This window comes from Athene noctua, chromosome 2 (assembly GCF_965140245.1).
Source record: "Athene noctua chromosome 2, bAthNoc1.hap1.1, whole genome shotgun sequence".
Lineage (NCBI taxonomy): Eukaryota > Metazoa > Chordata > Aves > Strigiformes > Strigidae > Athene > Athene noctua.
Genome location: NC_134038.1, coordinates 49,794,438 through 49,866,526, shown reverse-complemented (window position 1 = coordinate 49,866,526; position 72,089 = coordinate 49,794,438). Strand labels below are relative to the sequence as shown.

The window sequence follows — 72,089 nt, the reverse complement described above, 5'->3', positions numbered from 1 at the left end:
CTTTTTCTATCGCTTTTTTTTTTTTTTTATGGTTCATTTATGTGATGACATCCGCTGAAATGTACTAATATTACATAAAGCAAAGAGACTTGTGGAGGTCTGTAATTTGTTCTCAGTGGGAAATATAAGCGGTACAGTCTCTAGGGAAGATTGCTGAGGGGATGAAAGAGCTCTGTTTCTTTCATTAAACAGTCGTACGTGTCCACCAAAGAGGGGAGCATGGCTCCTCTACCTGCTTCTGTGGACCACCCAGTGATGCTGCATACTGCATAGAGCTCTGGATCAGCACTGGTACTGCTATCATATCACACCCATTATCTTTCCACCATGAAGGTCTTTGCATCTGCATTCTGATGCACTCACCTGTATTATTTGTATTATTTCAAAATACAATGTCAGGTAGCTCTCAGAAAAATGTTTATGCAATTCCCACAAAGCATAAAAAGAATGGATTTGAACTTTATGGACTGGGTACAAATTAGCCGAGGTTTCTTTTAAGTATCTGGTACAGAAAATCCAAGCATGTTGTTATGGTTGCATGACAAACTGTGCTTTAGATCCCGCTGGGATGTTTATCAAGTGACAGGTTTATTGTCCTTTACCCCCCACAAAAGATGAAGCCTTACAGTCCTGTAGCTCTGTATTCTCAGCTGTGTTAGCATTATGGACCCAGTTATATCTGGCTAAAGCAAAACCCTTCCTGCCAAAGAACCTGTGATCAACACGCTGGGTAAAAATGACTCAAATTGAGGTATTTATTCATCCATTCAAAGAACACAGAAAAGCAGGGAAAAGGTAGAAGTTAGGTATATACCCATATTTCCTCTTAAGAACATTTAAATCTTTACTTTCAACACTTGTTAAGTCAACTTTCACCCAGTTCTGGTCTGGGAAAAATAAACAAGTTCTGCAGTATGCTTTACTGAGCTAGTGGTAACTTCACAGTGATACAGTCTCAGCCTTAGGTCAAGAGGATTAAACTGAGCAACACTTATAGCTGTTCATCATACTGTTTCATCCAGGTAACGGATGTGCATTTGACTGCCTCTAAATCTTAGAAAAAGTATCAAGTAGGTTAAGCTTCCTAACTAGCGATAATACAGGAGGACATCTGAAGCCACTCCTAGAGATCCCAAGCCTGAGTTTTAAATCAGTGAAAATTGTCATTGGAGTTCCCCTGCACAGAATCAGTTGTGCACAGCCTTGTCCTCATTTAAATACCATGACATCTAAATATATTATGCGAAGGGGGAGGGAAATTAAATATTGAAATCTCAGTGTACATGTTTGGTGCACAGGAAAACCGCAGTGTTTTAAATGAAATTAGGGTATTAAATGGTGGACTGAGTGCAGTTCTAGGTGTTACATTTCAAGAATGATGTGGACTAGCTAGAAGTACAAGAATGAGCATAATCCAGAATTTGGAAAACCTGACTTTCTAGGGAAGACTGCAAAATCATGAGATGTTTTCCATAAGGAAAAGAGACAGGGAAAGGGCATCATTACAAACTTAAAATATCTAAAGAATTGCTTTTTGTTCTTTATGTCCATGGAGAGTAAGGTAGAATAGGAAAAGAGAATGTGCAAGGAATTGGTGAGGAACTAAGTGCTCTCAGGCCTCCCGGGTCTCCATGTCTTATAACAAGGACTGGGAGAGGAAAGGATGATCAAGTTAAGGGCTGCATGGATAAGCTGGACGTATGGGATTGTGTGGGATATCTCGGAGGGTTTTAAGAGAGCTGGTCACTGTGGGGCTGCTGTTTGTAATTTTTAAACTCGTGTCCTACCAACATTCCCACTTGCCAGTGCAATGAGATCTTCACTATCTCACAACTTGACAATCAAAGCTGGGACGCAGTTATTGCTATCCATTAAGTTGTCTGACACCTAACATGTTAAAACTCTGAAGAATTTCACCACTTAGATTCCTTTAATTACTTTAAGTTGACATGATGCTATTTATGAACATTATTAACAAGATACTACTTATGAATATTAACGTGCTGCTACTTATGAATATTTGCATTACAGCAAAATTTGCAGTAAATTTATTTTAAAAGACCAGTGTTCTTTTTTTTCTTTTTTTTTTTTTTTTTTTAATTCTAGAACTAATTTCTTGACCTCTTTGGGTCCACAGCTGAGGGTCAATAGTAGCCAGATTTTCCTGTTCTCTCATCTTTCTGAGCTTCCCAAACATGAGTCAGCCTGGGCTAGAGTAGTACCTGAAGCAGTAGGCTGAAAGGCAGGGTTTATTAGCACTCTGCTAATTTGCCTCTCTGGCTGCTGAACCAAAGCACACTCACAACTTCCTAGCCTGGAGTACAGCCAAAATAAATCTGTGACTACATTTACCCGAGCAGATACACACTTCAACATTTAATTCCTTTTTACGAACATCATTCTAAAAACCCTTTCCTCTTTCAGCGTAGGAAGCCTCTGTCTTTATACATGGCTTAGCATCAGTGTTGCCAAAGGCAGTGGGAAACAGCAGCCATTTTGAAAGAGAAAAATCATTTGTGTTTTGCTGGGGAGAAAAAAAAAAAAAAAAGTGCACTGGCTTCTAATTAAAGTAAGTTTCAGCTCTGTGTTTTTATTTCTAGTTCAAAGGGTACCCATGTGCCTACTGCACTACATCTGTTCTGAGCAGAAGCGAGGAGGGCAGAATAAGGAGGTGTGTGTGTGCGAGCATTAACAGAGTACAGCAAAGGAGAGCACATGCAGGGGTTATCGTCCTGCAAGGGAGGGCAGGTCATTGTGAGGAAGCCCAGTGTGGATACATCAGTCACGTGGGCTCCTGTGCCACCAGAAAGAGAAAGAAAGGCATACTTTCATGTGTCCTGGAGAGTCATTTCTTTTAATAAACATCCCACTGAAGGTGAGGATCCAGGTGAATGCCTGAGTCATAACTTGAGGTTATTGCATGATTTCACTGGGCATCAGAAACCAGAAATGGGGTTGATTGTGTTCCTCTGTTGTCCATAGCCAGTACTTAATATTCAGAATTAACTTTTAGCATTTTTTGTTTATATATATTTTGTACCTCTCAGCTCTATTTTGATTATGCTGTGTATGATGGTTTTAGACAGAAAAACACAGTGGCAGTGGTCAAACAAATTTTGAGCCAGATTTTTGAGCAGAACCACTTGTGGAAGAATCTATTTTGACAAGAATTTGACTGTTTCAAAAATTGCAAATCAAAGTTCTTTGTCTAGAAAACAACAGAATCAATCTTGAGTCAAAATAATTTTTCAACTACAAATTTAGGTTAATTAAATCAAACCTTTTAAATAAGTTTATTTGTTGAAATTGATTACATTGTTGACTGAATTGTTTAAATTGAGCTGAATTGTATGGAATATTCTTGAGATCTCAATTTTTTCTTGATTTGGAGTGGGAAGAGATCACAAAATCTTGACCTTTTTTCATGATGATTAAACTGTTTCCCATACAGTTTTAATTTCTAACAGTATGAGAATATGTTTTAGTATAGATTTCAGATATACGCTGTCGACCTTAACTCAGTTTTATTGTAGGTTTTTATAGCAAATTTATTAACTGACACAAATACATTAAGACTTAAAAGGAGACCATATTGTAAGCCAACCACTGATATAGACAAATTGAGGCTTAAATTCTATCTCAGCTCCTGTTCTCCCTTTCACCTTCCAGCACTTCATTAAATGAAATGATTAACATTGATCACATACAGTTGTAGCAGAAAGTGGCAAGATTTTTAAAGGCCATTATTTCATATGGTAGCTTACCTCACTGTCTTGTAGACACCTCTAAAATGCTGTGTCTCCTGCACAGACAAGCTTTACCTCTATCATAAAATTGGCCTTGTGTCTGAAGAATAGTACTACCAGCCATTAGTCATCATTTGAGAGCTTTAGGTGATTTTTTAGATACCTTGGTTCCACACCAAGAGTTGTCTGGAACATAGAGACTGTGGACCAGCACAAGGAGTAGAAAACAGGTTAAATGTGCTCATGGTAGGTTACATTACTGAGGACATGTGCTTCAGCTTTTTTTTTTTTTTTTTTTCATTAGCTTTCCTAAGGGCTGATAATTTCCTGTCCAGGTAGCTTCCTGCAATGAAGTTGTGATGGATCAAGAAGATGGTTGACACGTCATTTTACTCTGGGACGTGATGGAGGGAAGAATCACCACCAGATTTATATTATCAAATAATGTTAATAGAAAAGATACTTCACAAATAAAGTTGTGGAGGAACCTGGTACAAGCAAATGCTCCAAAATTAAGTCAGGTTGACCAACTGCTGACACATACTTTCAGCCAAAGTGCACTCAATCATGGCAAAGCACACTCCACAAAGTATGTTCTACTTATCTGCATGTCCTTTGCCTTGCTTTGATTCAACTCCATTTGGCTACACTTCATTCATGAAATGAGATTATTTGATTGCCATCCTAGTGATTAATGCTGAAGATGAAGAAGAGCTAAATGTTAACTTAAAATATCAGCTTTATCTCTGCGTTTCTCAATTTTTCCATAATCCTGATCTTTTAAATGCAACATTCTTTGTAGTAGTTTTTGTTGGAAATTATATTCCTTTGCCATTGGAAAAATACCTGCTAGCTAGGCATGTCCATTCTGTGGTATAACACTGGGTGTACCATCATTGTTCTTATGCTATGAACAGATACCAAGAACTAGGTAACTGTATTACCCATTATAAATTGTAAAGATTCAGTTTGACATAGTTCAGCATGTCAAAAGGGGGAGTTAATGAAATATAGGTGGGCAAATAGGAGACAAAGGAAGGGGTTAGGAAACGATGCAAGTAATCCTAATGGTTTTCAACACAAATGAAGCAGTGTGGGGCTGCAGTCATTCGGTGCTAGCAAGGTCTGGTACTGCCCTTTTCCCAATTTCTCCTACATGTGGAAGGATATTTCAGAGACATATCAGCACAAGTGTTTAAGGGATATATAATGTCATTGATACCCTTTGATTAGGACTATGCTTGAGAGCATATCCAAATAAATATGTATAGCAATATACGGGTGTGTATTATGCATACATGCATACATACATATATAGACACATATATGTGTATGTGTATATATATATATATATACTGTGTAATATGTAGTTAGCTGTATATTTAGTATGTAATATTGTTCAGTTTGCCATAGTAAAAATGACCAGTTTGATCACTCCATGTCATCTATATATGTATGTAGCTTACCGGGAAGAAAAAACACATTTTACTTTGATCTGAAAGGTGAATGAGATATGGTTTGTCCTGATTCATTCCATGTCAGTACAAATGCAACCTGTATTTTAGCTGGAGAACTTTTATTGTGAGTGGATGGAAAATGATGTATGGAACAGAAAGAACATAGTTTAATTTTTTTTAGGCAGAGGCTGAACAGGGAACATAGACTGTTGGATAAAAAAGCAGTTAAAAAAAAGTCGCTTTTGATTTGTAAACTGAGCAGATTTAATCTGGAAATCACCAAGGGAAAATAAATACAGTACATGATAGATGTCATTTTTATAGTGTCATTTTTTTTTGACCAGAGTTACATTTTAGCAGTTCTGCTGACATGATAGATGTTCCAGAGGAGCCTTGTGCCTCACAGAATTTTAACAGCAAACCTTTATACTTAACACATATCTCCTAAGGCAATAAGGCACACTGCAATCAACACTAACACCATTTAAACCGGCATCAGCCAGAAACTACAGGTCTGTGTCAGTTATGATTGCTGCCCGTTAATGCAGTCCTTCGTTATTATACCACCTATTATTTTACCACTTGTTATTATACCACCTATCTCTAGGTAGTACGAATGCAGTTTGCATTATCCAGCAGATGTAAAATGAAATAATATGCTCATAGAAGTGTTATTATCTGCACTGTGTTGTTTCAAAATCATGCAGACTTGAGTGATTAGTCCCATATGGGAAAAGAGAACTAGCAATGGTTTCTAGAGATTTTCAGGACATGCATTTGATGCAGTACGGCCACTAGAATAAGTGGAGAGCCTGGGAGGTGATAATTTTTAGAGAAAGAGTACAGCATGAGAAATGACAGTAGGAAAGTAAAAGAAATGAAAAAGAGGAAAAGAGAAAGTGCAAAGTGAATACTGGCACTAAATCCAGCAAAAAGTGGTAAAGGAAAAAAGCAGATATCCAGGGGAGTGAATAAGCCTTTAGTTATCCATAAGTGGTCCCATTACCAATTTAGAATTCATTACAAGCATTAGCATGGCAGCCATCAGCATCGTTTCTGGAACCTCCTTAAATGCTTTCTTTCATCCTTGTGAAAACCTCCAAAGCATAGCAATACAGCGTACCTGGCACAGTGCCAACTTAGAGCTTCTCAGCTGCATAGCAAAAACAGAGTTATACTACCAGAAAGCTGAAAAAGTGAGGCCAGGCCAACGTCCTCTCCTGTCACTGGAATGGGTGAAGATGGGATGCAAGGGAGCCATGGGGAGGGAGGCTTGTTCCTGTGATGGATGAGGGGACAAGCTGTGTTCTTCTGGGGACACCTTCACCCCAGACCTCCCACTTGGCACCTTGGCAGCAGGAGCGGCTTCAGCAGTCAGGAAGATCTCCAGGGCTTTGGCATGGCAGTCTGCTGAAAATCAATTGTTATCCCTGCCACACTATGGCTGGATTCCTTCTACTGCCAGCTCAAAAGCAAGGGAGACTGACCAAATGTCTTGATATTTTGGACGTCTCTGGTTTCATAATATCTGATAGTATGTGAATTGGTGTTCTCAGTGATGATAGATAAGGAAGCAACAATGGAGATATGTTGAGTTGAGCATGTTTGTTGTCAAATGGTGTTTGCCGAAAAAGATATTTTTGAGTACAGCTAAACCTTTGCAGAAAGTTGTACTGATGTACAATTATATTTGATAAATGTGGCAATATTTTAATGTTTGGTAAATATGTTTGGTAAATATGCCTCAAATACTTTATTTTAAAATTTAAAGTAGCCATGTAAAATGTGTTAATAAGAAAGAACATCCAAACCAAAGTGAAACACATATTTTTAAGTTAGACAAAATGTTTCATTTTACAAGACATAGACAGGAAGCAGTAAATGTGGGAGAGATTAAAAAAATACATCCTAAAATGAGAACTATGCCTCTAGCTTCTCTGAGGATTGCTGCTCTTTCCTGTGTCCTTGGAAGGCATTTGTGCAGTCATCCAGTAATTGAGACAACATTGTTTTTTGGCATTTTGTTTTATTGAGGGAGTGGCTCCACGTTGCAGATAACTGAGTATCTATGTTTTAATCAAATATTGAATTTGCCTGGGACACTCAGAGATTCAAACACATTTACAAAGACAGTCGTACTGATACAGCATCCTTCGTGATGACCCTCAGAGTGTCTTTAGGGAAACAATATTCTAACAGCATAATGTTTCCTGAGAAGCGTGTTGTTTCCCTTGTAAAAAGGAGCAGGAGAGTTTGAAGTTAGCTGGGATAAGCTGGTGTTAGTCTGAGGATCTATCGGGAAGAATTCTGAGCTGCATTTTGCAAATGGCGTTAATCTCTGAGACAATTTTGGTTTAAGAACATATGGCATCCTAGCACCAAAGCCAAGTTCCAGGCCTTGTAGAATGGTGCTCTGAGTATGTTGGAAATTACCTAGGGGCCAGTAGTGATATGAAAGGACAACACAACAGATTAGCTATTAAAGGTATAAATAGTTGTTTATGTGTAGACACATAAGCAGCACCCCATGCTCTTCTCCTTTTGTTCTTTTGCTTGTACTTATTTCTGTGAAAATAATTTCTTTTGAGGGTGTTTAAATCAGTCTTTAAAACTTCTATAATTGGTTCAATTTTGTTCTTGATATGACTGGAGATTTCTTGAAAGATAACAGAAAATTATATCCTCTCTGACATCCCTGTTCACAATGAGAAAATAATCAGCTTTTGTCTGAATTCTGAATCTAAACTTTTGCACTTCAAGAAGGTCCTATGTTCTATGTCTTGATTATGTTTCCCTCTCTTTCACCTGTATCTCCAGATAAATGTGAAGAAATGTTTACTGCATGGCATTCACTGCTCCTGGAACGCATCCCTAATTTCAGGGCTCTTTTTAACTTTTGAGAAAGTTTTCTGGACATTTAACATGAGTAGTCTAACTGATCATCTGCAAGTTTTATAATGACACCTGATGTTCAAAATGCAGCTTAAAATATAGGTTTCTTCCAGCTCACCACTTCTGTATCTATCAGGCACCGTTCCGTGACAGTGCTGGGTTGAATGAGAAATAATACAGACTTGGCCTTTGAGGAGTTTCTGTGAAGACATTTTGACTTTGAAAGTGTAGAAGAAATCAGCATCTTAGCTGGGTGAGCCTTACCTGCTGTCAGGGAGCAGTTGGTGCAGCCAAAAACATTGGTCTTCCCTTTCTTTTTGCTTTTCATTTCATCTTGTTGAAGCAGAATAGCATTTTTCCTAAACAGTAACATTTCAGTCCAGAGACTTGCTAACTAACATTTATTATGCTGAGTGACTGTTGATAATGTACTGCATGCAACCTAGTTCACGAAAGAGAGAAGATTCCTCAGAAACCTTACAAAAGTACTGAGTGCAGTGTTGATTCCCGAGTAGTACAAAACAGGAGAAAAGGGAGAGAGGCCACAAAACTGGTGTGTGGCATGGTGAGCTTGTATTCATCAGGTGTAGATATCTTTATTGCCAAAGTCCATGTCTCAGCAGGAAAGGACCATTAGGAGAAGTTAAATGAACAAGATGGTCTCCAAGAGAGCCCTGCATGGACTTGGCTTGTGTTTGAAGCATTATAGCAAGCACAGTGAAAATAATGGGAGGTCTGGGGTACTGAAGCTGATGTTATGTACTGAGAGTAGGTGATGGCCAAACACTGAAGTCAGATAAAGCAGCAGCAAGCAGACTTGGGGATCAGTGTAGCAAAGAAACAGGAGGCAAATACGTTCAACCAGGGATGTTTAGACCACTGTTCAGCAAGTGTGATTTCAGCAGTAACATCCTCCTAAGCAAATAGAAGCAAAATGGACTTCATTGAGGTCAGAAAAGATAATGGTTACAGAAATTAAGCCTGGAAGTGAAAAACCTACTTGAGACTATTGTTATTGCTGTGACCATTACTACTGTTGTTATTATTTGCCAGAACAGACAGAAATAACCAGGTACTGTGTTTGTAGGGAACAGAGTAGCAAGGTTTGCATTTGACAGACAGGAGGCAAGGAAGCAAAATATAGTGCCTATGTATATTTTAAAATATCCCAATAGCCTTTTTCTAGGATGGCATTAGTACATAACATATTGTATACCGAATGAGTCTCAGAAGTGCCATGTACTTGTGAGCTCACCATCATAACATATTTCCAGCTCATCCCATCAGTCCCACGTGTTTTACATCTGTTGTAGAAACTGAAAATCTTACTTCAAGCGTGGCTTTATTCTCTTTAGCTATTAAATTGCCCCAGTTTGTTGTAGAGAGTTTATGTTTTTCATTATTTGTTTGCAATAGAGGAAGTTTAGATGAGAAAAAAAGCACAAAAATTATGTTCCTGATTGAAAAAAAGCTTATAATCTAAGATGTACAAATTTCCTATGCAGCTAACTCAAGTGGTGGATAGTATAAGGTATGTAAACCATATGGAGGTGTTCATCACCACCAGTCCTGGACTTTGGCAAGTCTCTCCTGTGCAGGAGAACAAGCGGCAATAATTTTAGAGAAAATGAGAGTGCTTATGGTAATTGAGAGCCTCTCAGGAGAGGCCCATCTGAAAAAAGGGAACATAGGGAATAGGAAAAATAAACTTTTCCTTGAGGGATGATTCTTTCAGCTAACAGACAACCTGCTAGGCCAGCAGGCCTTGCTTCAGATGATGCAGGAAAACAAAAAGCTGGAGAGTTCCTCACTACGTCCAGGCTGATGGTAAGGTGAGGATGTCCTTTGCCCTCAGGCAGGGATGCTGAGTAGGGTTGGCCAAAACCCAACAGTTTCGTTTTGGGAAAGATCTTGAGGTGGCTGAGACTGATGCAAGATGTTAGCATACACGAGACTGAGACTTTCTGATAGCTATCATGGAAAGGTTATGATAAGTCTACTAGCCAGTGAAATAAGCCTTTTATAGGGGAATGACCTGTACAACAGAGTAAGGACAAGTGTCTGACTCTGTATGTGAGTACATTGTGTATGTGTGTGTGTGTGTGTGTGAAGGTATCAATCAGTGTATCTTGTCCCCACATTGTGCAGCCACCAGCTCTCAAACAGGGAATTCTTGTGATGGGAAACTGGATCCCTGCTTGGCTCTGCCTCTCCTCCAACTAGTCTCATCAGTACAACAAGCCCAGCATTGCTGACTGCCCTCATCAACATTACTGTTTGTTACTCACTGTCATGGTGCTTACCCAGTGGGGAATTTGAGCCTCCTACAAATGGAGTGGAGGAAAGCTAGAGCAATACAGCAAGGGAGCAGGTAAACTGGTTGTCTTTTCTTTTTTTGTACTGCTTTTCACTCCAAACTTCTGTGACCAAATCCAGCTTCTTCCCCCTGCAGGAATCCCATTATTTCACTTTGAAAATCTGGTCAGTCTGTTCATCATTAGGTTAAATCAGGATTCCCTGTGCTGTGCCTAATGTGTTACACGGGTTATATTCAGTAATGACACTTAAAATCCTTTCCGTTTTAAGTTTAAATTATTCTCTACAATTAAATCTTACTTTCCTGACAAAATTATTCTAGATTATTTTTAAACAATCAGATTTTCTGTGGATGCGTTTCCCTTGGCACTCTGAGCTACACTCTGCTCTCCCCATCCTGGAGTGACTTGGAGCCCCAGTGTACTCCTTGCCCCTTGAGAGAATATCTCAAGGACAAAAAAGCTGTCAAGTGACAGGAACAAAGCATGGGGAAGTGCTGCTCATCCTCGCTCTCCCACCCAGTCCCTAATAAAGAAAACTAATAATGCCATTTTAGGTAGCCTGCTTCTACAACTCTAGTCTCATTATTTCAGCAAAGCAGTGTAAGCTGCCAGCTGCATCTTTTATACCTCCAGTCACACTTTGCAGAGGAGCTCTTTGCAGCTATTTTGAAAGTGAGTCGTCCCCCCCTCCTCCCCCTTTTTCTTCATGTTGCTTTCCTAGCTCCTGACTGAAAAGAGAGTGGGGAGATCTCTGCATGCAAGGCTGAGGAGGACAGGCAGGGCAAGGGGGGGCGGGATGAGCAGCAGCAATACCTTCTATTACCTGTGACATTTTCACACTTTTTACTAATACCCTGCTAATTAGAAGGGTTCTCATTAAGCTTATCCTAGTTCCTTGGTTTAAATGCAAACTATTTGTTTTAGTATAACCTACTGCTGCTTTGAATAAGAGCCTTTCTGCTCGCGTCCCCAGGCTTTTCGGCTGCAGAGCCCTTTGGGCAGCTATCTCCCGGTTCCCAGGGTGGCCCTGACTCAGGGGATGTGCAGAGGTCCTCTGTAGGGCTGCAGCACCAGAGCTGCTTCCTGTCTCCGTTAGTGCTGTCCCTACTGGCCTCGAGCCAAGTTTAGCCCTTGCTGAACACAAGAAAAATCCAAGTGTTTTTTGGCAGGAATACAAACCACTTGGAGCACTTTGGCGTATGGATGTGAAGTGTTTTACAAGCATCCTTAGAAGCCCGGCACAGCTCTCTGTATCATAAATTTCTGTAGCGTGGACAAGCCTTGAGAAAATACCTAGGAGATGAATGGGAGGCAACTGACAGCATAATTACTGATTTAGGGAAAAAAAGAGGCCAGAAATGGAGGGAAGAAGAGATTGTTGATTGGGCAAAATTTTAATAGTGCAGTTTGACCAAGAACTGGAAATCAGAGAGGAACTGAACACATTTTCATTTGAGATTCGTTTTTTCCCCACTGATAAAACCCCTTAAAAATAGCTAAAATCAGAATGATTTAATTTCATCAAATAGAACATTTAAATTTAGTAGAAACCAAGTTTTCCCAAATTTAGTTTTAGAATTAGAATTATTACACTACCCTTATTTTACTGTTACTTCCATACCACACAATCCTCCAATCTCCATTTAATTTGCATGGGGACAATAAGAGGTTTCTGCAGAGACTATATCATATTTCTGTCTGTACAAAGTCTCTGCATCATTGCATTCTTCAGCATGCTAATGTCGATACTGGTATTTTCTGCATTAATTTCCACATTTTTATTTCTTAACTGATGTCTTAGACGCAGACCACAATTTAATTCCATTTCATCAGAAGTGATGACAAATGTTCTTTGGTGAAACTGAAAGATGATATCATAATATACTTTATGTGTAGCGCTCCCATAAGTACATCAACAACCTATTTTTCTTGGCCATTTAACCGATGGAGAGGAAGAAAATTCCTGCATTAGAACAACCTAAAAAGAAAGCAAATCTACTGACTTTAATTCTTGTATCGGTTTCGCTGTTATGAATCTGGAGAGGGAATAAAAAAAGTAATCTAATCTTTTTTTGTCTGTCCCATTTTTATCACTTGAAGACTCACTGACCAGTTAAGTTTCAATAGCTATAGAGCGACACATTTGTGAAGCTTCCTGAAGATTAGTGGGTACTCAAGACAATAAAGCAGTGATAGAATGACCCCAGTTAACAGTTTTTATCTTGGCAAGGAACTTATTCCCATCTTCCTTCACTAGCTTGAAAGTAAAATAAACATATCGGGAAGTGTGGACATCACATCTGAGTGTTAATAGTGCAGTTGCACAGAGCTGAGGAGGCTCAGGAAAAACTTTGTGGTCTCTGCTTAGCTCTTTTTCCTCTATTGCATTCAGACCACACCAAACTTGTCCCACCACTAATGGACACAGCATAGAACTTCAAGCCAAACTATAGCAAACGGTTAAGTGGCTTTATATCCATGGTTTGTCATACAGGACATACCCTCAAACATAAGACAGAGAGCACCAAGAAGTGTTCTGCCTCCAGTAAGCCTCTAGAAAGCATATATGCGATCACATCTCTTTGTAGGGTAAAACTTGCCCTCCCTACATTCTGCTCTTCTGTCAGTGCATGAGGATACAGGTTTTGTGGTGAGTGAACTAAATGATGCTCCCCACTTATTTTTGATACCTCCTTTAGGGAGAGGACAGACAAATCCTTGTGCAGGGCTTCACAGCTCTTTGCTGCTTTCCTGTCTTGCAAAACAAATCTCATTTTCTTCTATAATAAACCATTTGCCTACAATTAGAAAATGATTCTGTAATGTTACCAGTTTATTGGAGGAACCTATGGGAGGAGAGAGAAACTGGATGAAACTATGGGATGAGAAAGAAACCAGATGAGAAACAAGTATTCAGGAAAAGTGGGCATTACATGTATTTTCCTAGCATGGCAGTGCTAAGGAAGGCTTTGCAGAAAGTACAGATGTTTCTTCTCTGAACAAAAGAGACGTTCTCCTTCAGTCTTCTATCTGGATGACTGCCAGTGAATCTTCAGAAAACGAGAAGAAAAATCATTGACTTCTGAAACTTAAAATAACCTCATAGAGGCTGGAAAGAAATCTGAATGACGACCCCAGCATGGGGAGAAGCAGCACAGCGCAGGCTGTGGACAGAGATGCACTGGCTGAGCCTCCCATCCCCTGCTCCTTCACTCTCTAGGGGTTGCTTCTCCCAGGCCCACCAGCAAGCTGCTCTTGGAAGCACTGCTTACCATCTGCAGCTAGAAAGAGCTGGGCTATCTTTCTCATTTTACCAGCATGGTATATTCAGACTCCAACTGATGAAGGAGGACTCGCATGAGAATTTTATCCTTTGGATCTGAGGGACTGTCAGTCTTCAAGCGAACAGTGTGAGCCCTTGAGGAAGGAAATGTTTTCAGCTGGAACTCCTAGTATTGGCAGATGATAATACATAGCCCTAATTTCAACCACTGTTTAAAAATACACTGCTAGAAACTTTCACAAGGTGCAAGAATATTTTAAGGCAGTAACTAAAGACAAACCTTTAGGCTGTTCTCTTCGGTTATTCCCAACCTTTGCATGTGTGTGTGAATTCACTGATAGGGGCACAATTTAGTGGCACTGAAGTGTAGGCTACAGGATGCAGCTGGTAATGAAAAAAATGGTGGTTCTTATTGCTTAGTCTTCAACAAGTAGGACAGGGAACAATAAGGCAAATGGGGACATCCCTCCATGTGGTGAACAGACAAATATCAAACATCAACTAAAGATTAAAAGTAATTGTCATATATACTTAGTCTTTGTGCTTTGATATAGACTAAGAAGAAGGCAATTCAATCAATTTGTTATACTCTATGTGATATGAATGTCTCAGAAGTTTGTTGTTTTGCAGCTGGCTTTGAAAAAAAGAGAAGGAAAAAAAAGACAAAGAGATTTCATCTAGAGATAATATGCTAAAAGTGGTTATCAGAGAGGCCTAGAAAAACATATTATTAAGTAAAGGGTAGTAGAGTTTACAGTAACAAGACTGGAGGTTAACAACATAATGAAGTTTGGCCAGACAGGTGAGCAGGAGTCCTTTCATTACATGGCATATGTATCATTCCTGCCTCCTGGAAAAGATATTCTATACACACTACGTTTTTCTTGTGAGGATATGTGGATAATATTAGTTTATCCTTAAACTTTTTTGATGTGTCTGTATACTGTCCTTCCTTAATTATACTCTATTTTTGATTATGTTTTATTTATCAAAAAAAAAATAAAATCATTAATATATAGCAGGTCTAACCTTGCATAAAATCCCTGTTAGAGTAATATATTAGACTATGAAATCTGCCACACAAAACTAGGATAAAGACCTTAGTTTGCTATTTCAAAAATGTGGCCAGCTACAATTCACAGCCACAGCAAAAGAAAACCGATGCTGAAAATTGGCACATTGAGATATTCTCACTGTTCAAGTCCAATTATCTCCTTGGTAACAAGTTCTTTCATTCATTACATATTGTATTGTCAGAATAAACCATGTAATAGTGCTGTATCTGGGTCTGTACTGCTCCTGAAAATAGGGAATATGGAAGCATAAATATGCAACCTGCTAACCAGTTTCTTATGCTTGCTGGAAAATTAAAATATCCCTGTGAATCCAGATCTGCCAGATGACATTACTATTCATTCTCATGTGTACTTTCCTTTTAGATACAAGTCACCAGAAGTTAATGGGCTCTAAGCTATTCACTGACTGGTAAAAGAAAAGACTCTACCGGGCCACGTTTTAAAATCCACTTCTCACAAACAGATTACAGTTTCACCACGCCTATAACCTCATTCAACTGAATGTTTTATATATTTCATGCTTTTATAAAAGTTGAGTGGACTTTACCTGAAGCACAGGTGAAATTTGCTAAAGTGATTTACATACCACTTCAGGCTCATCTTATGTGGTTGCCGCTCTGTGTGCTGAAGATATATCTTGATGTTGTTGATTTTTTGTGACTGATTCTAGTTTAACTGTTATTAAAGATAATGGTTGCTGGGGGCTGAGAGTGGAAGAGGCCATTCATTCAATAATTATCATATCTAGCGTCAAGGAAACTGCTATGTGTGAAAAAGAACAAGGCAGAGCTAGGTTATTACAGCCTTGTGTACGCTGCTATCTGTTTTGGGCCAAGATCCAAAAGCATTTCAAGGTCTAAAACAGCATCCAGAGATTTCAGCTGGGATAGAAGCCCATTTCACTTTATTGCCCAAGCACATAGGAAGAGATGTTCTGCCACCAAAGACTTTTTAGTGTTGCTAAAACAGCAGAGAAAAAGGAGATGTGATGGAAAGATGAAGGCAACTGGGACTGGAACATGGCTTGTATATGGCTTTGTTATGGCATCTCTTGTCAAGTCATGGAAGCAGTGAAAGAGAATACCTGAGTATTCACCTCTTGACTGATTCCTTCTGGATCTTCAGGGGATCTGACATACTGTTTCTTGGGCCAAGGAATAATATCATATAGTGCTAGTACAGTTAGAAACCAAGAAAAACGTAGTATAAGAATGATGGCCACAGCTCCCTTGTGTAGGAGAGAGTATTACCATTTGTAGCAGGAGCTACATACCTTTTATGTTAGAGCCTGTCAGCCTGCTTACATCCTGCTTGTGAAGTTATTGTTATTAACTTGGCATTTTCTGTCAGTCATTACCCTCAATTTCAATCCTCAGCTTTTCTTGGTAGTAGCAGAAGTGGGAGCCTTAAGACAGACAGCACTGCTGTGCATGAAGTAAGAAGTCTGCCCTCCTCTGATAAAAGCCAGTCGCCATTAGAGTGACACTGCTGCTGCTGCCAATGGCACTCCATTGTGTAGGCACTTAGTTATCGCAAAGTTATCAGTTTTTAGGCTGGATATGGAAAGAGTAAATTGGGAAAAGAGCCAAGGATGAGATACTAATATTATTAGGATTCACATAATGTCCAAAGGACCAAATATCTGAATATCCCAGAGAAAGCAGTGTCCTCCAAAGTCATATGAAAAGTCAAAATCAATGTGTATGTGATTCAAAACTGCTGATGGGATCTAACTGTATCAGCACAGTTATATGGACTCGTACATCTGATAATTTCATACAAAGCAGAGATTTCAGGGGGGCTACTTTCATCTGTATTACATCACAAAGGTGATGCTTGCTTGAGCCCCGCTGTACACAGTGCAGCTGACCCACATCTGGATTTACACTGGCAAGTACAGCAGTGTAGTTTTATTCATAAGCACTCAAAAGTGTTCCTAGCCTGAAAGCTCTTCTCCTACATGTTATATGTGTATGTTGGCTGACAAATGCACACTCTGGAGTGTGTTAATGGTTACTTAGGAACAGTTGCACTTTCCTTAGCCAACTTCAGCTGGCATGTTGCCTGAACACAGAGATCTTCCTAATTGCAGGGAGTGACAATTTTGGGACAGTAGGTTCATGAAGAAGAGACATTATTATTGTATTAGACTCTTCAGAGGAAACTGCCACAATCAGCAATCTGATCTTGGACTCTCTGCCATTTTGGATATTTCTGTTTTATCATCTGACAAAAGGGAAAAAATACAAAAAATACACTAGCAGTGCTGCTTTTCTGCTAACCCTTTCCAAGTTTAACATCAATGGGCTTTGCTGCATTTTTTTTTTTTTTTTTCATAATGACATGAAGAGAAAAGAGTTTCTTACTTATACATACTGGGAAAGTGTTTTCTCTTATCACAGAGCAAAAAAGCTGCAGCCTAAGCAACAGATCTAGAAAGGTCTGGGAAAAGTCTTTCACAACTGGACACTGAAGTAATTTCTCATGAGAAAAAAAAAAAAAAAGTTCAGTAATATCTTGTTTTCTTCTCATAGGTCCTGATTCCTGAAGTTCTCTGTTTCAGTGTTATGCATCCTGTCACATGGAGGAGAAGCATGAAAATCAATATTTGTGAAAGTGACTTGAGTGATCATTCAAATATCCTTCTCCATGTAATAGTAAGCATTGAAAGGATGCCAGAGGATGACCACACACTACCCATTGGAGTCTGTTAGATAAGAAACCTCTGATTCTGAGAAGAGGGAGGTTTTCATTCCCCCAGGGAATGATAATGCCACTTAAAATATCCCTGTATTTCTGAGCTTTGAGCTAGCTGCTGTCCTCTGTAATTTCAGAGGTATTTTAGGATTACTAGTGTTGAATTTGGAAAGAACTTGAGGGTTTTAATACAAATATTAACGTCAAAAGAGAATTACAGATATGCATATTACAGGGTGCTTTCACAAGTTTCTGATACTAGAAGCTAAACAGAAATTAAAGTACTTCCAAGAGGAATTTGAGTAGGGAATAGGGATTTTCCCAGCCCTATCAAAAGTTTATGAAATCTGTTTGATGTGTGTTTTTGAGGAGGACGGAGAGCTCCATGTCTAAGTTTTGAAATAGACACCCAAGTAGGACACTATTAACTGTCCACAGCAACTTTTAAACAGAGGTGAACCCTGTCTCCCACCATTAAACCATGGCAAAATTCTGATTCATAAAAAATACTGCATATCCACAGTGGGGTTTAATGCTAGGGCTGTAAAATCTAGGAAGGTGGAAATTTGATCAACTTAATAAAATTTATAAGGTTTTTTTTTTTTTTTTTGTTGGCCTAGCTAAACACTGATAGTTCCTACTAAATTAAAGGCATTAACAGAGTTGGTCCTGATGAGACTGAGGCTATGCTCTGAATCTGACAAGAATGGAGATTTTTCCCTTTGCTAGTGAAGCTGCTTTATTCCACATAGTCTTGTCCCCCTTAAATCGGCACTTTTCCTGCAAATTACTGACATTGCTCCTGCATTCCTTTAGGTTCACTGGCAATGGAGCTGCAGTGTAGGTCTCAGCAGCTGACAATGTTTTAAATACAACAGTGCTTGATCAAGGCAAATCTAGACTTTATAAACCCACCTTTATTACTCATTTTTTTTCTATGCAGGTTCTTTCTGCTGGTGTGATAGGTCGGGGCTTTTCTTTCCTTTGGAGCTTTTTTCTACATATTATGCATGTTTGTGTATTTATCTATTTAGGAATGTAGAAAACTTATTTGACTGAACTTTGTTCGAAAGTGACTGTAGCATGTATCATCTTTTGCAAGTTAGAGGTATCATAAAAGACAGAGACTGCCCAAGGGCACATATAATGAGATAGACATGAGGGTAAAAGAACAGAGACACTTAGGAAATCTGGCTTCATGAGTTCTCTTCCTCATGGAATAATAATAATAATAATAATAATAATAATAATAATAATAATAATAATAATTATTATTATTATTATTATTATTATTATTTATTGTTGTTGTTGTTGTTAAATGTTGTCTCCTAAGGGCTGGAAATCCAGTTCTCTTTAAGTTACAGCCTTTGGTATGACAAATGTGTTTAAAAAGAAAAATATGGTAAGAGATTACATCCCCTGAAGCTGGGGATATTTCTCACAGCATTTCTTCTTCCCAGCTCATTATCTGTATGGCTCATTGTCCCTGTGCTGTGTTTCCCATAGAGAGTTAAAAAAGTGATAAACAAATAGATCTCAATTTAGCAGCAGATCCTTCTGGGAGAATATTTGTAAAGCTGGAATTTTTGCGTCTTCAAAATTTCCTGGTGATTTTATATCTGAATATTTTTCAGATATGAAAGTCTTTTCATATCAGCTTGACAGGAAGCAGTGCATACCACACTACTGCAAAGTACCTAGAGTTTAAAATGAGAGATGAACAACCTGGCTTAGCAGGGAATGCAGGAAGAATTGGTTCAGCCCTCCAGCCAAATCTCAAACCAACCCCAAACTAATTTGTGTCTGGCTGAATGTTGTCTTTGAATATTATTTGTTCCAGGGTTCCCTGGAGAAAGAAGATAGCAGTGAATTTTGAGCTGCCTCTTATGTAGGGAAGCCCCATAACTCATGAGATTTGAAAAGAGCATCTGGTGAAAGCCCAGCAAGGGGTTGAAAAGGATGCATAAAAGACAGAAATAGGGCCCAAGTTCCTCAGAAGTTGTTTATCCTGTCTGCTAAAATGTCTCTTTGGCTGTTTCTCTGAGTCATGCCATGATAATAACAATACTCTGCACTATTACAAGAGTGGTTGGTGAGAGAAGAGAAAAAGTAAGGTAGTTCCCTTTGCTCTAAGGCACCCTCAGCGAGTAATACATACGAGTCTTCACATTCAATTCCAGCTATCTTCAATAAAAGGATTGTTTATTTGCCACAGGGTAGAAAAACAAAGGTAAACCAAAGAAGAAATAATCAGAAAATAAAAGTTAAGCAGACTGTAAGCACAATAGACCAGATTACTTCAGGGATATATTTGACCCAGCTAAATATATTATCGCAAAAAAAGCAGTCAGGCTGGTCATGAAAGCTGACATCTTAAAACTCGTTTAGTGTCTAAAGTTAGGCACCTAAATCTAGATTGTGAGTGCTTTAAAAAAGAAAAAGAAAACAAACAAAAAAATGAATCTTTCCTAAGGTGGTCACATTTCTGCAGTTCTTATAAATATGAGCAGTACCTGAGGGGAACTGTGTTTCACACCTTTACAATTCAAGAGCTCCACTTGAGACAATCCAGCTCAGAGATGTAGTGAAACTTCAGGGCATAGTGTCACTTTGGGACCTCGCTTCCCTACCTTCCTACCCCTGGAGATGCAATGAAAATTCAGTAAAAGACACAAGCAACCAGCTTTGTAGCTGGATTACACTGTGTTTATTCCTAATTTGCAGTATTTTCGCCTTTATGTAGTAAACTCTCCCGTCTCTTCTAGCTCCTGACATCTTACTTTTCTAAACTTCCTAGCTTCTCTGTGGGAGTGTGGAAGTGGGCCATGTCCAAGCAACGATTGTGAAATATAACGGTCCTCTCCTTTTCACTTATGATATACTCTTTCTTTAAATTTCTGGAGAAAAAGCTTTCAATTCCAGACTTCAATTCCTCTTGTGGAAGAGATTCGATTGCCATAGTTCAGATCCAAAAAGTTGTACAGTATTTATACTTCCAGTTGATTTCAGTGGGAAATTAGGGAGGTGAAGAAGAGTTAGGAATATTTTCATGGACCTAGAGATGGTGCTCAGTAATGCAATACATCTCTCCCAGTCAATCAGATAGAAGTTGGTTTTGCTATAACAAAACCCCCCTTTTCTACTGTAAAATTACCTTAGCAGATACTGTGGAACCTGCGTGATCTGACCCATGTTTTTTGAACACTGTAAAGCACATTTTTGTCTCATTATTTCACATTCAGTTTTGGCTTACTCTCTATTTGTATTGTTTACAACATTAATAATTTGTGTTTAATCACAGTTTAATTCCAGTCCAGTTCCATTGTATAAACTGGTCCTCCAGGTGTTCACATAAAATCCCCTTAGTGTATTTTCTCTCAGCATATCTTGGGATACAATATCCCATTACTATGAAAATGGAAATAACTGTATTCCTAGGCAGGTGAAGCGTTGCATAGCATAACTGCCGTGCTACTAAATTTTAACACTCAGATTTTCTTATGCAATATAATTCATATCAGAAATGCAGGACAGTGACTGTCACACATGGTATGTGCTGTAGTTTTTTTTAAAGTTTTAGCAAAAATCAATCTAGCTGCATGATCTGTTTGAGCAGGAACTCCCTCCCCCACCGCTTCCATATGTTCCAAATTAACTGCTGCATTCATATGAGCAAAATGGAGCTGGAAATAGAAACTGGAGCCCAGATCCTCCTTTGGCATAAACTAGTACTGTTACACTGAAGCTAAAGGGCATGGATTGATGTAAACAAGTGAGGATATGGCCCTTAAAATTTTGCTTATTTAATTGTCTTAGCAACTAATGGAAGAACATCTCTGCTTTGCAGAACACAGGCCCATTGTTTTAAAAGACGGAAAAAAGGGTGTCCCCTTTGGAAGTGCTGTGCTGTACATCTTCTGAAAAAGTCTTGGTAGAAAATTTAAGAAACCGTAAGTCATTATTTTTTAAGATCTTTATATTCTTTCATAGTATTGTTAAGCTTTCTCAAGCTAGAATATTAACTATAGAAAAAGAGGAATCTCAGCTTTCTTTATCAAAGTGTGATTGAGTTAAAGACACCATGCTGAAGCAACAGGGAAACCCAGAGAGAGCTCTGAAGGTTGGGAACAGCCAGAAGGGATTTATTTACCAAAGGCAAATTGTGCTTGACTAGACTGAATGCCCAATCAAACCAGGACATGGGCTCTGTAGCTAAGAAGAGAGCAATGGATGTTTGCCTCAAATTTAACAAAGCTTTTGCTAAAGTACAAAAGCTCTTGCAGAGTACTCACATAGCTTCATTGAGGAGATAAGGACTGGATGTGTAGTAGTGGTTAATGACTGTAAGTCTAAGTGGCAGCAGTCTGATGTTCCTGGGAGGCTGACACTGTGGCTGATCCTGTTCATCATCTTCATCAACAACCTGAGTGATGGGCTAGCATGAATGACTCCTCTGCAAGGTTGTGGATGGCACCAGTCTGGAGGATGCAGCTGTCATGCTGGATGTGAGGGATGCTGGGGTCAGACCTCAACAGGGTGGATGAAAGGGCAGAGAGGAGTCTCATGAAGTTCAGCAAAAGCAAAGGTAAATTCCTGTACCTGGGATGGAATAACCCCATGCATGAGCATCATCTGGGGTTGACTAGGGAAGCAGCAGTTTTCTGGAAAGGGACCTTGCAGTCCTGGTAGTCAGTTAAACATGCCAGCAGCATGTCCTTATGGGGAAGAAAGCTAACCACAACCTGGGCTGCGTTAGCAAGAATATATCCAGCAGGTTAAACAAAGTGATTTTCCCTTCTGCTCAGTATTCACAAGCCACACTTGGATTACTGTGTCTGGTTTAGGGGCACCTAAAAAGAGTTGTTGACAAACTGGAAAGAGTCCAGAGGAGGGCTGCCAAGACACTGAGGAGATTGGAGGATGTGATGTACAAGGAAAGTCTAAGTTTTTCTCTGTGTGTGTCTAATTGCTGTCTTCCATTACCGGAGGAAAGGTTATAGGGAGCTCAGAGACAGACTTTTCTCTGATGTGCACAAAAAGAGGATGAGGGAAGCAGTGACAAGTTGCAGAAAGAGAAATCCTTACTAAAAAATTCTCAACACAAAGGGTGTTGAGACAGGTTCACGTGCATAAAGGTGTATTAGAAAGGTCCATCCATAGCTGATGGTGTACACCAATTCTGATTATGAAAGCTACTTTTTGGGAAAACTATAATGAGGAGAAACAGACAGAAACATGGTAGAGGGGAAACTGCTTATGGGCCAGCTGGGAAGGGAAGTGTTGAGGGTCCCCAGAGGAGCATATTGTCTCATAGTAACTTTCCCACAGGATTCCCTCACAGTAACTTTCCCACAGTAACCCTATAGTTTCCAAGAGGCCTTGCTCAAACTCCTCACTGGTTGTTCCCACTGAGGAACATTAGTGCTGGTTGGAGCCCACTTTGATGAGCGGCAGGTGCTGTGCACTGTTTTGTAGCTGAGCTTTGTGCATACACATTGTTGGTCCCCTAATGTAATCTAAACACTACAGCTGAAAGAAAAAGGGGAGAAGGGGAGAAAGAAAGAGTGATTGTCACACTAACAGAAGTCACTTCCTGTGAGAACCCTCCACAACAACACTATTGGTGTTTGCAGGGGCAAGAGAAACAGCATGAAGAAACAGCATGAGAGCAACGAAGGAATGATACCATGGCAGAGGATCTGGAAAACACTCTTCTGGCAGCTTGGGTGAACTTTTGTGCAAAGCTGGGCATGAAAAGCCAGTCTACAAGACAGTCTACAGCACTGCAGGCAGATGACCCTTTGCAAGTCAACAGTCGATGGCATCTAAGGCACCATGCAGTGAGGCTTAGGGGAAGAATCCTTCACCAAGAGAGTGGTTTGGCACTGGAACAGGAGCCCAGAGATGCTGTGAAATCTCCTTTGGAGACACCCAGAGCTTAACTGGACAAGGTCCTGAGCAACCTGACCAGCCCTTGAAAGTAGCCTTGCTCTGAGTGCAGGCTGGGACTAGGTCATGCCCAGAATCTCTTCCAACTTAAATTTCCCTATGATTATCAGTAAATAGTGCTGCATAACATCAACATTCTAAATGTATTTCAAATGTGGTGACTGAAGGCTTAGAATCTTGTCTAAAAATTCCTGTAATGGGACAAGACAGAGCTCATGTCCCACTGAACATATTTTGATTTGCATAGGAAGATGATTTAAAAAAGATTATTTTAATTGACATGATTTTTATAGGGACTTCATCTTTTTTACTCTCTTTGGATTGTGATTTATGAAAAATGTAAAAGATGATTCAAGCGTAAGTACCAAACACACTGAAGGTTTTGCAGCTATATTTGACTCAATAGTGACTTCAAGGAAAACTATAATAATGAAGCTTTCTTAATGTCATGAAATATCTTTAATAATACTATTCATAAAAATAGAAGCGTTTACTGCTCGAGCTAAATGCCTCCCCAACATTAAAAAATCATCCACACATATCAGTTCTATTTTCTTCCCCAGGCTTTCCAATAAATATTCTTGGAGACATCATCTTTGCTTACGTTTATAAAAGGGAATAGGAACAGGTGAGTGCATTTATGCATTATATGCATCTTCAGGGAGTTATATAAATTAAATCTGAATTCTTTCTATTTACTATAAATCAGAGTTCAGATAAATGAGGCCCTGTCCATATTCTAGGTGAATTCAGTCAATCCATGTTAAGATCAAATTTAAAAACAGCTTCCAGCACAGTGACCAGCCACTGTGTAACGTAGCCAGCTATATTACAAAACAGTTTTGTTAGAGTTACGGTTCCTAACTAGCATTTGAGAACTGTGGGGATAGTGAGACTGATGTCATTCCTGTATGGGTGAATGGACTAAAAAACTTGAGTGAGCTGGAAAGTTGGGATGGTGTTATATTTCTAGTCTATATCAGATGCTGGGGAAATTCCTATGCAGTGCTAGATCCAGCTGTTGAGAAAACTGAATACATATTTTGCCTATTTAGAGCAAAATTTTCATCTTGGCAGTGCAGCCTTAAAGAAAATGTGTCTTTTTTTCTCTTTTTTTTTTTCTTTTTGGCTGATTAGCTTCATGGACAGTTGAATGACTGATGGTTACAGACCATTCAAAAAATTATCAGAACCACACCGTTTTCTAGTGGAGGGAATTATTCCGTGCATGTATTTATTTACAAGATACAGCATGGCAGTGGTGGTCCCTACATATAAATGCAAATCCAGAACAAACCATGGGAGATCAAGATTATGCTTTTTCCGTATTTAGAAGTTAGCCAGGGGGACAGTGCCATTCACTCTGATGGAAATCCAGCTGTGTACCTTTGCCTGGGAGAATAGAGAAGGAAGTCTTTTAAGGTACTTATGGAGATGTGTAGGCTAATCCTTAGGTCTAGACATGCAAGGGTTAGCCCTATCTGCTTCTGAAGTTACCAACAAGTCTTCTTAATTTTTTTAATTTTATGCTTTGATTATACTTATTCTACTTATTGAACCAACAAAACTTTATGGAAAGGAAAACCAAAACCAAGAACTTGTGAATGTCTAATCCTAGGTTCAGGGATGGGAAATGGGTAGTAAAGATATCTAAGCTGTTTTTCTTTTCCATTGTGTCTCTTGGTCTGCTGTAAATTAAACTAGAATGAATAGGACTATTTCAATGGGCAGTAGTTCACAAAATGCAACTGTCAGCCCACCTGCAATATGCCTGGACACACTGGAAGGGTACCGGGGTGTCTGTTACACCTTCTTCATACCACTTTGGAAGAACACAGATGTTCCCAGATATTGGGGTCCTGCCATTAGAGCAGGTTTCCAGCAGCCAGTTGAGCACGTCTCTGTAGCTGTGAAATAAGGACATCGAACAATGTGAAGTTGGTCTACTCAAGTTGCGTTAACCTTGTAAATAAGTATGAGATGCTATGGATGGTATGCTTGAGTTTCATACAGACTGAACAACATTATGTAAAAAGAAAGTCAGAAAAGGAACTATGTTTGCAGCATTTTATCTTTGCACATCACTTCCTTGCTTATTCCCTTGTTCCTTTGCTGTTGTATTGGAAACAGTAAGGGCACATAAGAGACTGAGGAAAGCTAGATCATTGCTCTATGTGTAGCTCTGGTGCTGGCAGTGGAAACGATGACAGTGCTGGTCACATCTTCCTGGTGTGTTTTGAGGGATGCTGTGCAGCCACCCTTAAGAACAGGCTGTCTGTATGAACAGCAAGTCTGCAAGTGAGGTCTTACGTACAAGAGAAAGTTTTCTTCATCAAACTCAGTCAGCCTGAACATGCCATTTGGTTCAGTAAGCCGCCCAGTGGTTTAGCACTCACACCACCACGTATGCCTAGCCGGCTGGTCTGTTAGGCCACTGCTTGCTCAGGGGATGGAAGAGAAGGTTGGAGGGAATCTGAAAAGATCATCTAGTTCTGGCCCATCTCCTTGATCTAACCATCCTTATACAGAATACTAGAAGTCTGCCCTGACTATCCAATTTTTTACTGTGAAATGATGCAAAACTGCAAAACTGGGATGCTGTACTTACTGCTGGATGATTTCTTGCTTACTGCCCAGTCTGCCATCAACCATGCACTGCTGTATCTGCTGCAGTAACATTGGAGGAACTGAAAATGCAGGAACTGCCTGACAGTCATGTTTTCCCCTGCTTTCTTCATTGTGGAGATCAAGAGAGGACTAGCTAATGTATTCTGTTGTTAATTTGCCTTTGTAAGATATTGTTCCCTGAGCCTTGAGATAGAAGGGTATATCTTCTGCTAATCCAATCCTCTAGAGGCATTTTAGTAGCTAATCTGGTTGAATCAAATTGTTCCTGCTGCATATGATTAATTTTGGGCCAGTTTAATTTTTATTAGTCATGGGTTTCAGTCACCTACAGTTGCATGACTATAATTGCCCTTGAGCACATGGAATTTCTTTGTAGATTTGATCTGAAAATACATTGGGGTAGCCCCGCCTCCACTTCACCTATCTGTGTACTGCTAATCATATCGTGCCTGGATTTGCACCCTCTTAAATATAGGTTGATAAAATAAAACCTTTACAGACAAAATTGGTGAGTCAATTTGCCTTCCTAATTGTGGGATTTCTCAAGTGAATTTAGTGCTTTAGAATGTGGTGCCTATGGCACCCATGAAAGGATTAGTTTATGAAGGCCAAGCTCTTAGAAACAACCCAACAATAGTGCCTTATCCTCGGGATCACTTATCAGTCAAAGGGAGTTTGTTCTCAGGAGGGCCAGAGCCAATGGGTAAACTCCTGTTTATGCTAGCTGAGGAACTCTGTCTCAATGTTTGGATAAATTATCACTTTGTATCCTGCTGGAGGTAGAGTAGTACGGGGAGCTTAGAGGGGTCTTCAGCTTTTGCTCGTTCAGCTTTGAGTCGGCTCGCTCCTGCCTATGCCACGGAATGAATTTATTTTCACACGGAGACGCGTTGCCTTATCTTGTGCTTCCCCCTTTCCACTCTTCCAGATGTACCAATGAAGCTAGGGCATTCCTGAGAAATGCATGGGTCTTATGGGACCTCGAAAACCTGGGACTTCACAATGTGGAAGGCAATAATGGCTCTAATGAATGCCAGCAGGGATAATGATTTTTCTGTTGTGAACAGTGGAGAGAAAGTGCCAACTCACTTAATAGAGGCAATGGTACCATTTTTTGCCAGTGCCAGCCAGGGCTGGTTTGTAACTAAAGACCTGGAAAGGTTCCTGGTACCATTACACCACCCACAGGCACACAGCTGGCTTTTTAGGGACTGGATTTCTGCGTCTCATGGTGAACGTTAGGTCCTAGATAGCCATACTTGATTGGCATAACTTGAAGAACTGCTTCTTGTTTAACGAATATAGTGTAAGAAGAAATGAAGGGAAAGCCACGCTATCTCCTCTAATAACATTCACTCCTTACTAAAATCCCATAGAGGTGTAGCAGACATTGGTGGTATTAATATTATGTGACTTAGCTGATGCTAAGAAGCATTTGGGAAAACTTTGACTGACTGCTTCATGCAGTTGCTAATGAGGATATCTCACTTACAGGGATATGGCAGAGTAAAGAGGTTTATTTCTCAGTACACTATCACCCTGCCTGAGAGACGAGAGAAATATTCAAGCAAATGGGAGACGTGAGGGGTTGTGAATCTCTGGTCTGCCTCAGCCCTGATGACATGAGGCAGCTAACAATGGTCTCCTTTCCACCTAACAGTGGTGATGCTGTGAGCTGTGGGGTGTATGTTTTTGCATGGAGGTGAACAGACAGAAGCAACAGGAGAGAACACAGCCAAGGGCCACTTTCCTAGGCAGAGCTCAATGAGAGATGACTTGAGGCATCCAGGGGGGGTCCTTGTGTAAAACACTCCCCCCCAGATGAAAGCATAGAAGAACTGTTTTAGAGACACCAAAAGTTTCAGGATATAGCTCTGCCCGCCTCTGAGGAAGTGACTTGTCACCCTTGAGACTTCTGGCTGACATACCCTTCTTCCATTAGCCACCTACTTTTCTGTGGCTTCTCTAGGAGGAAATAGTTCTGCTTTTGTCAAAGCACAGGAAAAGGAATTTATTTATTTGTTTAGATGTTTTTCTGGGCTGTGTTTTTTTCCCTCTGACAATGGAGGTGGCTGGAATGTGTGAACAGATAATGTGGACAGATTGATCTGCACTAAATGAATCTTGTGACAGCTTCTGTGAGAAACCTATTTGAAATGTCTTTATTATTTTACAACAGAACTTCAGCCACAGGATTTTACCAAGGATACAGTGGCTCCAATAAACTTTGGATTCCAAAATAGATATGGTCACTATGAAATCACATGCATGAATTTTTCAGATTTATTTCCAACTTGGAGTGTGTTTGCATGTATACAAATCTTAATAGCATGTTTCACTTAATACAACTCATATTGTCATTGTGGGAAGTAACGTGACACCATGTTTAGTCCTGTTGAAGGTAATGAAGCTTTCTATGAACTACTCAACATGGTCAAAATTGTTTTCAACTTAATTTAATGCTGAATAGAAATAATTGTTTGGAATGTATGCTTTTCATTGTACACTTTCCAGTGTACACTTTTCATGTACAACTCTCTCAACTGTTTTGAAAAACAGTGGTAAATACTGTCTTTAGGGATCTACATTTTTCTATCCAAATAAATAAAACAATGGAAACCCAGCTGTAAACTTCAGGGTTAAAACATTTCTGCATTTCTGGTCATGCCCTTTGTGGTATCTTTCAGAAGGAGGGTAAACATAACTGGAAACCCGTAAGTACAGTTTATATGCATTTTAAATGGGCTGAGCTAAGGTTCAGTTTAATTGGAAAGAGTCCTGAATGCAAAGCAAAACCTTCCCACACTGTAGAAATCCATATGTTAAAATACTTCATTTTTTTAGAATTTCACAGCATTATAGCCAAGAGTTGCTAGAACAAAGTCCCTGTGCTGTCCTGTTTTCAAAATAAACAAATTGACAAATCCGTTCTTTGTGCCACAGCCACCAGTTCCTTGGTATATTTGCAAATGCAGAAACATAAAGCTGAATAATCTGCTTCTCTCAAGACTGCACATTAGGCAATTAAGGGGGTATGTTTGCAGGCAGGCACGCTGGGCATTAGGCACACAACTATTAACAATAATAAGAATTGGGCATTTAATTCCCTTCATAGGGATGAAAATGTATCTCTGCTGTTTAATGCAAGCCAGCGTAGTATTATGTGATAAACATGGATCAATAGAAAAGGATTTTTAAATTTAGAATGCCATTCCTCTACCACAGAACTGGCAACAGAGACTGTTTCCCAGTAAAAGAACCAGTCTACCTCTGCTGAGACAGGAGCAAAGTTATCTGAGGAAGCAGCAACAATGTCATTTATTTTAATGAGCCTTGTTCTCCAACAAATGCTGTTTCCGGACTCTCGGGAAGGTTCCAGTAATGCTATAAAAAATGAAAAAGAGCCCTATCAAAGGCTTGAGCGTGTCTGTATTTATATCAGCCCAGATCATGGGACATAGCAGGGCTCTACATTCAGGCAGTAGCAGAGTCATCTAACCAGGTATGTCAGGGATTGTTACAATGTCTATCCCTGGATATTCAGCCTTTTAGCTCAGCTGATAAACCCATCCTTGCATATTCTTAGGTGATTCATCTGTTTGCTGAACACTAAAACCTGCAGATTCAAACTTCTCCACATGGATACTAAAAAACCCTGGTACTTTTAGGACATTTGGGTTTCATTGTCCTCAGCCCTCTCCATGGTATTTTGCTATACACCCTTTTGCCTTGATAGTCCCTGTCCTGATTGCCCAGGGGGAAAACCCAAGGAACTGGCTTTGCTGTAGGGTTTGCCAGTGTGAGTCCAGGGAGAAAACCAAGCTAAAACCAGCACACAGGCTACATTTACTTTAAGCTTGTCTTTCAGCAGTCTGGCAAATTCAATGGGAAACAATTTCTAAACATGAACATTATTGAATTGCGGAAGCTATTTTTAGGTCAATCTCTTAATGCCAAAATTATTAGACTTTACCAGGAAAAATACATTACCAACTAGAAACATATTAGCACTACTTGTGTTAAATGGAGTAACCGTATTTTAATGCACTTTTGCCTAATTCTGAAGATCCAGTGTTTACTTCTGACCTGAGAAGCTTGTATTTGGATGTTTTACAAGTATTTTCTTAATCAGGTAATCACTCAATCTGTGTTAGACAGGTATTTCTGTTAGGGGAATGCTCTTGCCCATTTTTTCCCTTGCCTGTGCTGCTTCTTTCTTCATGCTAGTGTGTTATGGTGAGGGAGAACTTGTTCAAGAAACTGATCTGGGAAAAATACCATGCAGAAAAAGATGAGGGAAGTTTAGAGAATGTAAACATTTGGAAGCAGAAGAAAAATTATGCAATGGTATGGAACCAGTATAAGCATGTGGTGAAAATTTAATGTTCTTTTAGCAGGCATGTTTTTTTGAGCATGCTAGTTGGAGTTTCATTTACAGCAATGAGTTATCATGCCTTGTCAGATACAAAGCTGTGGGTTTATTATAGATTAACTCATGACATTTTTAACTTTCCTGAGGCAATTTTGAAATGTAAGTAAGTGTAAAAGCCCAGAAAATGTTTGTTCCATGAAGTGGTAATTGATAAAAAAGGGTTTGATGAGTCAAAGAAGTTATGGACATTTCACTGGGGATTAAACCCTATTCATAAAGAAACTTCATGCTAGCTAATTGGGGTTGTCGTGCTTTATGATTCAGAAAGAGTGGGCAATGCTTGTAGCAGTGTGAAATGGAACTTGAGCTCAGCGACAAAATCTTTTCTTCCTGTACACCAGCAACAACTCATTCCTGATGCCTCTAAGGAAGAAGAATCTTAAACTGGAAAAAAATCAGAAAGGCACAGACTTTTCATGCAAAGTCTGCATAGTATTTTTCTGGACTTCTCTTTTAGAATAAACCGTCTAAGATAAAGCACCATTGCATTGAAGAATTCTGCGGTAAAGATGGCTATCGGTTGCCCTTTCACCTTGTCACTTCTATATTCTGAGCTTCAAGAGAAGGTGATAAAATATCTTGCTGGCAAAAATGCTACATTATATGTGTTTTTTCATGGTTAAAATCTATCTTATATATGAAAAGCTTGCTAAATATTAAGTCCCAGTTCCACATGAGATGAAGCCTTTATATGCTGTTGTGGTGTAGATTTGTAAAAGGTCAAGATAAAGTATTCCGAGTCTAGTTTCAATGTATATTCTGTGGACAGAAAGGAGAAAAAAACTTCTATTAATATTTTTTTTTTATTAAAAGCATATCTTTATTTGGCAATCTCAGCCTGTAAAATTCTCTGAGATAGACTACTATCCAAGGTCAAGCTAAGGTTATCTGTGTAGTATTGGCAGTTTATGCTGTGTCACCCTTTCCTGTGCTTTTTAGATAAACCCAGTGAGTACTCAATAAACAATTTAAAATATGTAGAATAAAATACCAATCCCTTTGAAGTCAGTGGAAGGTTTCTCAGACAAAGTACCAAGGCAGTTAAGATATTACAAGGGATAAACAAAAACCACTTATTTGTTCAGATATCTATTAAGGGTCAATGTCTTAATGCAGAAGCATGAAGAGAGATTTTTTTCCATCAGAGGCAGTGCTACCAAGGTGAGGTGTCTGGTCAGGTGTATCAGATGACAGAGAGTATAAAACATGGATCTGGTTGAAATCAGATGTCCATGGCTCACTACTGGCAATGTATCTACTGCTATGACACTGCTCAGAGGAATGAAGGAGCCCAGGCTGTTCTTCTGAATGGACACTTATCTTTGACACTGAGAAGCTTGTAAGAGCCACAAAAAGAAGGGAATTATCCTTCAAAAACAAAGAACTGATCAGATTCTTCAAATGCTGTGAGTCTAAAAATGAATCTCTTACCCAATCCTGCAAATAGTCCTGCCTAATTTTATAATTGCTCTAAATTAGACTAGCCACATGCTTACTGCTAAACTCAAATCTGTCTGCAGGATCTAACATATGTTAAATCATGTGTCTGATTCCCTGCAACCTATTCTGTAACTCAAAAACGCACCAAAAAGCTGTCCTGTAGTTTCTACTTATCTACTGACAATTGAAAATAAATCGTGACTGTGTTGCTGAAATTTTTGTGACCCAGGAACATTTTCCAAGAAATGTGTTTGTACAAAACCCCACAAAACCCCAAAAGGAGGGGAAATCTGTGTTTTCAGTGAATATTTTACTCTTCTGAAAAAAGCAAGAGCTGTAATGAAAATCACTTTGCTCACCACAGAAATACATCCTCTATTCACCTCTGAATAACTATTTTTGGAAGTTCCTTGTTATAGCTGTAATTGACAGACTGTGAAGAGTCACTTCTTTTGAACATGTTGAACCTTAGTAATTCCTTTTTTTGATTTTGTGAAAATACAAAATTAAGTGTGATTATTTAAGTATGTACTCCGTTTGGAAGGGAAGTGGTTTACAGCATATTGAAGGTAAGAAATAAAATTCAGGTCACACTTGTGAAGGACTGTCCTGATTTCTTTATAGATAACTGATTTCAGCATGTAATATCAGGCACTCAGTTAATTTGCAACTTGAATTTTTACTCGTGGCTTCTTGACTCAAGCAGCTTTGTTTTTCCTGGATACAGTCGCACAACGCTTGGTTTCTTTACAAGTGAGTGGGGAAAGCTCTGTTATGATGTTGATGTAAAACCCAAGTGAAATTCCTTGTAAACCATCTAGTGTAGGCAGGCTTACCAGCTACTTCTTTTCTTTCCTAAGAGTTACTGTCTGCATCAGGCTAAAATGACTGGTAACTCAGAAAAACCTCAGACCTCCATTAATTCCAAACTTAGCCATTGTGCAGCCCTTGATTTGGTGAGTGTTAACTTCCCATGCTGCCCTTTAATTGACCTCAACATTGGACTTCTGGAGCAAACACTGATAAGGGGTGAATGACAGTTCAGCTGCACGCAAGCTCTGAGCTAGGTGACTGAGTTGCCCTGACCTTGCGTATCACCTTCTCTACTTGGGTGATGCTGCGGGCTGTGACCTTTATGCTGAGGGTGCTGAGCTAAAAGCACCAAGTCTGCCTCTTTCAGTGCCTGGGTTTGCTTCCAAATGTCAGTACTTTTATAAGGATGGGTAGTAGAATCACTCTTTTGACATGTCCAACAGGAAAAAGAGTAAAACAACCCCAAACAACCTAGGAAAAAACTGCTGCTTTTTAAAATAGAGCAAAGTTCCACCGAGTGTACTCCACTGCGGAGTCATGTGGTGTCAACGCTTACCCTCCCATAATCAGTTGTTAGCTATCATCTCCCTACTTTGGTAGTTACTTCTCACCTTCTTAATCAAATTGTCATAAATAGGTCAGGAATTCTTGCTACTGGTTTTATTCAACAACACCTTTTTATCTCTTACTTGTCCTAAGTCCTATCTAATTTTCTCTTACTTTTCCATGTGCTCTGTCCTCATGACAATCACTTCTGTTTGATTACTGCTTCAAGGCCCTGACTGCAATTCTTCACTGATGAGAGAGTTCTGGGACTTGAGGGATTAGGGTTGTATTCCAAATTCTGCCAAAACCATCCTGACCTCAGACAGTGCATTCTGAAGACACATCCTGATACTCTTAGTCATGCAGGATATTTATCTATTCCAGGAGGAAAGAGTAAGCAGGAATCAAGAAAATTAATCCCCAAATTATTTTCTGTATTACCTGGCAGATTTCAACGGTTACAGTCCACAAACATTTTTTATTCGAGTTTACCTCTGATAAGATAGTGCTTCTCTTGTGGGGGACTGAAGGTATATCTCCGTTAATGATTGTGCAATGGTCCATAGCAAGCTTTTCGAGAATGTGATTGCTCTCTGATACTCTTCTGATAAGTGCGAATAGACTATTAACAGTCTTAGTCCATTAACAATGGACCATGTTGTTTTGATTTCCTTATTTAATCATGGCTTGGTTTTCACATATTGTGTGTATTACAATAGGATTTATTGTATACCCTTACTAAAACCAGTGGTTTATAGTTGTAGGATTATATGGAATAATTGTGGCATTCCCTGCCTCACCATGGGAATTCAGCTGTCTTTCCCCACGGGCTAAAAGAGGATGATTTTTCTACTGGTTAATGTACAAGCCTGGGAATTGGGGAGTCCAGCTTTTATTCCCAGCTGTGTCAGTGATTTACTTAGGGATTTCTCAGCACCTCAGTTTTACTGAAGTAGTGGTGTTACTTACCTTTTGATAGGAGTGCTAAGAAAATCCCTGGATTGTTTGCTGCTTCAGTGAAAGATGAGGTTGCTCCACACTTAATGAGGGCAGATTAGTCATTTAACTAATTCAGCAAGCAATAGCTGGAGACATCATGCTCGTACAGAAAGTTAAGCTTGAGTCTTGGTGTCTAGCATTGTGCATAAACTGAGTATTGCTATCGTCCCAGTCCTACTGGGTGCTGCCTTCCTGGGTTAAATGGGTGTATTGGAGGCTGCTGTGGCAATCTGAACACCTGAGGCTATGTGGCTGTATGCAGCATCTGATGTTCTTTGAATCTTTCTCAATTAAATTTCCAAGCTGTTTGAAATCTTCTCGTTGTTTTTATCCCTTTCTCTCCTTACATTCATAAGTATACAAACATACACACACACAGACACTCAACACAACACACTGTCAACTTCTCCGTCCTCTTTGTCCAGACTGTCAAAAAAACCCCAGCAACAAAACCCAAACCCAAGAAAAACCCAACAACTGAGGAACAAGGAAGGTTTTTTAAAAGATATTCCCTTTGTGGATAAATTGTTCTAAGGGATTAGACATTACAAGGCACATTTGGTTTCATTCAGGAATCATATGGTGAAGCTAACTAGTTCTTATTTTTTTTTTTATTCAACACCCTCTATGCATATTATCATTATGCCAAGAGTAGGTGTACAAATCTTCCTCCTCTATAGTGAGAGTGCTTAGGTATATAATCATATTAAGATGACTAAGGAGAGAAGATAGCTCTCAAGTGTTTGGAAAATGCTTTTAGATTTCAGGAGCTGTTAATCCTATATATATGAATATACATGCATAATATGGATGCATACATACATATATATATGTCTGTACACATGCATATAACCATAGCCCCTTCTCCCCTCCCTCCGTACACCAAAAAGACACCTTAGAGTATCCCTTTCACAAGCTATTTTATCTCACAAACCATTCATATCTCCAAATGACCAATTTTAATGAACATAACCTAGTCCATTCACAAGGTACAATGACTTAAGTATCAGACCAATTAATTAATCAAGCTAGTAACAGGTTATGTCTACAGTGCTCCACTGTGTATATTCACAGCACAAACCATTGCTTCTGCTGTTCCATCTTTGTTATTTTATTTTTTGCTTTCTACCCTGCAGCAGTAGCAGCAGCTCTGATTGCAACAACCAATAGACATGGTTGGCAGGGTGAAATGTAAAATAACAAAACCTACAGTCTGGCTAGCTTTGTGGATAATATGCTGCAACAACCATTTCCTGCCCATGGCTGTGTCAGCTGAGCCATCCACAGTCCATTTTTTCATTGCTGTTATTTTTTTCAGCGTCTATGAAATCAGGAATGGGACACAGCATGCTTGGAATTTGGCCAGTATCCTGTTGGGTTAGTAGAATGGAAAGAAAATAAAAAGTACACTGACCCAATTTCTTTGACTAAATATACTGGGCCATAACAGCAAAAGCTATGGATGTGTTTATTCTTTAAATAATTCTTCAGATGAAATGGCTTAGGACAATACATTACAAATGGAGCTGGAGATCAGGGAGTGAAGCCTTCTCACCAGGGTCACCATTAACTTCAAATGGCTCTTTACATCACAGGTCTCAAAGATTTAAAAGTAGGCTTCATTTTTTCTTTCTGTTGTTTTTCTACCTGATTTCATCCACTGAAAGTTTCTGTCCACTTTTTTGTACCTGTTTTAATTAAAGGACATCTTTGTTATTTTTTTAAAAATCGGTCAGTGTTTTTTTCCTTTACATGAAAAGCACCTACATTAAGGATTTGGGAAGACTGTGCCCCTTGGTCTCTGGTGTGAGCAGACTCCATCTAGTTGCATCTGGAAGTGAGGAGAAACATAATAGCACAATCAGTTAGTTTTTCAAATGCAAAGTGGAGGATGCACTTAAAACCTGATAATCATCTAAACCGAACAGCTTGTGCCTACCTTCGGGTCCCCCACACCTGTGCTATTCACCGTGCCATCTCAGGCAATGTGCTCTTCCAGCCAGGAGTGTGCCAAGGGGTCAGCTGCTCTATTCTTGGATCTGTGTCCCAAGAAGGACCAAACAAACCCTGCGATCTCTGTCTCAGGTTCCTCATTCATAAGAAGGGGACAATGATCTGCCTCTGTCTTTGCAGAGCACCTGGATATAGCTGAATGCAAAGTGGTAGGACACAAGGGGAGCTAAGCAGAAGTGTTCTCAAGTGCCATATGGCCAGCCAGGTTGCCAGCGTTCAGAGCTAAAGAAGCCAGAGTAAGTTATAACTCCACTCTCAAAAAAAATCCCCCAACAAACCCAAAACTAAAACCCAAGCCCAAATAACAAATAAAGAGTTAATTTAGTGTTAATAAACAAAACACATTTTAGAAATCTTGGCCAAATAAATGTTCCCTCACAGCTCCCCACCTGCTGGTACTGGCAGAATAATATTAGTACCTGCAGTATGCTCCCCCTCCCATACATCCCTGCTTTTGTTTTCTTCAGACCTACAACACAAGGTCCCTATCTTATTGCCCTCCTGCTTTTCAGTTTTCCTTTCCATAGATACACCTAGAAAGTTTAAAAATTGTAGAAAGAATTACATACTTGGAGGGAACAAGAGAAAAATATAGCTATGTCTGTGAATTTGTATTTGACTTGGGCCTGAGCTTTTGCCTAATTCAGAGATCATTCAAGTGGAATCCTCATGGGTTTTTTGGCAGCCTCTGTCCTCAGCTTTGAAACACCTCTGACATGAGGAGCAGAGTGGCCAGACCTGAAGAGAGAGGAGAAGGATTGAACACCTGAGTGAGGGCAAGAAGGACATTTTGATGAAACTCATAGATGTATCTGTCCAGGAGAATTTTCCTTTCCAATATGACAATGAGTGAGTGTGAGCCAAGTTGCTTTAAGGTATCCTGCTTGTTCTTGGCGGAGGGGTGAGGAAGAGCGGTCTCTCCAAAATGACGTCTTGGGGAGTTCTGTGGACAAAAGCCCAGGCTAAGCCATGTGTTGGTATTACTCCAAGAATCCTGAAAGCATGAAAACAGGAATCCCAGGATCTCAGCAGTTTATTGGTTGAACCCTAGCTGTCCCTCAGGGCAAGGGTCCTCCATACAGTGGTTTTACAGGCAACATCTCTTTTATAGAACACCGCTGTTAGCAGGGGCTGGGTGAGCAGAGCTAACAGTATAGTGGTACAAGGCCTGGGCACTAGTTTCAGGCAAACACTGTTATTTTGTACATTTTTATTTCAAATGAGAGGTTTCATTGTACATGAACCCCCAACTAAAGTCTATTCCTCATAAGAACTGACAAAAGTAAAACTAGGCAAAGGAAAGCAGATGGTTGAAACATGTTGTTGGAAAAAATCAATAGTCCCACTTCTGATGCATCGATATTTGGGTGTGGACACATTTATTGATGTTTAAATGTCAGCTGGGCCCAATTTGCAGCATTTCAAAGCTGCCTTTGTGTTTTGAATTCAGCTGGACTGAAGGTCAGAAGTTTTACTAAGTATTCAACTCCAGTGGTACACTTTACAAACATTCATTTTTATTTGAAAAGACGTTCTTTTATCTTGTTCCACTGGTAGTAGTCAAGGTGGAAGAACATAGAGCAGGCATAAGTTGAAAGCTTGGTCAAAGGACAACAGTTGCTTATGTTATCTTGACCTAAAGCTCCCATCATTGGTCCTGAAACACTAGAGAGCTGCAAGTCTGAATTTTTCCGGTGTAGAATCATATCATATCAAGTTCTTTTTTGTCCAAATCTGTAAAGATACTGTGGCCAATAAAACTCTTCACTGAGTTGGTTGTTTTTGATGTGTCTTTTGTAGTAGAAAGAAGACTATGAGGCTATTTAATATCGGTATCGCAGAAAAGGAGAACATGAAGGACGTGTATTTCCTTTTTTAATGCTATATATTTAAATTACCAGAACTTCAGTTACTACAATGTGGCAAAGTCTCTTTAAAACTAACAGAAATGTGCATTTAAACTGAAGAGTTACTTATGCACCTTAAAATGCAGTAGAAACAATAGCAACATAAAATTATATATATAAAAAAATCAGTGTTTCAATCAATAGAATAGATTGTTTTTTAAATTAATTTAAAGATGTTGTTTCATTACTTTGATATAGTTACTGAACAATATTTTGGATATGCAGAAATAATAATTCAGTTGTCCATTTCACAAACCTGAGCGCAATACTCCCTCCTTTACATATAGGAGGCACTTCCTGAAGTAGTAACTGAAGTTTAAACAAAAAGGATATAAACAGGACTTTGCTAGATAAATGCAAAGTTTTAAACCTATTTACTTTAACTGAAGCAGATGTCAGACAGAATACTGTGGAAAAATTTTGCTGGGCACAAGTGGTGGCATTTGCTACGTGCTTTTCAAAGGAACAAAAGACTACATGAACAAGACTAGTCAGGATGGGGAGGTCAGGCTTCAGAGCTGTTAATAGGCTAGAGTTCCCTTGAAATTAGTAGGACTGGAGGGTGTTCAGAGTTTTTCAAGAGAGTTGCATTTATTTTCATTTTGGATACATTACATATTAAGAATGACAGATATGTGGCAAGATAAAGTACTGAAATTTTACTTTAAGATCTGAACTGCGAAGATAGAACAATGCTTGTCACATTTAAAAAAGGCTTCAAAGAAAAATCTTAAATAGTTAACGGAGACACCAGAAGGAGACAAAATAGCTGAGCTTCATTAAAAAAAAGCAAAAAAGCCACCTATATTTATAGCTGTAAAACAACAAACCTTCAGAACTTTGTGAGTAATAAAGGACAAGAATTATCTCAAAATCCCAGGCAGAAAAGTTAATTTGAAAGTGTGCTTTTTGTAAAGAAAATCTCAGACACGCTTGTGTTAGGAGACACATTCAAGGAAAACATTCCCAGCTTGCATGGCACAGCCAGAATAGGTTGTCCAGAAGATCAGAATTGGTCACAGTTATGAAATCATTCAGACATGCTTGTCCAAAAGTTGTGTCAACAGGATTGTGGTTAGGAATCAAGTAGGCAAGCAGTTTAAAAAAAGAAACAAACCAACACCAAAAAACCCAGCTTCAACCCCCCTTGTAACAGGAAAAAAAAAAAAAAGGAATTTAAAAGCCACTGTAATGTTTGGTAGCTTGATATTAGAATACTAGAGAAAAAGTTCAGCATGTTCAAATATCTGTTTAAAACAAAGATGCAGGGATGGAAATATACCATGAGATACCCTCTCTGGAAGAAAGCCTGGTCCTTCAAAGATTCTTCAGTGCTACTGTGAATCCTTCAGTGGGGAAGTTGTAGTTTATTTATGAGCCTCCAAGAATTGAAAGGTTGTGCCACGTTTTCCTTGTCTATTTTACAATTAATTAGAAAGTACAAAGAACTTCCTTGTCCGTGTTCATTCTGGGTAAGAGGAAAGAATAATTATATAGAGCCCCAAAGAACCAAACCAAAAGAAAACAGAATCAATTTTATGGCCATGTGCCACATTCATACCCAACCTTAGAGGCATGTTATGTCTTTAATATTATGAAAGAAAACTTCATTCACAAAGACCATTTTGACTTTCTTGGAATGACATTTTACTTGCAGAGATTATTAGTGGTTGGTTGGCTTTCTTGTTTGTTTGTTTGCATTAGAGGAGTTTGTTAAAGCATATTGACTTAAAACAAAAGTCACCTTGGTATCAGTTGCAGTAGCCCCACAAACAGTGCTTGGATTTGCAGCACTAACTGGCAGTGTGACCTGCTGTTTTTTGAAGGCATTTGAAGGTTAAAGTTGAATGTATCCTTAACACCACTATCCATGGAGCTGCTTCTTAATTTTAGCTGTTCAAAATGTAACATTCTCTGTGAATTTTCCCCCCGTATTTAAAACCCAATCTCTTTCCCTACCCCAATATTCCTGTTAGGTTTTGTGATTAACAGCCCATAGCTTGGAGTTTATGACTGTAGAGGTCCCCCGTAGCACAGGTGTCTCTGGATTGCCACTTGCTCCATGTGTGCTCTCCACACTGTGGGTAAAGGGGAGACTTCATCCCCCAGGGTTATCTCAACAGTATCTTCCACAAACACATCTGTTCCTTAAAAGAAGAAAGAAACTACCTTTTCAGCTAGCTTAACTTTGTCTAGACAGCAAATGCAGCCATGTTTTATGTAGCTGATTTAGCTACCCCACCCGACTAAGCTAGAGCAAATGTGATTCACAAAGATTTTCTCTTTATCCTGTGTTTGTCTTTCTAACTTGTGTGGCTGCTTATCTATGCTTGTACCTGGGAAACCTAGGAAACTCTAAGCAGCTATCCCACACCACTAGTTGCATGCCAATCATCTCAGCAGGGATATACTAGTGGTAAAATGAGACTTTGGGGAGTCTAATGAGTAACGTGCAGTGCAGAAGATGCATTTTTCTTCATTTTCCATTTGAGAAGTTCTTATTGTTTCTTCATGTGATACAGTTTAATCTGCTGGTTGTAACTTATACAACAACAAAGTGTTTTTACAGCTCAGAATAGGTGTTTTTCTGCCTTCTTATTAATCTAAAGAAATAAGTATCTTGATGAGAGTGACCTTCATTATACCTCAGACCTGATCATTGCTCCCTGTGGGCTCCATTACCACAGTGCAAGCAATAGACAAAGTTCATTCAATAATTAGAGGGACTGGAGTTGTTCTGGTCTGGAAACCTGACACCCCTGCTGTGCTGAACGGCAGTGTACAGATGAGGGATTCGAGAGCTAAGACAGCAAACTAAATTAAGGCTGCCTAAGGTCTGCCTTGTGCATTAACTTGCAAACAAGGTGGGGGCACAACAAAAAATGAGTGATCCTTTTCTTTAGTAGTAAATCATTTCCAGTTAGGATGTGTTCAAACAGGTAGATGTGAGCTCTCAGGTGTGATTCAAACCTATGGTAACATGAGATGAATCCTCTGTGTAATAAAAAGTATTGGTTTGTGTCCACTGACAGGTCTAGTACTTACCCAGCAAATTTTGCTGTATTTTTCTGTGTAACTATCTGTTTAGAAAAGAGATTGTACATAAGAAATTAATATAATATGAAATATGTATAAATATATATATTTGCATACACATGTGCACATAAATATGTATGTGTGCACGTCTGAACTAATCAGTGCATAGCAAGAGTACTTAATACACGGAGAAAATCTTTCACTGTTACATTCATGTGTTCAACAGCATTGCCCTTCTATGTTTACCACCTGCACCTGCCCTGACCGGCCATCTGGAAGCGCAGTCTACAGACAGCCTGTCCCATACTACCTAGACATAACCCAGGTCGGAACCCAGGGCAGCTCTCATCGTACTGAGTGGACATCCACAGAGTTTGTTTGAGTATGTCTCAGAAGGACTGCATTAAGCTTGGATTTTCTAAGACACTTAAAGCCATATATAGATATTCTGAAGAACTGGAGGCCAAATATGAGTGAAGATGCTTAAAATAGGACTTTGGTGAACTTGGTGTAATGCTGACCTGCTAGTGGGTAACACAGCCCACCTCTAGCTGTGATGTGGGATGAATGGTAGTGGTGGGCTTTGTGGCTTCTGTGGTCTTTCACAACATGGTAGTTCTCTGGAAAAATTCTGCTTACCTTTCGACTTTCTGCATCTGCTTATGTTATCGACCAGTTATGGCATCTGGCCAACGCACAAGCCCCAAACCAGGAAGAGTTACTGCATGTGGAGGTGTTCTTGCTGCACACAAATCCTTATCAGCCATACAGGGCACTTCCCAAAATGTGACTGAGGCCATTTCATCTTCAAAATGTGTTTTTAAGCATCTCACTTCCCCAGAGAGTATATTAACAACCATCCTTGGTTAGGTGGCCTTGGGAAGGGGGGGTAGGAAGGTGTGGCTGCTTTTCATCTCCCCGTGTGAAGCAGTGCCACTGTGCAGAGGGGAATGTCAGATTACTCCACAAACCTTTCTAGCTTTTTGAGTCAGATTTCTGGCTGAGGGGAAGAAACCAGGAGAGCCGCTCTCAGATGCCTGAGTAGTGGGTGCCTCTCTCTCCAGGCTCCCTGAGGAGCCCAGCCTGCTCTCATCTGAGGGAGAGGGGGACCCTGGGCAGGTAGGAGGGGTGAGTCATTTGATTGCATCTATCTATTTCAGCTTAGAGCAGAGTGCAGCTGTATTGGAAGGGGGTGTTACTGTGAAGGTCCACAGGACAGAATGGCAAAGTTCACTTTCTAATAATGGTGCCACCTGAGCAATCTTCACCCCTTCACCTATTTTCTTCCACAGCAGCCATTCTTTTCACTTTTATTTATGCTTGGTTATTTTTCAAGTGGGAGCAATTCCTCTATCTGGGTTGCAAGAAGTGACAGTGCCAGGAGAAGTAAGGGTGTGGTGGGGAAAAAATTGCAATAGGAGAAGAAGGTAGGTGGAGACTCCTAAAACGGTCTTAAACCACACTGCTGCTGAATGAAGAGCTATTACCAGAGGGTGCCACCAACTGTGTCCATCGTGACAGCAAATGTCTTCTTGATTCTCCACCTAGCTCTTTCTAACTTTCATTTTTTTGAATGCTACTCCTTGGCTTTTCTTCCCTTCTCTGTTGTTTTGCCAATGCCTTTTTGGATCCCCTGCTCACAGATGTGCTTTATGCTACAGTCACCAAGGACATGGGATTATACCTGCCATTTTGTGACTCCTTGGTTTATTATATCAGCTGAAGGAGTCCTCTCCTGCATTTGTTTCTTCCTGGTGGAGATTATTCCTTTGTTTTGGGCTGTTTGGATGTGGCCTCCGACACACTCAGTGCTGCTGGGTATTTAAGGGCCACCTGTTAATCCTGTCTGGTCACTAAGCTGTCACCAGCCTCCACCTCCTCCTGTTTGCGTGGCTGTGGGTGAGACAAGATAAGCAGAACTTACAATGTGTTAAGAGGAAATTTATACCGTATTTGACAGCATTACCCTGTTGATGGCTGCCAAGAATATGACTGGCATCATTTTCTTGGGTCTTTCTCTGATCTCAGATGTAAATTTGATATGTGTTCAGGCAAGCACATATTTCAGAAAAAATTTAAAGAAGAATTTATTCCACATTTAGCTGTATTACAAGTATTTACTCTGCTGAATTGAACTCCAGCCATCTTCACAATTTCTCCGTGTTTAAGGTGAGTAATCATGGTGTCATCTTTATTAGTGCAACTATTTATGGGAACTGGAAATTAAAAATCCCAACTGTGAACATTCAAGAAATTTATTCCCACTTTCCTCTGTGGGAAATGAAAGAGAAACCTGATAAGGGTCACCTATATAATTGTGAGAGAAAGTAATCCACCTGTGTTATAATCTGTAGTTAGCAATAGGAACAGTAGAGTATTTCTAAAATTTTTTAGTTCTAACACATGGTACTGAGATCCTATTGCAATGACCCATTTTGAACACTCCCCCCTACCTGCTTTTATAAAGAACATCTCTACGTTGTGCCTTCTTAGTGTCAAATTTTCAAAACATTGCCTTACAGGCATATAACACCACAACTCCAGCTAATTCCTAAATGTAGTGTGTGTTTATACTCCTGTACAGTGGTTTCAGTTTTTAAAGGGAAATTTTCAAAGGAAACAAAGGCAGCTAGGTAGGTTGATAGGAATTACATGTCTCTTTTTGCTTTGTAAACTCCTTACTTTAACACATTGTGGCATCAAATATACACACATTCTGTATTTGCAGTTTTCAATATCTGATATATGCTTTGTCTAGGCAAATTTCTATACTTCCTCTTGATGAAAGACAGAATATTTACTTAGTTTAAGTAAACAGATGATATATAAGGTCCATCATTGCTTGTATAACTAAAGAAGGTATAAACCACCTCACCCCTGTGAGTTCTCCAGGCCCCCTGAAAACAGAAAAAATACTTAAGAGAACAGAGAATGAAAACCACATAAATATAAAATTTTGATTAAAAAAAAAAAATTAGACATTTTCTTCTATGTAGAGCATGCATGACAATAAAAAAGGAGAGCAAAGAAGCAGTGCCAAGGGGAAATGGTGTCCTGACCCCTTTCGCTACCATGTGTCTAGGTACAAGACAGCTTTCTTTTCTGGGATGAGGTCAGCTTCATTATTTGCTTTCTCCAAGTCAGAGGTTGGGTGTAGAAATATTGGTGCGATTGACAGAAAGGAGTCAAAGGAACACAAAGCAGCAGGGTGACAAAATGGCATACTAGCTCCTGGACTGAGTTAACATGTCACACAGAGTTGCGTGACAGTGTATAAAAAGAAAATGCAAGAACTACAGGGAGAGGGGGACTCTTCACAGGACTAAGGGCCTAGTGCCTCCGAGCTTTTGTTAAAAATAATAAAATTATGAAGAAAAAAATATACAGTAACAGATAGTACTGAAAGTTCAAGGACTGCTTAACTCCAAAGCTCTCATCAGAAAACAAGATGAAAGAGGGGGTAACATCAAGGGCTGGAAAAGGAAGGGTGGGGAAGCGGGGAGAGGGAAGAAAGAGAAATGTGGATGACATCTTGCAGCCTGAGAAGAAAAAAAAATTATTGGTACTTTCCAGTCAGTCACCAAGACAACGGCAGATTGGATTTGGAGCTGCCTGTAATAATTTATGACTACTTTGTCTTGGTTGGATTATTGTGTTGTTTTGCCTGCTTATGCTGGATTCATTAGCTTGGCAAGAGCTTCAGCCAGAAAGACAAGGTAGAGGGATAAGAAAAGGGGAATTTGGGGAAATCTGATTCTACAGAAGAGTGATAGAAAAATACTGGTGAACTTGAAAAAGGTTATCACTCATTGTTTTGTGATGTGATTTCTTCCCAGTGGTAATAGAGAGAGAGACACACACAAAAAGACCAGTGACAATGAAATCCCTTGTTGCTGTAAAAGGATCTTCTGGTCCCTGTATCCACTGCTGATCTCAAGCTCCTAAAAAGAAAGGCCAAAAGTGTGCTGGGACCTAGCAGGACCCCTTGGCCCTGACAGCCAGCTGAAAGAAGAATCACAATGTTTGCACCCCTGAAGGGCAAGGTGGCAGGCCCAGAGCTTGCAGAGGTGGGAGGCGTTAGAGAAGCTGAAGCGATGGTCCTGCAGGAGCTGTGTTGCAGTAGCGTGGTGCATCTTGAACACAGAAATAACAGTGATAAAGGGGAAACTGAAAACTGCTGCCTGAAAACACTAGTTATAAAGTAATTCAGCAGTGGCATAATAGAGATGGACAGGCATCAGGCAACATGACGCACTTAGGATTTCAGGTGGTTGGAGGATGGAGAGATGGAGGCTGGCGGTGAGGGAGGGTACCCTTTCACAGCTGGTAAACAACTGAGTGACAAAAATCCTGTTAGTCCGTTCTTGCTGGGATACCCACACTTGTTAGAGGCAAAGATGGTAAATTGCACACAGCGGCAAATTGCTCACCATATGGTCTAATTTCCTTTGGAAGCAGTGTGTGGCAAAATGCAGAAGAAACCATCCTACAGCATGCAAATCAAATGCAGTGTTATGGCACTGGACCTGTTAGACTTGCTTTTTCAAAAGCCAAAGGTTTTACTGGGGATTGGCTGTCCTGCAGACTTCTATTTCTGGGACACCTCAGAAGTATATTAAAACTTCCAAGCAACAAGAGTAAGAGAGTATTAACGATGGCAGGGAAAATTCTTTTGCACCTCTGAAATGGATGCTAGAATTCAACTCCTGAGCACCCCAAAAATGGTAAGAGGACCTATCTGTTCTGCTCCACCTATAAACCTACCCAGCATCATCAAAATAACCACACTTCCATTGAGGTATTTAAAAAAACCAAACACCACTGATTCTCCACGCTGCATGCCCAAGTTCTAGGGCTTCAGGAAAGTGACAAATGTGAGTAAGGAACAGTTTGGTATGTGCTATGCTTTGCACATTGCACTGTTTTTATTACCTCCAACATTTTAAGCTGACAAGGTAGAAAACATCCTGTCCCTATGCATACAAAGGACCAGTTCAACATGGGGGTGTCTGAGCTGTCGAAACTAGTGTACATCCCATCCAAATGTATTTGTGGCAATAATTTAGTATTGTAGCCCAAGGGTTTGGGTTGAACCATCTATTTATATGCCTGTATTTTTCTCGACTTGTAGCTTTCCCTTTCAAAGATATTATGACAGACCTCTCTTTCCCCCCAAGGTTGGGGCCAGTTTAAAATATTACTTTAGGATTACAATAAATAAATTAAATAAAAAAAACCCAACAAAAAACCAACCACTAAAAAAAAACAAACAAGAAAAAGAAATGGCAACTCTGAACCACTCATCATTTTTCCTTCATCTTTTTTTTCTCCCTATAGCTATTGCAGTAGCCCTTTATGAACCCCAAATGTTCCTTGCTCTTCTGTGGCAAGCACTTTGGAATTGTTTATTAGCTTGGAAAACTGTTTCTGTCTCTTAGGACAGGCATCAGTATAAGATATCTGGGATGAGTAGTCTGTGAAGAAAAGTACCTTTATGCCTTAGGAACCGATGAACTATTCCAAATGATCCAGTGCTATGAACCATGCTGAACTGAAGACCAGCAAATGTTACCTTCCATCTCTTCTAGTGACTTTAGTGTTGTCTTCATTATCATCTTCTGTTCTCCCTTGCCAATTCACTCAGCAGTTTGCCTCCTATGCTACATACCAGCTGACAGATGTATCCTTTTCATTTCATATACTCTTAAAGCCTTGGGCACTGCTTTCTGGAGATATTTATACAGCTCTGGGACCCAGTCGCTGGAAAAGTCATTTGTACTGAATATTTGTTACACGTTCTACAAGATCCCACACACTCTTACTTTGCATAGAGTAAAAAAAAAAAAAAAAAAAAAAAAAGGGTGCTGATGTTTTGTATGTATTTTGTATGAAACTTAACAGTACACCTTGCTATATTCTGACAGTCTTTCAAAGGTTTTCTCTGTAACAGTATGAATTATATGAGAAACAATTTTCATATGTGCCACAGTGCCTTCAAAACCTATCTACCACCAAGTTTCTTTATTTCCTAGAAGCATAGAGAGTGGGAGAATGTCTTCCTCCTGCACATCACAAGACATCTCTGTGTCCTCATCTCAGACGGTGGAAGAGGAAGGACATCTGCAACAAAACACACTGCTGAGTCTGTTCCCCTGCAGCAGTCAGTAAGAGCAGTTGTGCTAATTCTGCTAGCGTAATTTCTTCCTCTTATTTTAATTGATATGGGACAAAGTGTGGAACTGGTATAAAGATCAGTTATTTTTATTTTGAAATTCTCTCTTTTCCTATGTGTGTATTTTGCTTTCATCATGCCTGAAATATATATAGATAGATATATTTGCTACCTATACCTATATAGCAAATATAGATATATTTGCTACCTACTGAATAATCAACTTCTGGCTCTGCCAGAGGAAGGTGGCAGAATCTGAAGGCTCTTTTGCTGCGTGTTTTACCACTGTTCTCTCATTTAGATGATCAGTGTAGAAAAAGCAATAGATAAAGAATATTTGAAAGATGCCGTAGCAGAACCCTTAAGGTGAAACAGCTGGCCTTTGCTTCAGTTTCTAGGGCAGCATTTTAATAAACATTACTCATGGTGATTATGGAACATTTTATCAAGGATACATCATTTCCAGCATTATTCCATTTTTGAGTCCATATTAGCATAATAACTTGCATTATTAGTATAATTTGAGATGTTTTAAGGACATGGCTGGAGAATAAGAAGCTCAGTCTGGAAAGCATCTGATTGCCAGTTGCTTGTCTTGCTTGCCAGGGCCAATTAACATATTTCTTCCATTTTCGCCTTTGTTTGACTTATCAAAATACAAATGTGCTGCAGACTTTCAGAATCACTTAGGCTCCTTGTTCAGGCTTTAGAGGCACACAGCAACATGAAGCACATTCATGCAGATTAAGTGCTCTTTGGAGTATTAGAAACCACTTAATCTGTATAAATATGCTTCAGGTTGCTCAGTTTTTACAACACCTTGAGAAGGAACTGCAGTGGTTCAGAAAAGCGTGTGATGCATTATTTAAAAGAAGATATATAATCCATGATAAATTTATCTTCCAAGTGGCTATTGTCGGAATCATAGTTTATTTTTTTATATTTTGTACTTCATTGCACTGTGTTAATGCAAGTGACAAAGGAAATTTCCTATTATATACTCTATTACTTTCAAAATTCTGTTTTTATCACTGTTGATTTAGAAGATAAGCATGAGAGATGTAAAAGTACTGAACAATTTTACTTTACAGATTTGTGCAGCAGGAAGGATTAAGCCTTTTAAACCAAAAAAGGTAAACAGTATTTATGTTCTCACCTATCTAAATATGTTAGCCCATGCATAAAAACGCATAACCTTTTAGTTTCCATTGACTCTAATTTTCATTTGCAGTAGAGCTGAAAAGAATGAGGTATGAGATAGGTCTAAGAACATCATACTGGGATGTTAGCTATTTAGCTTTCGGGGTTCACAGTGTCATTTATTCTAATAAATCTTCACAGTATAGTTTAATTATTGCCAAAAATAGAAAGCACGGTTGCATTGCGCAGCTTTCCCAGAGGATGTCTTACATATCCTGAGATAAATTTAAGCTCTATATTTAATATATTTGCAACTGTAACTGTGTCGTATTCTGAAATCCCTTGTTGTTTGAATGCTTGCAGAGGCTGTTTGTAAGCAGTGACATGGACAGGATGGTGTTCATCATAAAATGCTCATCCCAAAGAAGTAAATAAGAATTTGGAGACTGGATGCCCTTTGAAGAACAGAATTAAATACACTGAATTCTAATTTTAATGACGACTTTTGAGTTTTAGCCTTAATAAATACCTATTATGGGAAAAAGCCTACACTCTGTGGTTCATCTTGAAGTATGATGGAGTAAATGCCAACCTTCCCTACTTATATTTCTGGGGCTATTGACACCCTGAGTTCAAGTGCAACATCTGTTCCAGGTGTGGAAAGTCACTGCTAGCTGCTGGAGGCGAGTGTCATGCTCCCTACCCTTCACAAGTGAGGTCCTTCTTTTGCTGAGGATGTGCTGCTGCTAGCGAACACATAGAGGCTCATCACTCCTTGAGGTTCTCCTGTGTGAGCAATAATGGCCACAGAGGTTTATATTTGGGCCCCAAAGGAGGACTTCCCCTGCCACCTTGATCATAACCTCACTGTAGCTTTAACAGCTGCTGTCAGGGCTGCCATGTTTCCTGCCCTGATACATGTGATGGAGATGGTGGGAGCAGGGGAATGCTTATTTGTGTTAGGGCAGGATGAAGGCTCCTTTGCAAAACATTAAATAACACAAATGGGACTTGCAAGGGGCAGAATGTGGCCTATTTGCTGGGTGCGGTGTTGAATTTAGCCTTTCTTTGCTCCTTTCACGTAAAATAACTGAGGACGTGACCTTAGTTGTGAAGAGAACAGTTGTGTGTCTGCTCTGGGTCATTTTATTGTACCTGTAACAAAGTTCTTTGTTTTACAGAGATTTTTTTGTTGTTGTTTTTTTTTTGTTTTTTTTTGGGGGGTGGGGGGGTGGGAAGAATTCCAAATGTTCTCTTTCGTAAAAATAATTTTTTAAAAAATTACAAAGAAGCTTTGGAAATTCTGGTGCTTTGTTGTGATAAGCAGTATCCAACAGCAGTAAACCGGGTGAATAAGGCTTCTCAAATAAATTAAAAATGGATTTAATAAAAAAGTGAGGTAAATAAGGTAGTTTACCTAATTTTCACCCAACTTAAGGTGCAGGTTGCATTGTTTATGAATTTCACAAAAAATACTAATATTTTTTTTCACTGTAGGCATGGATTTAGTTCTCTGGGTTATATCCAGTGCAAACACTGAAATATGACCTCTGTTGCACAGAGGTTCTTTGCCAGAAGCTCACTGCAGAAATGGGCTTTAATATTTTTTGCATTGGATTTTACTCTACGGCTGGTTTTATCATTCTTGATCTCTGCAGATGTGCTTTACTGTCTGGATCATTTAATTTTGTTAGGCAAACGTGCTTCATTTTTTAATCATAAAATGTTAGCATGCTCTTCAATAATAACTGTTTTTCCTTTCAGAGCAACTGATGCATAAAGTCTAATCTTTTGTAGTTGAAGGAAGATGTTCTTTAAGAATTGATTTAGGGTCTGCCTTTGTCTTACTAATTTTTAATTACATGCAGTCAGACCTGATTAATCTGAATTAGTATGCAAAGCCCCTTTTTAGAACTAAATAAAATCAGATTAACAAGTAAAGGATATATACAAGGATGTGTTATAAGGTTGGTTAAAAGTGAAATTCTTCTTCTTCTTAAACATACAGACATTTCTGTCTGAACAGTTTATGTCTTCTAATCGGCCACATAGTTTTGCTGTGTTACAGAGCTTTAATTCCTTTTGACTTTTGAGAGAAGCATCTAGACATCATAATAATACTATGCAATAAAATGCCTTTGTAGGATTTTATAATTGAAACTTGACTTAACAAGATCAGTGCAGCCAATGCCTTTATGAACACAAGTGTGTTTAAAGAGGTGGTGCTAAGTTGCAATTTCAGAAGTTACTTTGCTTTAAAACAGTGGCCAATGCAACTTGATATGAATTAAGAGCAGCTGCAATGAGACCGAAGGGCTCCCCTTTCCTCCAAGCTCTTCTCCCTTCTTGCTCCTCAATGCCCGTTTATTTTGTATGGGCTTTGGTGTTCGTTGGAGCACAACACGGCACCTCAGATAACTAAAATGGCAGAAAATAACCTGGCAAAAGAGTGAATATGGACTTATTTTTGCTAGTTGAGTAAACTGAATGAGTTTACCTAGGGTCAGTCAAGCATTGAAGTTGATGGGATGGAGGGGAGAGGGTAAATGGGCAGCAAGGGGCCACGAAGGGGACTGGAAGGAAGAAAAGGAAACAGGGAGCAAAATCTCCATCTTCCAGATGCTGTGGACCATTTGTCAGCTCAGTCATAAGGAGGCCAAAGTCAAGTCTGCCGCTCAGCTATGGGCTTGAGCACTCTGTTTAGCTCACAGGAGCAGCCTCACTGAAGTCTGAAGGATTGAAGTGTGTGCTTTAAGCCAAGGTAGATTTGACAATCCACTATGGGCATCTGATTAAAATGTCTTTTGACTCTGCCCCATCACTGCCTCTCCACACACGTGTCCCTGCTTTGGTAGGAGCATGCAAATGTCCTGGGTTTTGGCTAATAAGAGCAAACAAGCTCTTCTCTGGGCAGAGGCCACAGGTATGCAGAATCCTCCTTAGATACAACCGCCTTTTTAAATTGATTGCTGCCTATTCTATTATTTACTACACAATTATTTCTGTTTGTTAGAACTGCACAGTACTGTAACTGTGCATCTCATTTCTATTTTTCATCTGTGTATCTAAAACAAATGTGGCATGTTACTCTATTAGCATTATGTTGGAAAAAATTATTTGAAAGGCTTCTCAAATACAATGGAAAAGGTTACTCTAGCAGGACATTGGTTATTTTATTTTGAAATGATAAATATGCATCTAGTGGAGGACAATAAGGGCTTTATACTTGACTAACCCATGCCCTATTTATACTATATTTTGCCGATGTATTTCCGTACTGTGTACAATAAAATACAAATGATTCAAATTCATCAAGAAGAGATTAATTGGCATGTAATAGAGGATCTGGCTACTACAGTGGCAACCTGCCAGAATGAAAGAAAGAAGAAACTTGTGGAGAAGGGGACATAAAAATACATGTAAGTGCAAAAAGCCAGCAAATATGTGGAAGCTAAGTCCAACTATGTGAGTTGGCTTATATCAAAGAACAGTAGTGATATTATGAGATTCCCAACACAGAATGATTTCTAAGGGTTATTCATATATTTAACTTTATTCAGGCTTAAACTGAATTGCTTGAGCAGACAGGTGGAGATTTGATATGGTTGTTTGGAAACTGTAGGAACCCAGATGAGCAGAAACCACATCCATGCTGGCATGCTGATCACATCTCTTCAAGGTGAAAGGCCTAACACTGCAAATCCTTGGCTCTCTGATTAGACACTTTGCTTAGCTGGGGCCTAAGTCAGGAAAATTCCTTACTCTTTTCCTCTTTTTTCTTATTTTCCTATTCCTTATGATTATATTCCCCATTCATTTCTTGTACTGCTGTAGATTTTCAACAATGAACACATTATTGGTCAAACCCAGACTCTCTTTCCCATCCCCCATCAAAAAAGAACAGACAGAAAGGCTGTACAGTTTCTTAAAAATCTGCAGTTGCACTTATGAACTTTAGCTGTCAGGCACTTAGATGCAATGTTTTTCAGGAGGGAATACAAATCTGTCCATTTCAGTGCTATTCTGCTTGCCCTTAATTCTCTTCCTTCATTCTGGATAAATAAAAAGATTAATTCCCACACATTCCTGAAGCTCTGCTTGGTTCTAAATTAGATCAAGTTGGGAGTTTTGCTCATTACAGCTCTTCTTCCCTGCTGGCAGAGAGAGTCTTGTCTTTGTCACTTGTCTTCTGCCTGTCCTCCTGTCCTTACAATTCAATTGTAAATCCCGCATGATCATCATTCAACCAAAGAACAGACTATCGGGGCTTTTTAACATGTTTCTTACTGTAAAATATGTACAAATAAATGCACATTACTTCCAGACAAACCCTTATACTGCTAATAAATTTTTAGATGCATAGGAAATAATGCAGTTGAAAATACAGTGGAGCACAAATTTTAAATGGCTGCTTATCTCATTAGAACAGCATTTCAGCATTGCAGTGTGCCGGAGTGTCACTTCGGTTTTGTGGGTCCTCCCCTTCAAGAAGAATTACTGTCTCTCCCTATGCAGGCATATTCCGCGACAACAATTCCCACCATGTTTTTAATACATATGTATATACATTTCAGATGCATAAAAATCTATACATAGTATGAATCATCTGTTTCATAAACTTGACTATGCTGTTGTCAGAACCTATAAAAATAAAGTGACAGGCAGACCTTAGCAGAGTGTCTATCCACCAGCTATTGTGAAGACAATCAACCACGTTCAATCTTCATCACCTTGGCTGGAAACCCGCTCCTGGAAGCCAGAGGGAATACAGACATGCAGGAAGCCAAAAGTTTGACAGATCTGATTTTTCAATAACCAGGAATATGTGTTTCATATCAGAGGTCTTTGAAAATACCTTGTCAGTCCCACCTTCCCATTATACTGAAGGAGCTCCAGGCTGAGCAATTTTGCTGATGACAGCACCAGCAAGACTGACCAGTATGATACCGTGTAGAAGCATTGCTGCTTTATAAACCTTGAAACTTTTCTAATAGCTTCCTGAAAGTCTGTGCAGACTCCTGAGGTACGGTGTGCTCCTACACATGGGCACACATGCAGGAGGTCTCTCTTTCCTACTTGCCATTCTAGATGGCTACAGACAAGCATCACTGAAAGGATTCTTCAATAGCTGAATATATTTATATTATACTCAGTGAAGTCAGGCTGATATTGCTAATGTCTTTTGTTGTAAAGCCAACTAACAAAGAAGTCAAGTGGCAAATGATGACAGTAAGTTCTGGTCTTCTTTCACCACAAAAAAAACCCCAAAAACCTTAACACCCTGTTAAAAGATTCTCCTTATGCATGCTTTTTTTAGAAAGGTGCTAAAATACCAGGACTGGTCAACACAAAAGTGGCCAAACCACCACGACAAACTGGCTTACAAAACTAAACAATTAGTCCTGTGAACAAGGAGCCAAGGATATTATTTTAGCACTTTTCTATCATCTCTCTTATTCCCCTGTAAAAGTGCTAAGATTATTTGAGTGGTCAGTGTGGACACAGGGATTTTGGTTATCACTAGATCAGTCAGACCATATTCATGTTCTCATCCACAAAAAGCGTAGGAACAATAATATAATAATCCCCGAAGCACCTTTGGGAATTTATACAAAGCCTTATTTAAAATAATGAAAAGGTAAAAATAATGTTGAATTCAGCTTCCAGAAAGTAAGACTTGTGTCTATGTGAAATTTGATGTGATAAGGTTTATGATCATATGCTTGCTAATAAGTCCTTCTATATTTGCACAGCTGAGCTGAATTTCACACAAGAAATTTGGCTTTAGGTAAAATTAACAGGTGTCTATACTGAAAAGCATTTATGAATGAGAACAAGAAACTGTGCTTATCTTGCTATTTCCCTTGAACTAGCAAGCTCATTAAAGACATTTACAAACAGTTTAATACATGCTTGACATCGAGCCCTTATTTGGGTTTGACTTTAATTATATGCAAGTTCTCATTTGATTTAGAGCATAGGTTGAAGCCTCCAAAAGTAGAGATAAATTTCCATAACGTAGATTTGTCTGAAATTCAGATAAGACACAGACAGGTGAAATGTTACATCATGTTCATATATAGTACATGGCTTTTTCTTCAAAATTGTCACCTGTCAACCCCTATGTACTGGTTACCATATTCAGAGACATGGGAAAGTTCAGGACAGAATAATTTTCATTTCTTAAATTTCAATAACCTCAATTCTGCCTAAATATGAGACATAAAAGCTGTCTGAAAGAGAAGAAAAAATATTTTAAATTAAGATGCAACTGTAATAAACATTTGGCTAGTATAGAGGCATTTCTGAAAGTGAGAAATGTGTATTTAATATAGCACTTGTAAAGGTAGACAGGGTTTAAGGGGCAAAATGCTGGTGAGATCTACTCAGCTGTGCTTCTGTTTCCCTAGTTCTGCACTGGAAGTCCCCTTGCTTCTATTGAAAAACAGCTTGAACAAAACACTAATGAATATACATAGATGTAACAAATCCTGTACTGGCAGAGGAACAGATTTTATGACCTAATAGGTCTTTTCTCTCTCCAAAGGCTATAATTTTCTGAAAAATGAATCCCTTTCCATGGAAAAGTAGGTATCTACTGCCCAAAACAATACTATTTTGCAGAGTGATGTGAGTTGGTTATACTATGTAGAGCTCCCCTACACTTTGAAAAAGGTAGAAAATAAACAGATAACCAAGCTGTTAACAATAAAGGCCCCGGGAGCATAAATGATTTTTTTTTTTTAAATCACATTAAACAATTACCCCATTTCTAGGCAACCCAGTCTGCTGCCTGAATAGTTTTGTGTTTTCCATAATCCCACTAAAGTCTTACGCAGCCTTGCTGAATTTAACTTCTTCAGTTTCCTATTTGTATCCCTGTACTTTCTCAAATTAACCATTATCCTAGTGATGTTGAATTATAGAGAACCTTTTGATTAAAGTGCTACCAAACACAAGGAACCTTCAATATAACTGAGGTTTCCACAGGGATCAAACCAACCTCATCTGCTTCTTTATGCTGAATTACAGAAACCATGTGACATGGCATACATTTCTCCCCGCTCTGTCAATCCAAAACATTGTTTAAACAAGAAGGTACTTTGGCACTGAATATAATTCCCAGAAGTACAAAGAAGAAAATTTCAGAGGGGTATGACTCAACAAACAGCCTTAAAAAAAAAGATCTACTTTCATTTCCTGTTGGAATCAGTAACAAAATAAATTTCCTTTTTTTTTTTTTTTTTTTGACCAGCATCAAATTAGCTCTTTCCAATGTGAGCCAAATTCAGCTGCTGTTCATTTGGTACTGCTTTCCTTTGTGCTTTAGGCTAGGCTATGCAATTAATTTTTACTAAGGTCTGTTGAGTAATTTTACTGAAGCCCACTAATTTTTACCAAAGCCCTCTGGATAATTTTCTTCAGGCCTGCTCAGCAGGAAGCTGTTCTGGCTCCAGCTCTGATGGTCTAGCCAAATACTGGATGCTGCTCTCATATCTGGGAACAGTAGCAGTGTGCTGCAAGGGCTTCTGAAGAGATCAGGGCATGTTACGGATACAGCGGCAGGAACATGCCTGCAATCTGGGTGAGGTCTGCTCAAAATTGCTTTTATTCCTAATTCATCTAGGTTGGTGCAATCCCATTACTTTTATTCTCAGTATTGCTAAGGAGGGAATAAACAGGTTCTTTACTCAGGAGTTTTCCTTAAACTTAAAGCTCACTATCTGCTATTTGTGACAGTTTATCTGACAACTCTTTTTGGATGCAATGATTATATTATTTGTGAATGCATTTTGTCCTCCTTTTCCATAACAGGTTAAACTGTAGATATTTCAGTGGCTTGACTTAATGAGGTCTTTCCTAACCTAGTAAGCACAGTTTTCTAATTCCTGTGTATGAAACAAAAGATAAATACAGAAAGTAAGAGATTTTTTTTCTCCTTCCTTTTCATGTGAATAATGTTTTAATAAAATTGTTGAAAAGTTTTATAAATCTGTAGAGAATAAAGGCAACTGAGTCATCCCCTTCATAGTCATATATCTAAAAGCCATTCTGAAATCCATGGGAGCTGGAGGTACTTCAGGGACAGAAGATCAATCCTTTCTTAAGTATGAAAACCTCAGAAAAATTTCAGTTGTCCAGAACATCTACTTTTGCCTCAAACCATTGCTTGACATATTGATGTGTGTATTTTCTATATGCTCCTTTAAATGGACTGAAGAATCAGATGATGCAGACTTTGCCGCAGAAAACACACACTCCTTTTTGAATACAATGATAAACTGTTTCAAAAAAATCTCTACATTACTTAGGAGATATTATATCCCTACTGCTGTGGATACCATAAATCTCCGTGTGGGAATGTTTTTCTCTTGCCCCCTTGATATTTTACAGATGATGCAGTCGATGTTGTCCTTCACTTGTAAATAAGGAGTCCAGAGAGGCAGGGACTTCTGTTATTTACATACCAGCTGAATCCACAAAGCCTAAAAACACTAATCTCTCATTGATTTTTATGGAGCACTGGCTCCTAAATGCTTTTGTGGATCTTGCAAGTCATATTCGACTATTATCCAATGCTGTTGTTTCACGTGGGCCAGGAGCCGTTTGAGGAGTATAAACAAGGATTACAGAGTCCTCAGAGTGGTGGTGAGGGACTCTGGAGTGCAGGTAGTTTTTTCATCATTCCTCCTGGTCAAAGCAAAGGGGTTTTAAAGGACCGGTGAAATCTAGTGAATCAACAATTGGTTACAGGACTGGTGGCACAGCCAAGGGTCTTGACTACTTAGACCATGGGACTTGTTTGGAGAAACCTGGCCTACTGGAGGCTGATGGGGTCCATCTGTCAGGGAATGGGAAGAGCATCTTTGGCCATAGGCTTGCCAAACTGGTGAAGAGGGCTTTAAACTAAGGTTGCCAGGGGAGGAGAACTTCAAACCATCCCACTCCTACCAGCTTGATGCAAGTGCCAGCAATAGATGCCCAGAGCCTGGACATGGGTCACAGGTCAGCAGGAGAGCACCTGAGGAGCAGCACAAAGGAATTCCAGCCACTCCAGCCAGTAGGTTCTTCATCAAGGGCCCAATTTAAATGCCCCTATGCAAATGCATGTAGCATGGGGAATAAACAAGAGGAATTAGAGATGTGCGTATGCCTGCAGGGCTACGATCTCATTGGCATCATGGATATGTGGTGGGATGGCTCCTATGACCGGAGTGTTGGAATGGAAGGATACAGCCTCTTTAGAAAGGACAATCAGGGAAGACAAGGAGGGGGTGTTGCCCTCTATGTCAGTGACCAGCTGGAGTGCATGGAGCTCTGCCTGTTGATGGATGAAGAGCTGACCAAGATCTTGTGTGTCAAGATTAAAGGGAGGGCAGGGACAGGAGATGTTACAGTGTGTGTGTGTGTGTGTGTGTGTGTGTGTGTGTGTGTGTGTGTGTCTGCTACAGACCAGAGGACCAGGAAGACTGAGTGGATGAGGCCCTCTATAGACAGATAGGAGCAGCCTCATGTTCATGAGCCCTGGTCCTCATGGGGGACTTCAACCACCCCGATATCTATTGAAGGGACAACACAGCAGGGCATAAGCAATCCAGGAGTTTCCTAGAATGTGTTGATGATGACTTCCTTCTCCAAGTGATAGAGGAGCCAACAAGGAGAAGTGCTATGCTGCACCTTGTTCTCACCAACAAGGAGGGGCTGGTGGGGAGTGTGAAGCTCAAAGGCAGCCTTGGCTGCAGTGACCATGAAATGGTGGAGCTCAAGATCCTTAGGGCAGTGAGGAGGGTGCACAGCAAGCTCACTATCCTGGACTTTAGGAGAGCAGACTTTGGCCTGTTCAGGGATCTGCCTGGTAGAGTAGCATGTGATAAAGCCATGGAGGGAAGAGGGGCCCAAGAAAGCTGGTTAATATTCAAACATCGCCTCCTCCAAGCTCAGCAGTGATGTATCCCAACAAAGAGGAAGTCAAGTAAGAATGCCATGAGGCCTGCATGGATGAACAAGGAGCTCCTGAACAAGCTCAAACACAAAAAGAAAGCCTACAGAGGATGGAAGCAAGGACAGAGAGCCTGGGAGGAATACAGAGAAATTGTTTGAGCAGCCAGGGATCAGGTTAGGAAAGCTAAAGCCCTGATAGGATTAAATCCAGCCAGGAATGTCAAGGGCAACAAGAAAAGCTTCTATAGGTACTTTGGTGATAAAAGGAAGACTAGGAAAAATGTGGGCTTTCTCCATAAGGAAATGGGAGACATGGCTGCCCAGGATATGGAGAAGACTGAGGTACTCAACAAATTTTTTGCCTCAGTCTTCACTGGCAAGGGCTCCAGCCACACTGCCCAATCCACAGAAGGCAAAGGCAGGGATTGGGAGAATGAAGAACCACCCACTGCAGGAGAAGATCAGGTTTGAGACGATCTAAAGAACCTGGAGGTGCACAAGTCCATGGCACCTGGTCAGTTAAGTCCACGGGTCCTGAGAGAACTGGTGGATGAAGTGGGAAAGTCACTATCCATCATATTTGAAAAGTCGTGTCAGTCCGGTGAAATTCCCACTGACTGGAAAAGGGGAAACATAACCCCAATTTTTATAAAGGGCAAAAAAGGAAGACCTGGGAAACTACAAGCCAGTCAGTTGCACCTCTGTGCCCAGCAAGATCATGGAGCGTATCCTCCTGGAAACTATGCCAGGGCAGATGAAAAATAAGGAGGTGACTGGTGACAGCCAGCATAGCTTCACTAAGGGCAAATCATGACTGATGAACTTGGTGGCCTTCTACAACAGGGTTCTAGCATTGGTGGATAAGGGAAGAGCAAATTATGTTATCTACCTGGACTTGTGAAAAGCATTTGACACTGTCCTGCACAACATCCTTGTCTCTAAATTGGAGAGACATGGATCTGACTGATGGACCACTTGGTGGATAAGGAATTAGCTGGACAGTCACACTCAAAGAGTTGCAGTCAATGGCTCAGTGTTCAAGCAGTGACGAGTCACTTTCCTCAGGGGTCAGCACTGTTTTAACATCTTTGTTGGTAACATGGACAGTGGGACTGAGTGCACCTCCAGCAAGTTTGCTGATGACACCAAGCTGTGTGGTGCTATCGACAGTCTGGAGGGAAGGGATGGCATCCAGAGGGACCTTGACAGGCTTGAGAGGTGGCCCCATGCAAACCTCATGAAATTCAACAAGGCCAAGTTCGGGGTCCTGCACATGGGTCAGGACAATTCCAAGCACAAATACATCCTTGGCAGAGAATGGATTGAGAACAGCCCTGAGGAGAAGGACTTGGAAATGTTAGTTGACAAGCTCAACATGACCCGGCAATGTATGCTTGCAGCCCAGAAAGCCAACCATATCCTGGGCTGCATCAAAAGAAGCGTGGCCAGGGTTGAGGGAGGTGATTGTTCCCCTCAGCTCTCGTGAGACCCCACCTGGACTACTGTGTTCAGCTCTGGGGCCCCCAACATAAGAAGGGCATGGACCTGTTGGAGGGAGTCCAGAGGAAAGCCATGAAGATGATCAGAAGGCTGGAGCATCAATTTATGAAGACAGGTTGAGAGAGTTGGGGTTGTTGAGCCTGGAGAAGAGAAGGCTCTGGGGAGACCTTCTAGCAGCATTGCAGTACCTAAAGGGGTCCTACAAGAAACTGGAGAGGGACTTTTTACAAGGGCCTGTAGTGATAGGACAAGGGGTAACAGTTTTAAACTGAAAGAGGGTAGATTTAGATTAGATATAAGAAGAAATTCTTTACTGTGAGGGTGGTTAGGCACTGGAACAGGTTGTCCAGAATGTCTCCTCCTGGCAGTGTTCAAGGCCAGGTTGGACGGGGCTTTGAGCAACCTGGTCTAGTGGAAGGTGTCCCTGCCCATGGCAGGGGGGTTGGAACTAGATGATCTTTAAGGTCCCTTCCAACCTAAACCATTCTATGATTCTATGATATTTTCTTTCCTTTATTAAGTCAATTATATGGCTAAATTCCTTCAAAATCCAAGAATAGTGTTGTCACTCTAATGTATGCTTTTTGATCAGTACTTGAAAACTTGTCAGTGTATTTTACTGCTGTGCTCAGAAACATAATTACATGTTTTATAAAGTATAATCAATATTAGCACACTAAGGTAGAGAACAGTCTAGATCTCTTAATTTGCCTGCTTTTCATATTAATACATTTTTCAATATGTTTGGAAACATGAGCAATTAAATACCATCATGACTTAAGGAAATGAGAACAGCCTGGGTCAGGTGTCCTACCTTCTCTTGTGCTTCCTTAGAAATATAAAGCAATCTCAAATAGTGTTTATCTGACCCATCAGAGTAGTTTTACATCTCTTTTCTATAGCTAGGGCAGTGCAGAACAGCTAGAACATGCTAGTGACTTTGGATCATTAATTTTAACTAGACACTGGGCCTGAAGGTTGTTTAATACCTCTGGACTACAGCTTTGTCTGCCTCTTCAGAGGCATGATTAATGCAGTTGGCAGCGCCGTGTCTAGAGTGTCAGTCTTGTGACTAACACTTTTCATAACCACACTAAAACACTGCAATGGATGCAGCTACCCAACAAGCAAAAAATACATCCTATCACTCTTCTATTTCTTTGTTGCACTTTATGGCCGGTTTGTTTCACGGGAGACACAGGGAAAATCAGACCCTGTGGGCAATGGTGGAGGAACAAGTGTGCTCCGCTGTGCCAACTTGCAGTAGTCCCCTGGGAGCAGTTACCAGACCTATGAATCACTGAAATTAGCTGCTATATTGGCTGCACCTTTATTATACAAGAGCAGTGCATGGAAGAACTTGCATGGAGATCCTCAGCTGCTGTTACAAGGCTTTTTAAAGTATCTTGCAATGTCAAGAGTCAACCTAGTGTATTTTCAACTTCATACTTAAGATCAATGGGGCAACCCTAACATAAAAATGAGGAACATAGAATGCTATTAATCCAAAAAGCTACTCGGTTTAACAACACATGACCTAAAATATATTGTCTACTGGTTTCAAAGTTAACACAAAAACATAACATGCAGGTGGCTCGATCTGTGAAATAGGTTTATGTCTGGAGGTGTCCTGATTGTTGCTGGAACACCATCAAATTCTCCTCTACTCATAAATAACAGTCTTTTGAATGATCCAGGGCAGGGATAGCTATAAAAAATGCTGTTTGCTATTAACAAATGCGGTGCACTATCCAAACCAGATTAGGGAACTCTAGGAGTTGGCCATGAATACACAATTATATGATTTCAGCAGAGGCAATATATGCTCTAATATTAAGAAGGCACCATGGGATTTAAGAACCTATCCTACTTAAAAAAAAAAAAAAATCAGATTTCAAATATATTAGATTCAGGGTAAACTGAAGTCAGGTGGTACCACTAATCATTAATCTGCATTACTGAGATACAAGCGAAACTCATACATTTTGCACTTCAGGACAAATCTGGAGTTACTTAAAAAAACACCCAACCAAAACAAAACCACTTTTGCCAGTATTGGGCAGTCATGGGATGCCATAGGACCCTGCACCAGGCCCAGCCATTTCAAAATCATACAAATATGTGATTACTCAAATCCTCCCTTATGACTAAATTTACTTTTCAAAATATTTGTGTTCCTTCCCCCTTATCTGCTCTTGCTTACTGAAAATACCAGAAATGACAAACAGTCCTCAGAAGGGATGTGGCAAAACTCTAAGTCCAAGCACATCAGAGGCAGCAGCAGCCCTCACCTGACTTCCAAAGAGCCCATGGGAGACATCCGCACCCATCAGTAGAGACATCTCCCAAGGGAGACATCCGCACTGTGTGTCAGCCTGGATCCTCCCAACCTCACCCCTTCCTGCGGCAGCTAATAAGGGACCTCACTGCAGAGAGGGAGAGATGCTATGCCTGGAGGCAGCTGCTTTGAATAATGCCCGTTTAAACTGGTGTTCTAGTTCTTCTGCTCTTCATTCATTGTACTTCTACATGTCCTGCTTTCCCTTAAAGCTAATAATGTAGGGGCCTACAGCAGTTAATAGTCCATATGCATTCATTAAGAGGGTGCGGAGAAGGTGAGCCTATAGTTTCCCTTTAAGGGTGCTGTTCAAGGAAAGAAAAGGGGAAAATCGATGAGTACAGAAACTAGCATAAAATTAAATCTTGTGAAACACACAATCCTACATTTATTTATGCTCATTTAACCTGTTAAATGGGCTATTAGCAGGCCATAACTTTTCCAAGTGTCTCTGCATAGACCAGCCCTCACAGTGCTACCTCCTTAACACTTCTAGAAAAAGTAAGACACCGAAGAGATTTAAAGTTCATTTGTAACTGGGTTCTGTGAGTAGTAGTGTCCTGCGGCTTTATCAATGTGCCTTTCAGTCTTGGAAGTACAAAAGTGGATGTTTTCCTCTTACCACTTGCCCCCTGTTAACAGAGCAGTGTACAATTGTCAGCTCCTATGGACTGTTTCAACAGCTACAGGCTAAAAATTGGAGTCAAGCAGAAAAGGAAAACACGATGGTTAGCAACTGTGAAACAGCACAAATCTGCCTGTTCCCCCTTTGGAGACACTGCTCCTTTCTGTGGTGACAGACCATGAGGAAAATGAGGAAGATATTTGGAAGAACATTAAAAAAAAACACGGGCAAGAGAAGTAAACAAGCTAGCAGCAGAGAAAGTAGCTTACTAAGTGGTTACTTGCTGGAGGGACTCTGTGGCCACTCCGGGAAGATTTGCTTGGTGTTTGCACAACTTGCATTGGCTTCTCGAGCCATAGTCCCTTTTCTCTCTCTAGATGTTTGCGTCTCTGTTGTCCTTACACACACCATTTTATCTTCTTTGTCTAATTTTCTTAGGAAAAGTGAAATAAAAACCTAAATCAAAAGAAAGAAAATAACTTCTATCACTATGTTAAATGCTTTGGGCAGATTTTAAGCTGGAAAAATGTTAAGGAATGAAAGGGAATGCATAAATGAACATCTATGAGCAACAATAGAATATAGTGATGAGAAAATACATGTAAAACAGAGCTAAGCCATCAGCAGAAAGCCCATAGGTTGCTCCTGCAACACACAAATGTCCAGCCTGATATTTGAATGCCCAAAGATGTCTCTATCAGTTGCTTCCTCAGTGTACTATGAGCAGCATTCTTTAACAGTTGTCCTAATAAATGGTTTGAGGAAAATTTCCTCTTATTTTCGATCGATATGCAAAATGTTTCCTTAGAGGAAAAAAATAAAACAAGTGAAACAGAGAAATGATTGCTTGTTTTGAGATTTGTTTACTTATTTACTTATAGAAAACTGCTTAGCAAATTATTTACTTATAGCAAGTTATAGTATTTTTTAAAATATTGCTAAGAATCCTGCTTGCCCAGACTGTTATGTGGAATTTTACCAAGGACTACATTGTTCATCAAAGCAAAGCAGTTCACTGTGAAAATCTACCAAGGATCACAGTCTTCAGCAAAATATTATACTTTTGGCCTTGAGTAACAGGTGGCTCTAACTAGTTGGAATTTTGCTAATGAGTAAAGATAGCCATGTACGAATGGTAGAAGTTCTATTGGTTCTCTTAGATAAGATAGAAAGTAAACTGTCTGAAAACACTCTTGTTATTCAAGGAATTGGCCAAGAGAATCTGCGCATGCTCCAGGGAAGAAACCAAAGTGAGAAAGACTACAAGCCTTCCTCTCAAAGACCCCCGAAGACGACCACCAAGAGGCAATGTGCAGGTGCAGAGATGACATAAACTGTTGAAATCAGCCTTTCGAACTAACCCAGCCTTACTCATGCATATGTATGTTTGTGTTATGTAATCCAATGAATATGGATATCCACACTCTATAAGTTTTTGGTAAAATGTGTGGTGGGTGTGCAAGCTTTGTGGAGAGATCCCCTTGTAACCTGGTGCTGGAGTAAACATACCTGCTTTATAACTCTATTCGAGTTGTAGAGTCTTTTTTTTTCCGTGAATCACAAGCATGAATAAGTTTAGGCTCTTAAACTGTGACATTCCTTACAAGTGAAAATTCTGGGACAAGAGTCAGCTAAATGCAATAAATGTATCTCCTGGGAAAAAAAAAAAAAAAAAAGGAAAAAAACCCAACCAAAACCTAACAGCTCTGGAACAAAGGGTAAGATAGAGAAAGCAGTGGGATAATTTATTATTTCATTGCATACCTGGCTCCAGGAGAGACCCATCAACATTACAGCTGAGCACCTTCACTGTACCAATCATTTAGCTGCTTCTCTAAACATTCCTCCAGGTTGGTGTTGCTGATTCTGTTCCCCAAATGAAGTTTGAGGTTATAAAGGAGCATAAGAAGGTACATCTCCCCTTTGTGTTGCTTATCTGCATCAACAATCCTTTTAAAGTATGAGTAGGGAGAGGAAAAAGAAGCAGAAATAGCAGACTATAACTAAAACCTCTAAACCCTGTCAAAGGTGAGAAACAGGTCAGGAGGCAGCAGTGTCCAGGATAAAAGGAAAGCCTTGCTGTGATTACTTTCTTCACGGAGATAAAAAGGACCAGTCTGGGGCACTTAAGACTCTTCACTGCTCTGGGCAAGTAACTTGCTCTGTTATTGTGCTAGGTTGCAGGGTTAAGCCAGGCTTCAGTCCTCATGGCCTTGACTTCCCACCCGTGGCAAAGCTGTAAGCAGGCTTGTGTTTATCCGCTTTGAACTTTGTAGCCTACACATGTAGTTTCACTGTAACTGAAGTCTATCTTCAGTTACTGCTGACATGGTCCTTCCCTCCCTCCTTCTGTGGCCCTTCTTTTGTGGCGGGATTTTGGCAGACCAGCCCTAGCGTGTCATTAGGTGCTGCGGGAACCCACCCTGTGCATGGGACCCATTTTCTGTGCTAATGAAAGGGCCGTACTCACAGAACAGTGATGTTTCATGCTGTGGCATCAGCTGCAGTTTGCTAAGCCCTTGTTCTCCTGTGCTGGTGTGTTGGAAGCCCTTCTGTGGGGTATGGGGGACTTGTGGAGTTTGGTCTCTGATTCCTTGAGGACCAAGTATTTACTACAGAGCAGCCAGTGGGGAGAACTAGACTCAAAGATGCCAGTGTACTTCTCCACAATACCCTTGAAGAAATATAGAAAAATCACATCCTTTACATATCAAGAATCAATCTTACTCCTATCAAGGTTAATGGCAAAGTTGCAATTTATTTAAGTGGAAACAAGATTAGGTCCCGAGTGGCTGGAATTAGAGCTTGGAGCAGGAAAAGACATTGAAAATTAAGAAGGTGGTTGTGGGTTACATGGACTTTTTCCATTGTCGTGCTGAAACAGCCCTGCAGGCACTTGTTCTTGCCCTCTTTGTCACACTGACCCCAGAGCTTGTACATACAGCTAAATGACTTTTTTCTGGGTGGAAAACAAGAAGTTTTGGTGGGGGTTAATTTTCAAATCCATGAGATCCCTCATGTAGTCCCTTTTGTGCTCCCACATATACTTTGCAGACACAACAGGGGGGGGTGACAGAGAGCAGGGACAAGTGGTCAGAGAGGTTGGGAGTTGCTTAAACTACTTTTAACACCATCTCACTTTTCATTACATTCTTCCTACTCTTTTTCCTGTTTCCATTTCCAGGCATCAAGTGTAAAAACCAAATGATCTTTCATCTCTTCTTGTCATTGCTGGCTGCAACAGGCCGTCATCTTCTATCTGTCAGGGATGATGGCTGTCTGGTAGTGCTGAGGGCAAGTTCAGGTAGATGATGTGGCAAAACGCTTGCCCCAGCTGGAAGCCAGAAAGTTGGCTAACGCCCTCACAAGTATTCAGACTTCATGTGCGTTGGATACTAGTGTGAATTACTGTCACTTAACAACCCACCGTTTATCACTTGAAGTACAATAGCTGCCAAGGTATGTGCCCGCAGGCAAATATAAAGTGAGCTGGTTTACTTAAGTCTCTTTTATAGAAAGCTGAACTAGGGCAAATTGCCTCAAATTTCCTGGGGCAGATCACTATGCTGATGTATGGTGACCTGACTATATTTGAGCCCTTAGTCCAATAGGAAGCACATGAATATTTTAAAGGATCTACTCCTAAATATTAAGGCATTATTCTATATGTCATCAAACTACTATATTATGATATTCCCTTCTGGGAAATGATATGCTGTAACTTATCCTGCTTTACAGTTTATTTGCCTTCCAGTTTTTCTCGTTTTGCACCAAAACATTCTTGTCTCTTAACCTTCTTTTAAAAGTGCCATTACTTTTATAGGTCCATTGCCAGCTGCCCTTGCTGCTGTTGGCCCCTCCTCCCTGCTCCTCTGACTCAGCATTTCGTGAAACCGCACTTGGCAGGAAACACACTTTTAGAGGGACCAACTGTAATTTAGACAAAAAGACCATTAGCTGCACTCAGCAGCAATAGCAAGGCTGCTTTTGTGCTGCTACGTTAAAGCAGACCGAGGCCAGGAAGAAATACATTATTTATGTTTACTAAGTTTTGGCTTTTCAAATCTTACCTTGCTTCTTTTGCAGTATTTTGCTCAAATAGATTATGGGCTCTGGTGAGAGATCCTGCTCCCTGGCACTAAGCAGTTAACGTTTAACAGGACCCAACCCACAAACCCACAGATGTTTCTGTGGGCCCTTCAAAAGAATGTGGTATTTTCTAAACTGGGAAGACCATGGCATGTGGCAACGAACATCATCATGATCTTTGATTCTGTTTCCTGATCCCTGGAGACTGGGTTCCCTCCAGAATTGCCTGTTTTCCTCATTAGGACAGAATTACTGTTTTCTCCATGACCAACCAGCTCCACACTCTGTTTGTATCTCCTCTTTTGGATGTCAAACAGAGGAGAAGAGCAGAGACAGTTATGGACGATATATTTATTTCTTGTCAAGAGGGGATATTTCTATTAAAAGAGCAGAACTCTTCCCTGATACAGTCAAGGTCTCAGAGTTGTCAAGGTAGATAATATTTTAAAATATATGGCTTCTGACAAAACAAACAGAAGTTTGACATAGGAACAGTCAAAAAGACTCTTCAGCCTTTATTTTAGGCAGACTGTACAGTATTAAGGACAGGTCAAGGATAATGAGCTGTGATTTTAAGAGTCAAGTAGGAGAGAAAGATGTAGCGATGTGTCATTTCAATCAAGGGTGAGTGAGTTGGAAGGCTTTTTGTCTTCTGCTTGTCAAGGAGAAATCGGTTTCCTCCTGCAGTACCATCGTTGCCCTGCAGCAGATATTGGTCTGAACTAGCAGGTTCTGCTCTTGTTTCTGGCCCTCTTGAGAAGTGGAAGAGCCCACTGTAGCTTTTGATCTACTGCAAAGCCCAACTGTAAAACAACAGACTGGGCATTGCAACGTGGTGAAATAAAAGGCATCAGCAATTAAACAGGATATTCATGACAGTGATTGAAAATTATTTCTTGCTGCCTTTGTTTAAAGAATGTCCTTTCCATATACTCATAATGTACATGACAAATGACTATCTAGCTGTGGGGGAAATACATAACGGTCTCTATCTCCTATGGAAGGTTGATCACCAAATGATTAAAGCATAGTTGTTTAAGGTTATTCCCAACAAGGACTTGCTAACTTCTTTGTTATTGATGTTTATTTGGGCAATTACACCAAAGTACAGTAAGTATGCAAAGAGAAACAGTTTTTAACATAGTATCTGAATTCATGCATGCATGCATATATAAATAGATCTATGTATAAGCAATATTTTAAATATCTGTCTGACAAATAAATTAGTATGGAAATTAGCATAAGAAAATGTAAATGAACACATATTTTTTGCATGAACAACACATTCTCTCATTGGAAAATTTGAACCTAGTGGCTAAATAAATTCTGAGAAAGGTTTAGGGTATTTTTTCCATCTTTTTTTCTGGGGAGGAAAGAAACACCAGCAGGTGTGATCTGGCAGCACAAATTTAAAAATACAACAAGAAACCCTAATGCAACAAGTTGGAACACCTTGATCTCACTGGAAAAGAAATGCTTACCACTTGAAGTCTTGTCCCAGGACTGTTCCCCTTCCACAGATCCTATGGATTTTGTAATCTATTAATTTGAATAGAAATTGGTAAGGAATTACTAAATCTGACAATCTGAGAATGCAGCTTTGTAAAACAGCTCTTCAGGGCTGCTAACCTGTTTGTGATATATCCTCTCTTCTCAAGTAAAACCCCAGTTATTTTAAAACAGAGCAGGACTAAAAGCACTATGGACAATCAACAGATCTGATTACAAATTTAATGGTCTGATTCACCCCTGCTCTGCTTCAATTTTGGAGCAGTGTGAATCCAGTGCTTATTATCTCCTCAACCCAGACACAATCTGGACAGCACAGCAAGGAACAAGTTTCTGGGACTTTAAGCTTGTTCTGCTTTATTCATTTTTCTGTTTTTGAGAGCAGCTGTCTTTGAGATTTGTGATCTTTTCTAAAAGCATGACCATAGTGATCATAAGGGCTTGGTGAATTTACTAACCCTACTTGATTAAATCCTCCTTTGACTCCATTATGAAAGAATTAGTTCAGGAGCACAGATCTAGATCTCCTCTACCATGTATTTGCCAGATGTAGGACGAACTTTGTAAGCATTTTGTTCCTGTTTTGGATTTGAAGAGGAAATATCAAAATATGTAGAGTAGAACACTACAACCAACACTAAAAATCTCACTGAGATTTCTTATTCCAGGTGCTGAACTTTAAAATGGATCATCTAATGGTCCCCAGCTTCCCTTGCAGTCCAGAAATACATGTGTGACTCTGGCTTGACAGTTAAGTGACCAAAGTCCTGTGATAGAGATTGTATTTTAGTCATAGCATCGGATATTTCAGAAAAGAGATGAAGCTCATACGATATCCAATGCAAAGACATCTAAAGGCTGAACATTTGGCTCAGAACAAACTCAACCTGAATTGAACCTGTAAAATACGGAAATTATCTTTTCATCGCATCTGCTTAACTATTAGCAGTGATTTCTTTTGTTTAAATATGACCAAAGCTCTCCTCTCCATCTCTTTCCTTTTTTTTAAGGGTTTTGTTTTACAAAGAAATCAATAAACTAATCCTTGATAATCCAAGAAAAAAAGAAAGGCAATAGTTCAAGCCTTTTTGCGTGTGTTTAGAAAAATGAGATACAACACCATTAAAAGTCTTAATTTTCTGTCCAAATTCTAAAAAATACTGTATGATGTATAACTCATAAATATTCACAGCACGTGAGTGGGCTGCCCCTGGAAACTGCATGGCTTGAGCACAGCATAAACTGGCAATTGTAACATGATTAGATGCAAAGGAAAAGGAAGAATTTCTTATGGCATTTTGAAGCTTCTTATAGCACAGTACATTCACCTATAATTACCAGCCAAGATGTTACCACAGGGCCATGGATTGTTATTTAAAAGGCTTATAAAGGCTTTACTTTCCTAAAAATAATGATGAAATTAAACATTGTCATTTAAAAGCTTTTAAAAACAGGTTCCTTATCTTCTCCCATTCAGCAGCAGTGCCTGGCTTAGGAAAATGAAGAGGATGTGCACGATTAGCTAATGTCAGATGATATCCTAAATGACACTGTGTAGAGATTAAGACACTTGGATTTTTCTAAATGTGTATTACAGTGCTATATAAAGGTGCAAAAATGACAGCTCTGGAGTCTGAAGGCTCCTCTTTACCCAGCAGTGGACAGAAGACAGGATCGTTCAGTCTTTGCTTCATTCAGGCTATTCCTCATTTGTCTCTTAGAGCTGCCATTCAATTTCCAATCAGACAAAGTTTGCAGTAAGGATTTCTCGGCACACTTTAAAAATTAGATTAAAAGTGGAAGACCATCGATATCTTTTACTTAGGTCATCCACTATCAGTAGGTTTTCTTACTTAAATCCATGCTCTAGTAATCTAGAGGTAGAGTCTCATTTTCTGATAATCAGCTACATTATAAAATTAACTTAATTGTTTATCTGCTTCCTAGCTGAAAATGTACCATATAACATGCAAAGCCTCTAAGACAGGTTTTGGTGTGAAAGTGTAGTTGAGAAGAGACTGGAAACAATTTCCAGAAGTGAAGAGGCTGATTTACATTTAAACAGACTCTCTTCAGAAAGGAAGTTTACCTGGAGTAAACCGCTGGGTGGGAATGTCCTTTGAAAGGATGTTAATAGTACCTTGGTTCAAAGAACTCTTTGAAAGTCCTGTAATGCAATTATGCTAAGTTAGAGGAAGTTAAAGGATTGTATATTGGCAAAACCACAGTTAGAATCCCAGTTGAAGTAATGAGTCAGAAGTGCTATTGATGATAACATTGACACCTGCCTCTGATAACTTCAAAGTCTGCTCTCTGTCTGAATGTAAGTTCACTGAGCTCAGTTAGCCATTGGACAAACCAAGACAGAGACACCGGTCCAGGCCTTCAAGAAGTGTAAATGGAGCTATGCCATTTAACAACAGCACATCAAAACTGAGCTCAGCACCTTTTAACATAGAGGATACAATGTCTGCACTCTACCAAATGAAGCCCAACATCTGTAGACGTACAGCTGTTAGACAGAAAGGGATCTCTGTGATTATCTGCTTTCTCCATGCTGGTGGAAAAAAAAATAAAATTGCTCTGTGTGAGTTTCTGAGGAAAGACTGAGTGTAAAAGACAGCTTCCACGTTGGTTTCTGAAGTCATTGTGGTTCCAAGTGTTTCTTTCTATCCTTGTGGGGGGTCATGTTCAGACAGAGTGATGGCAGGTTTTTTGTCTGTCCCACAAAGTGCTTCAGGAATACTGAATGAAGTCTGAACTGACGAATACACCCAGAACTTAACCTTTGGGAATAAAACTCTATGTATTACCCAGGGTTTTGTAAGCTGCTGTTTAACAAAAATGTTTGTGTATTTTGAGTCTGCTTTGATAGTTTCTTTCTTTTTAAACATAAATCTGATATTTTATTTAATTGCTGCTCTGTTCTGCCCCGGTCTGTGAAATGCCAAGCTAGAACTGAAGAAGCCCAAGTATCTCTTAAGATGACACCTCCTTGGATTTGGCTGTGTATGCTGAATAAGAGTGACTTAGCAGAAGGATAAAAAATGGGAATATTAATAAAGGCGCTATTAACCTTTGTAGGGGATTCCAGATTTTAAAAAATAAGGTGGGAAGGGGCTAGATCTTTCTTCCCAAAGCACTTATAATTATTTGGTTCAAAGTCTGCCCTGTCACAGAGTCGCTGTCTTTGGGTTCCAGTCCCTTGGTTTCCCTTTCTGTGCACCAACTGAAACATGCAATGGTTCCACCTCAGACACAAGCATATTTCCTTTTTTTGAGAAAATCAGGGAATAGGAAAGGTGCAGATCACTCTGGGTCTTCCCCAGTTTGGAGTTCCTGTGCAGATGAGGCACACAACAAGATCTAAGAACAGCAGAGCTCTTCTGGCTTCCTTAGCAGAGATGCAACCAGCCAAGCCCTCAAATGTTATGGGACCCAGTCCTCACTCTCCAGTTTCAGTCTTTTATTGCAAATCTCTTCAGTATTGAATTCTGTCCACAGCATAATTTAAGAGTAAGAGCCATGGACTTCACATCTGA

At 39.8% G+C, this 72,089-nt stretch overlaps 3 long non-coding RNA genes across 3 annotated transcripts in view; 1 reads left to right on the top strand and 2 right to left on the bottom strand.

Annotated features, from left to right (window-relative positions):
- Positions 1-31,334: 31,334 nt before the first annotated feature.
- LOC141957480 (uncharacterized) lies at positions 31,335-49,498 on the top strand. Its single transcript, XR_012633114.1, has 4 exons — positions 31,335-31,884; positions 47,265-47,396; positions 48,496-48,537; positions 48,908-49,498. It is a non-coding gene; the product is annotated as an uncharacterized LOC141957480 (long non-coding RNA).
- Positions 34,937-41,145, bottom strand: LOC141957481 (uncharacterized). Its single transcript, XR_012633115.1, has 4 exons — positions 40,156-41,145; positions 39,479-39,664; positions 36,044-36,107; positions 34,937-35,964 (listed from the first exon to the last, which is right to left on the bottom strand). It is a non-coding gene; the product is annotated as an uncharacterized LOC141957481 (long non-coding RNA).
- Positions 49,499-65,649: 16,151 nt separating the features above from the next.
- LOC141957479 (uncharacterized) overlaps positions 65,650-72,089 on the bottom strand; it is a 13,171-nt gene continuing 6,731 nt past the window's right edge. Inside the window, exons 2-3 of the long non-coding RNA XR_012633113.1 lie at positions 68,520-68,577; positions 65,650-67,856 (exon numbers count right to left, since the gene is read on the bottom strand). This is a non-coding gene — a long non-coding RNA (uncharacterized LOC141957479). The remainder of the gene's footprint in view (positions 67,857-68,519; positions 68,578-72,089) is intronic.